At 49.5% G+C, this 63765-nt stretch overlaps 5 protein-coding genes across 5 annotated transcripts; 2 read left to right on the top strand and 3 right to left on the bottom strand.

Moving 5' to 3' along the window:
- Nucleotides 1-17537: 17537 nt before the first annotated feature.
- On the bottom strand, nucleotides 17538-18147 carry EI90DRAFT_3133220 (uncharacterized protein; the record flags this gene model as incomplete). The annotated part of the gene is made up of 3 exons (XM_039064558.1): nucleotides 17538-17659; nucleotides 17715-17993; nucleotides 18051-18147. 3 exons carry the CDS (start codon nucleotides 18145-18147, stop codon nucleotides 17538-17540), a joined length of 498 nt encoding a protein of 165 aa, XP_038909708.1.
- Nucleotides 18148-38037: 19890 nt separating this feature from the next.
- Nucleotides 38038-38869, bottom strand: EI90DRAFT_2711671 (uncharacterized protein). Its single transcript, XM_039053502.1, has 2 exons — nucleotides 38403-38869; nucleotides 38038-38349 (listed from the first exon to the last, which is right to left on the bottom strand). Exons 1-2 carry the CDS (start codon nucleotides 38626-38628, stop codon nucleotides 38075-38077), a joined length of 501 nt encoding a protein of 166 aa, XP_038909707.1. The 5' UTR covers nucleotides 38629-38869; the 3' UTR covers nucleotides 38038-38074.
- A 2805-nt stretch (nucleotides 38870-41674) lies between these two features.
- On the top strand, nucleotides 41675-42986 carry EI90DRAFT_3021056 (uncharacterized protein; the record flags this gene model as incomplete). Its single annotated transcript, XM_039057602.1, has 8 exons — nucleotides 41675-41726; nucleotides 41848-41894; nucleotides 42023-42131; nucleotides 42227-42243; nucleotides 42341-42404; nucleotides 42539-42618; nucleotides 42676-42803; nucleotides 42860-42986. 8 exons carry the CDS (start codon nucleotides 41675-41677, stop codon nucleotides 42984-42986), a joined length of 624 nt encoding a protein of 207 aa, XP_038909706.1.
- Nucleotides 42987-43823: 837 nt separating this feature from the next.
- Nucleotides 43824-44677, top strand: EI90DRAFT_2711547 (uncharacterized protein). The gene is made up of 2 exons (XM_039053501.1): nucleotides 43824-44073; nucleotides 44131-44677. Exons 1-2 carry the CDS (start codon nucleotides 44029-44031, stop codon nucleotides 44575-44577), a joined length of 492 nt encoding a protein of 163 aa, XP_038909705.1. The 5' UTR covers nucleotides 43824-44028; the 3' UTR covers nucleotides 44578-44677.
- A 14552-nt stretch (nucleotides 44678-59229) lies between these two features.
- On the bottom strand, nucleotides 59230-60685 carry EI90DRAFT_3083654 (uncharacterized protein). The gene is made up of 4 exons (XM_039062071.1): nucleotides 60097-60685; nucleotides 60025-60045; nucleotides 59563-59972; nucleotides 59230-59514 (listed from the first exon to the last, which is right to left on the bottom strand). The coding sequence occupies exons 1-4, from the start codon at nucleotides 60278-60280 to the stop codon at nucleotides 59494-59496; spliced, it is 636 nt and encodes a 211-aa protein (XP_038909704.1). The 5' UTR covers nucleotides 60281-60685; the 3' UTR covers nucleotides 59230-59493.
- Between the last annotated feature and the right edge of the window lie 3080 nt (nucleotides 60686-63765).

Here is a 63765-nt window from a genome sequence, read left to right as displayed (position 1 = left end):
ACTAGGTTCCAGGAACTGCAGGCCATCCTTGAAAGCCACGTCCAGAACCCACCGGCTCTGCCCGTGCCCGCACCCACACCTACGCTTAAGCCCAAAGCACCCAAGGTTGCCCCCCCCACCGCCTTTGCCGGAGCGAGCGAGGACCTCGACCGCTTCAAAGCGGAATGCAGAATCTACTTCCATGTCCACGCCATGGAGTTCCCCGACACCCTATCCCAAATCCTTTTCGTCCTGTCATACATGAAAGGAGGAGCTGCAGGAGCATGGGCAACACAGCGCATGATCACGCTGTTGACGGCGGGATCCCCCGCGACCACCATGGACGAGTTCATGGCAGAGCTGGATGCCATGTTTCAAGACCCCAACTGGGAAGCCATCGCCTGGCAGAAGCTCGCCGCTTTATGGCAAGGCACTGACTCCGTGGATAAAATCATCCAGGAGTTCGAAATCCACGGTCCCGCTTCATGGCTAGGCGACGTAGGGCTGGTAGACTGCTTTGAACAAGCGATCAATGCCCGGCTACGTGAGAGCATCTACCGTCTGCGCCCCATGCCAGGAACCTGGGCAGAATGGAAACGAGAGGCTACCCTCCTCGACAACCAATGGCAGCGCTTCCAGGCGACTCAACCCCGACTCCCCCTGTTCAAGTTGCCCCTCCCCCCCGCCAGACCACCGCCGTCACCCTCTCAGACCCTCCCACGCCCGCCACCAGGGCCATCGCCGCGACCTGCCACGGCCCCTACCACCCCCACGACTACAGCCCCGCTGCCTCAGCCGATGGACCTCGACCGCTCAAGGGCAGACCAACGACGGGGGCTATGCCACAACTGCAATGCCCCTGGGCACTTCGCACGAGACTGCCCCCTCCCAAAGGTCCGCTGAGTGCGCCGCATGCACCCAGAAGACCTTCGAGCACTCGCAGAAGGGCTGAAGAGCCAACTGATGGGGACACCTGAGGGGAACGAGGAGGAGAGGGAGGAAGGGAACCCCTCTGCGGATTTTCAAGAAGGCGACCGGTGAGAGATGCGTCCCGGCCGCCTGCGAGCAATGATACCCAGTGTAAATACAGAGATACGTGCGAGTCTGCGCCGCTGTCCAAATTCCACCGGGTGATTGCTAAGAAACAGAGGAAAATCGCACCCTCGACCAGAAAAAGCGCCAAAGCCGCTAGCCTGCCCTCTGAGGTAGCCGTCTCCCCACCTGCCATCTACGTGCTTGCCAAGCAATCCCCCGCTCCCTCAATATGGAGGTGAAGGTGACCACCCTACCGTCCCTCGCCGCAGTTGCCGTGTCAGCACTGCTAGACTCCGGCGCGACCGGGAACTTTGTGAACCCAGACTTCGTCCGGAAGCACGGGCTCGAGACAACCCCGCTCCCCCAACCCATCCCAGTTCGCAACGTGGACGGGACGCCTAACGAGAACAGAGCCATCACAGGGGAACTGGAGGCCTTGTTGACATTTGGCCAACATACGGAGCGTGCCTGCTTCGCCGTAGCGAACTTAGGGCAGCAGTCCCTCATCATTGGGCACTCATGGTTGTTACACCACAACCCAGAGGTCAACTGGGCACAGCAGAAGGTCGTCATGTCCCGCTGCCCCTCATCCTGCCAATCGCCGCGAGCAGATGTCAGGCAAGCCCTCGAAGTGGAACCCAGCGACGGAATCTACGCTGCCGTAATCCCACTGGGGTGGGGACACGACCTAAGAGCGACCACAACGCCGTCCCAACGCCTGGCGGAGGAAGCCCAAGACACAGAGGCGAAGCCGCTGACACTGGAAGAGCTAGTACCCGAGCACTACAGGGACTTCCAGGATGTGTTCTCAAAAGAAGCCTTTGACATGCTGCCCCCGCGAAAACCCTGGGACCACGCCATTGACCTAACCCCCGACGCCAAGCTACCCAGAGGCAAGACGTTCCCCCTATCCCGGCCAGAACAGAAAGAACTAGACAACTTCCTGCCCGAGAACCTGCGGAACGGGCGCATACACCCATCGAAGTCGCCGATGGGTGCCCCCGTATTCTTCGTCAAGAAGAAGGACGGATCCCTGCACCTGGTTCAGGACTACCGAAAGCTCAACGAGATAACGGTCAAGAACTCGTACCCCCTCCCACTCATCTCCGACGTCCTTGCACGCCTTCGAAATGCGAAGTATTTCTCGGCGCTAGACCTGCGCTGGGGGTTTAACAGCGTGCGGATCAAAGACAGCGATGAGTGGAAGGCAGCGTTTGCGACCAACCGGGGCCTGTTTGAACCCATGGTAATGTTCTTTGGACTGTGTAATTCCCCAGTGACCTTCCAAACCATGATGAATGACATTCTTTGGGATTTCATTGACCGAGAAGTCGTCATCTGTTATATGGACGACATCTTAATCTTCACATCCACCCTAGAGGAACACCGGAAGGTCGTGCGGGAAGTGCTGGGAACACTGCAGAAGAGGAAACTCTTCCTCAAACCTGAGAAGTGCAAGTTTGAGCGACGCCGCATCGAGTACCTCGGACTTGTCATCTCCGAAGGCAACGTGGCCATGGACCCGGTGAAAGTCCAAGGAGTTCTCGACTGGCCGACGCCGACGAAGGTGAAAGAAGTGCAGTCCTTCTTAGGCTTCGTAAACTTCTATCGCTGCTTCATCAAAGACTTCTCCGAGACAGCGCGCCCGCTCCATGTGCTAACCCGCAAGGCGAAGGTCTGGGAATGGGGGGAGAGCGAAGAAAACGCCTTCAACGCTCTTAAGAAAGCCGTCACCTCTGCCCCCGTCCTCGCCTTCCCTGCCGACAGCGGCCGCTACAAACTCGAGTGCGACACCTCCAACTTCGCCACCGGCGCCATCCTGTCCCAGCTCCAAGCCGATGGCGAATTCCACCCTGTAGCCTTCATGTCCAAAAGCTTCACTGAGGTGGAACGAAACTATGAAATCTACGATAAGGAAATGCTCATGATAGTCCGAGCGCTAGAGGAGTGGCATCACTTCGTAGAAGGAGCGGAAGAAAAGGTCGATATCTACACTGACCACCGTAACTTGGGCTATTTCCGCACTGCGCAGCGGCTGAATCGCCGCCAAGCATGATGGTCACTTTTCCTGGCCCGTTTCCACTTCACCCTCATCCACTGCCCAGGGAAGCTCATGGGGAAACCGGACGCCCTCTCACACCGTGCCAACCACCTGAAAGGGAAGGATGACAATGAAAGCTTGACCCTCTTGCAGCCAGAGTGGTTCGAAACCCGTGCGACTGAAGCCGTCACAGTGGAGGGAGAAGAGATGACCATCCTGGAGAGGATACGCACGGCGAAGGACCGCGTCGAGAAAGTGGTGAAGGCACTGAAGGAATTAGGAGACGGGACGCTCAGGTCGGATGAATGGAGCAAAGACGGAGAACTGGTCCTCTACCTAGGAAAGGTGTATGTCCCGAAAGACATGCAACTCCGCCATGACCTGGTGTGGCTACACCATAACGCGCAGGCGGCGGGGCACCCAGGGCGATGGAAAACCCTGGAACTCGTCTCCCATGACTACTGGTGGCCCCGGATGGCGGAGTACATGGGCCACTACGTAGCGGGGTGCGACGCCTGCAACTGGGTCAAATCGTTCCCTTCATGGAAGGTAGGGAAACTCATGCCGAACAAGATCCCCACCCGCCGCTGGCAGGTAATCTCCGTAGACATGATCGGAGAGCTCCCCGAGTCAAAAGGTTACAATGCCATCCTGGTTGTAGTGGACCGCCTCTCCAAGCGCATCCACGCAATCCCCACAGTCACGACGGTGGACTCGGCGGGGATCGCCCGACTTTTCCTTGAACATGTCTGGAAGCACCACGGCCTTCCCGAGGAAATTCTCAGTGACAGAGGGAGCGCCTTCGTCTCCCAGTTCTCCAAAGAACTAGCAGCCCTGCTAGCGGTCAAATTGACCCCCTCGACGCCCTACCACCCACAGACAGACAGACAGACAGAGCGGGTAAATGTCAGGGTTCAGCACCCTGCCCTAGGGTGCCCCAGACTCCCCAACCAATCCCTTCCTTCCATTCCTTCATTGTTGCCTTGTTGTTGCCTTTCTGTGTTGTGTATCCGCGTGCACGGGATAGCGTGGGAACTTTCTGAGCGAGCAGCTCGCCCAGAATGTTCCCACGGGTCACAGCCACAGTTCTGGGCAAGCAACTCGCCCAGAACGTTCCCACGCTTACTGGGCACTGCCACCTGGATGTTCCCTCCGGGTCACACTACACAACTCTAAGAGCTGTATAGTTGTGGGCATGTGACCCATTCCTTTATATAGCAACCATGCGGGGAGATGAGACCTTTACCCTTCTTCTCATCTCATGCCCCGCATAGGCAAGTGTATATATTATCTTTCCTTTTACTATACATCTCATGCCCCGCATAGTGTGAGGACAGGCCAGATGGGGGTTGAGGTCAGGGAGCCTCCGAGTCCGAGGCCGGGCCCTGACAGTAAACCAAGAGATAGAAGCATACCTCCGAGTGTTTGTCAACCACCGCCAAGACGACTGGGCCGACTGGCTCCCACTAGCGGAGTTCTCCCATAACAACCACATCCACGCATCCACCCGCCGCACCCCCTTCGAGCTCGACACCGGCCTGCACCCCAGAATGGGGACAGAACCTATGCGCACGTCAGAAGTTGAAGCTGCAGATGCATTCACCTTGAGGATGATGAAAATGCAAGAGGAGGCGAAAGCGGCGCTTGAGCATGCAGCAGAGGAGATGGCCCGCTACTATGACCGGAATCGGGAAGCGGCGCCTGAGTACAAAGAGGGTGACCAAGTCTGGCTCAGCACCCAAAACTACACCATGAACCGCCCAACCAAGAAGCTGGATCACAAATGGACGGGCCCCTTTAAAATCCTCAAGGTTGTATCCCCCGCCGCCGTCAAGCTCCAACTTATGGCACGGCAAAAGGAGTCCACCCAGTGGTGTCAGTAACAAATGTCCGACCCACCGCCCAGACGAGATTGCCGAACGACCCACCAACCCTCGCCCAGGCCCCGAAATCATAGACGGGGGGGAAGAGTATGAAGTTGAGAAGATCCTTGACTCCTGCTGGCGCTGCAGGAAACTCTGGTATTTGGTAAAGTTCACAGGCTGGCCAAACTCCGAGAATGAATGGCTCCCCCTTGACAACCTGGCCAATGCGCACGACCGGATCGAGGAGTTCTACAAAGCGCACCCAGATGCCCCCGGGAGAGAACGAGGAAACCCTCTAGCCACTTTGAGGCGAAGTGGCTTAAGAGGGGGGTGATGTCAGGGCACGCTGCCACCTCCTTTTCCTTTTGTCTCATCCCCTCATTCTCTCTTCTTTCCTTCTTCTCTTTTTCTATCTTTATACAGACGACCTCTCTTTCTTTCCTACCCTTGTAGCACGGATGCGTCCGACGCTGAGCACCCTGTAGGGGCACCGCAACGCCGGATGCACCGCGCACTTCTACTTGTACTCCCCCTCCAACACTCGGGATCGACCGCGGAACCACCCGCGGTAACCCGGCTTCGTCCGAGGGTGACGTGGCAACCCCACATGACCCATTCACACATGTATATAAACTAAGCCGAAGCAGGACCAAAGAAGTAACCTTCTTCTCATTTCCCACTTCAGGCAAGTACCCTAGTTTAGTCTGGCTTCCCACCCTAATAACAATACATTTCCTGCTTCAGCCTAAGAAGCCACACAGGGATGTAAGCCTGAGTAAGGGCTATCCACTATACGGTCTCACCGCCCCGCCGCCATCCGGGCTGCTAGCGCCGAGCGTTACACCACTACCTCTGCCTTCCTTGAGCTGTCCCTGACACCCTCATTCTTCCCTCCTTAGTTTCTCCCTATCTTACTTTTTCTTTATTCTCTCTTTATTCTACATGGACGACTTTCTCTGTATCAATGTACCATTGACCCATCTGCAGTGCACCCACCATGTACCCGGGTGGTTACGACTGTGTGCGAGGGTGACGTTGTAGGCAGGATAATCGCCCACACGCAGACCCGGCTCGGATATCCATTTTCACCATGCAAGAATCATCTTCATTCGTTCCATAATTCGATACAAACTTGGTACCTAAAAATACTCCTAATTCCTACGAATCCGTCGATGTCAAGATCGTCCCAATCGGTGGAGATTTGGTGGAGTTAAGTGTTGGGGAGGTTGGCCACGGTGCGGGTCACGGGATCTGGTCATGTGCGGGCGTGGGAAGTTCAATTTAGGCAAGCGGGAAGTCAGAAAAGCATGCTTCACACATTCCCAAGGCATCAAATAAATTGGGGAAAATGTTCTTTAGCCGCGTAAAGGTTATTCCCAACCACATTTCCAGTTTCGGGTACTAATTTTGTGAAATCATTGAAAAATTCTCGATTTTCTTCATATTTTCACATTTTTACCATCATTTTGATATATTGGATGATATTCTTTTATTCTTTTGATGCCCTTTTCAAATATTTCGCTTACGATGGGGTCCAGGAGCCATATGGCGCCAATATTTCCCATCAATCATTTCTAAAAATGTTTATTCTTTATAATCCTGTACATACCGGGATTGAAAAATTAAGTTCTCCCCTCCTCTAAATTTCTCTAAGGCGCTAGGACGCGTCAGAGTTAGTGTGAGTGTGTTAGAAGTTCCTACAGTAGGAGTAAGGGCAGTCGTCTAGCCCACAAAGAGTGGGTAGTGGACACTGAGCCCGGACCTTGCGGAATTTCCGGAGAATTTCCCGGAGTTTTAGGATCGAGGCCAGTGGAGAAAAGGGTTTTAGTGGAGAGTTTCCCCCACGAGCTTGGTTGGCGCTGAGAGCCGCTAGCTCACCTGTCATGTGATCTAAGCCGCATGTATATAAACGAACCTGAAGTGGGAACCGAAGAAGTAGCCTTCTTCTCAACTTTCCACTTCAGTCTAAGTGGCCAGGGACCACTGTCCCGCATTGGGCCTGTCAGTACGCATGCCCGATCCGCCCCCTGCCAGGCTCTCAGTCCCGGACGCTACACCCAGGCCCCCTCGACCCCGGACGAGTCCCTGACAGCAGAAGAAGGCTTCAACTTCATCTCCCCTGCCTCCCCTGCCTCCCCTGCCATGGTGACAGAAGAACAGTACGATGACCTCCTAGCCCGGTTCCAGGAGCTGCAGTGTGAGGTCTTTGGGTAGCTCAGCACACAAAGCTGTAAGTGATACAAGTATGTGTATTTTACGGTGGTGTGTAAGCAGTTACCCGGAGGTTCCCGCTTACCCACGTGACTATATGTATCTAATTTACATATGACTCGGGGTTCGGGGCTATTGCCCTGACATGCAGGCTATTGTGGAGAACCAAGTCCTTAACCATCCCCCACCTGCTCCTGCGTCTGCACCCATGCCCACCCCTGCACCCGCTCCTGCACCCACCCCCAGACCCAAGCCACCTAAGGTTGCCCCCCCCACGCCCTTCTCGGGAGCCAGCGAGGATCTGGACCGTTTCAAAGCCGAATGTGGAATCTACTTCCACGTCCGCGTGTCCAAGTTCCCCACCGCCCTCTCCCAGATTCTCTTTGTGTTGTCCTACATGAAGGGAGGGCTGGCAGGAGCATGGGCAACGCAACGCACGATCTCGCTGCTGACGGCAGGGTCCCCAGTACTCACCATGGACAAGTTCAACACGGAACTCGATGACATGTTCCAGGACCCAAATCGGGAAGCCACCGCCCGGCAGAAGCTGGCGGCCATCCGACAGGGGAGCGACTCCGTGGACAAGGTCATCCAGGAGTTCGAGATATTAGGGCCTGCCTCAAGACTGGGTGACGTAGGGCTGGTTGACCGCTTCGAGCAAGCGATCAACGCCCGGCTCTGCGAGAGCATTTACCGTCTCTGCCCTATGCCCACCACCTGGGCTGAATGGAAACGCGAGGCCACCCTCCTCGACAACCAGTGGCGACGTTTCCAAGCCACCCAGCCACGAGCACCCCCACCTAGACCCCCACTCCCACCAACCAGGCCCCCTCCAGCCACCACCCCCCCCTACACGCGGCCCACACCCACCACCTCGCGACCTATGCCCGCACCCGCACCCGCAACCCCTGCAACCCGTCCCACGTCAGGAACAGGTCCACAACCAATGGACCTCGACCGATCAAGGACTGACCAAAGACGGAAGGGGTTGTGTTACAATTGCAACGCCCTGGGCCATGTCGCACGAGAGTGCCTGCACCCCAAGGTCCACCGAGTCCGACGCCTGCATCTGGAGGACCTACGAGCTTTGATGGAAGGACTGAAGAGGCAGTTGGGTGAGGGACCAGAGGCAGAAGAGGGAGAGACGGGGCCAGACCCCCAGGAAGAGGATTTTCAGGAAGGTGACCGGTGAGGGATGTGCCCCAGCTGCCTGTAGAAGATAACCCGTGTAAATACCACAACGTGCGCGAGTCAACACCACTGCAGAAATTCCATCGAGTTATCGCAAAGAAAAAGAGGAAAAGCGCATCCTCTACCCACAGAAGTGAGAGACGCCCAGAGCTAACACCTGAAGTATCAGTGTCTCCACCTGCCATTTACGTCCTTTCCAAACAATCCCCCAGATCACTCAACCTCATGGTGACGTTGACCGCCCTGACCTCTCTCGCCCCTGTATCAGTGTCAGCCCTCCTGGATTCAGGGGCCACCGGGAACTTCGTGAGCCCTGAGTTCGTCCAGAAGCACAGGCTCGAGACCACCCCACTCCCACAGCCCATACCCATCCGCAACGTCAATGGCACCCCAAATGAGAATGGGGCCATAACCGAAGAACTGGAGGCCCTCCTGACGTTCGGACGACATACAGAACGGGCCCGCTTTGCAGTTGCAAACCTGGGACGCCAATCCCTCATCATAGGGCACTCGTGGTTGCTGCATCACAACCCAGAGGTGGACTGGGCACGACAGAAGGTCGTCATGTCCTGCTGCCCATCCTCCTGCAGGGGGCCGTGAGTGGGAGACGACCAAAACCTCACGGTAGAGCCTGGGGATGGGATCTATGCTGCGATCATCCCCCCGGGGTGGGGACACGACCTGAGAGCAACCACAACGCCATCTCAGCAGATGGCCCAGGAGGCCCACGACCCGGGGGCAGAGCCCGTGCCGTTCGAGACATTGGTACCAGAGCACTACCAGGACTTCTGGGACATGTTCTCTAAGGAAGCCTTCGATCAGCTACCCCCCCGAAAGCCCTGGGACCACGCCATAGACCTGGTGCCAGACGCGAAGCTACCCAGAGGAAAGACCTTCCCTCTCTTGCAACCCGAGCAGAAAGAACTGGACGAGTTCTTACAGGAAAACCTGCAGAACGGGCGTATACGCTTGTCCAAATCCCCGATGGGGGTGCCAGTCTTCTTTGTCAAGAAGAAGGACAGGTCGTTGTGCTTAGTCCAAGACTATCGGAAACTGAACGAGATCACGGTCAAGAACTCATACCTGCTCCCCCTCATCTCAGACGTTCTCGCCCGCCTTCGCAACGCCAAGTACTTTTCGGCCCTGGACCTATGTTGGGGGTTCAACAATGTCCGGATCAAAGATGGGGACGAGTGGAAGGCAGCGTTCGTGACCAACCGAGGGTTATTCAAACCCATGGTGATGTTTTTCGGCCTGTGCAACTCCCCTGCGACCTTCCAGACCATGATGAACGACATCCTTCGGGATTTCATCGACCGGGAAGTCGTCATTTGCTACATGGACGACATCCTCATCTTCACTGCGACCCTAGAGGAACACCGGAGGGTAGTACGGGAGGTCCTGGAGACGCTGCAAAGGAGGAAGCTCTTCCTGAAGCCCGAGAAATGTAAATTCGAGTGGACACAGATCGAGTACTTGGGCCTCGTCATCTCTGAGGGCAATGTGGCGATGGATCCCGTGAAAGTCCGTGGAGTTCTTGACTGGCCGGTCCCAACCAAAGTGAAGGAGGTGCAGTCCTTCCTAGGGTTCATGAACTTCTATCACCGGTTCATCAAGGACTTCTCAGAGAAAGCACACCCCCTCCATAAGCTGACCCGGAAAACCCAAGCCTGGAATTGGGGCCCGGATGAGGACAGTGCCTTCCTAGCCCTTAAAGAAGCCGTCACTACTGCACCCGTCCTCTCCTTCCCTTCAGACTCCGGCCGCTTCAAGCTCGAATGCGATGCTTCAAACTTCGCAACCGGTGCAGTCCTGTTATAGGAATGGTCCAGAATCTTATGGTCCATGGTTACAAGCAAGTAGAACCAGGTATGCCTCCTTATTGTTTTCCCCTATTTCTCTACCCAAACCCCATGCCAAGCTTTCCCACTGGGTTTTGGTGCTGGCTGGGGGAATTGTTGAATTTCAAGGGACTTCCCTTGACCATTACAACTTTTATATTAGATATAAACTAGTCATATGACATGTAGGGGCAAATGCCGAAAGAGGTTTTCTTCATCTAATACATAACCCACAAAACCTTGTACCACGATTGTAACTGCCACACCATTGTGCCACCACTGTAAGCCTTCTCTGTAACATCTGAATTGGTCCCTATCGATGTCTACATCGATATTCTTACAATCTGTGAGGAAACCTCATCGGCCCGGTGAGTGCTCAGACACCGGACCTCACTCTTCCCACTCCCACCCCCCCACTGGGTGGTTGAGCTCCTATTCCTATCCTTCCTGTAGTACCCTACTGGGTCCCACAACCCTTCCTCCCTTCTTGGGAGGGAGAAGTGACCCAGGCAGCCCCAGGATGCCTGGCCACGTACCCGCAGGCCCAAATTCCCATGGTCACTCACTACCGTGCACTGGTCAACCAACCTGTCTGTCCCAACAAATCCCGCTACCGGTACGCTCCCTTGAGCGCCAAGTAACCGATAGACAACCACTGGGCTACTCCCTCAAGGAGTGCCAACCACCCACGCTACCGGTACGCTCACATGAGCGCCAAGTCACCGCTAGCCAACTGTTAGATGGCTCCCTCAAGGAGTCCCCATTATACCCGCTGCCGGTACGCTCCTTGGAGGGCCAAGTTGCCGCTAGCCAACTGTTAGGTGGCTCCCTCAAGGAGCCCCCATTATACCCGCTGCCGGTACGCTCCTCGGAGCGCCAAGTTACCGTTAGTACACCCGGTCTCAAATCTCCTGCTCTCCCTTCAACGGCTACGCAGCCACCTCTGTCCGTGAGCAGAACGGCTCAGGTTGGGTTCCCCGGAACCCATTCCCATAACAAGTCCTCTCCCAGCTCCAGTCGGATGGGGAGTTCCACCCGGTAGCGTTCATGTCCAAAAGCTTCATGGACGTAGAACACAACTACAAAGTGTACGACAAGGAAATGCTGGCAATCATCCGAGCCCTTGAAGAGTGGCGGCACTTCCTAGAAGGCATTGAAGAGAAGGTTGAGATCTACACCGATCACCGCAACCTGAGCTATTTCCGGACAGCCCAGAGGCTGAATCGACGCCAAGCTAGATGGACCCTCTTCCTCTCCCGCTTCCATTTCACCCTCGTCCACCGTCCTGGGAAGCTCATGGGGAAGCCGGATGCACTCTCCCATCATGCTGACCACCCGAAGGGGAGAGACGACAACGAGGGGCTAACTCTTCTCCAACCCGCCTGGTTCGAAGCCTGAGTGACAGAGGCAGTTTCGGTGGAAGGTGAAGAGGTGGGTATTCTGGGAAGGATACGTGAGGCAAAGGACCATGACGAGAAGGTAGTGAAGGCCATGCAAGAGCTGGGAGAAGGGACGTTAAGGTCGGATGAATGGGAGAAGCAGGGTGACCTGATCCTGTACCGGGGAAGGGTGTATGTCCCAAAAGACCCCCAACACTGCCATGATCTGGTATGGCTACACCACGACTCATGGGCGACGGGGCACCCAGGGCGATGGAAAACCCTGGAACTCGTCTCCCATGACTACTGGTGGCCCCAGATGGCTGAGTATGTCGGGCGATACGTATGCGGATGCAACACCTGCAATCACGTCAAATCCTTCCCCTCACGAAAGGTTGGGAAGCTTACCCCGAATAAGATCCCCACCCATCGTTGGCAGGTCATCTCAGTGGACATGATAGGGGAGCTCCCAGAGTCCAGGGGATACAATGCCATCCTGGTCGTAGTGGGCCGGCTGTCCAAACGCATCCATGCGGTCCCCACTGTGACGACTGTGGACTCGGAGGGTATCGCACAACTCTTCTTGGAGCATGTCTGGAGACACCATGGGCTCCCTGAGGAAATCCTCAGCGATAGGGGGAGCGCCTTTATCTCCTGCTTCTCGAAGGAGCTCGCAGACCTCCTAGGCGTCAAGCTGACCCCTTCAATGCCCTACCACCCCCAGACGGATGGACAGATGGAACGGGTCAACCAAGAGATCGAGGCCTACCTCCGGGTGTTCATCAACCACTGCCAAGACGACTGGGTGGACTGGCTCCCGCTAGCAGAATTTTCCTACAACAACTGCGTTCACTCCTCCACTCACCGAACCCCCTTCGAACTCGACACCGGCCAACATCCTAGGATGGAGACAGAACCCACGTGCACATCCGAGGTGGAAGCCGCCGATGCATTCTCGTCAAGGATGATGAAAATGCAAGAGGAGGCAAAGGCAGCCCTAGAGCATGCAGCGGACGAGATGGCACGATATTACGACCAGGACCGTGACCCGGCCCCTAAGTATCGAGAGGGTGACCAAGTCTGGCTCAATGCCCACAACTACACGACCGACCGTCCGACTAAAAAACTGGACCACAAGTGGCTTGGCCCCTTTAGGATCACTCAAGTCATCTCCCCAGCCGCCGTTAAGCTCCAGCTCACCGCCCAACAGAAGGGAATCCACCCAGTCGTGTCCGTGATGAACATCAGGCCACACCTCCCGGACGGTATCGCAGAAAGACCCACTGACCCACGCCCAGGCCCAGAACTAGTAGAAGGAGAAGAAGAGTATGAGGTCGAGAAGATATTGAACTCTAAGTGGCTACGCCGGAAACTCTGGTATCTGGTAAAGTTCACTGGCTGGCCGAACTCTGAAAACCAATGGCTCCAGCGGGACCACCTAGCCCATGCCCCCAACCGAATTGAAGAATTTCACAGGACGCACCCCCAAGCCCCAGGGAGAGAAAGGGAGAACCACCTGGCCGCTTCGAGGCGAAGCAGCTTAAGGGGGGGGGTGATGTCAGGGCACACCCGCCTGACCCGGCTCCACCTGGCCCAACCTGACCCGGTACCCTGCTGGTCCACCCTTCCTTACCTCCTCCCCCTTTCCCTTCTTCCCCCCTCATTCTTCCCTCCTCAGTTTCTCCCTATCTTACTTCTTCTTTATTCTCTCTTTATTCTACATGGATGACTTTCTCTGTATCAATGTACCATTGACCCATCTGCAGCGCGCCCACCATGTACCTGGCCCGGGCACCTTGGGCGACTTCCTGCTGTGCCCAGTATGCGTGCTGTAGGCGGGCACAGCCGGTACTGCACAAACGAACCGAATATCGCGATTTCCCCATCCCTGCACATCCCCACTTCACGAAACACATCACACACGTCCTCATATACCATTCCTACTCTTCCATGATTTTTTTCCTATTTTTCCAGACACATTCCCAGTCCCCACAGACCAAATTCCCACGCCCACCCAGCAGCGCGGCCACACTCAGACTGGATTTCACTTATCTCAGCAACCACTGCACCGATTTGGACGATATTGGTACCATTGGAAACGCGCCATTTAGGAGTATTAGGATCCATGATTAGCCGGAGTTGATTGGTGATGGATAGAGTTAGATATTTTTTGGCTGGAAATCATTTATTGCTTTATTGTTTTCTTGATTATTGTTTTCCCTTCCTTTTTCCGATATTGTTTGTTGCCCATATGATCCACCTGAGCACATGGGACTCATCGGATATTTTCCTTCATTTTTATTTGATCATTTCTCATATATACCTGTACATGAGGATGTATCTACCTTTTCCTTTGGACTAGAAACCACCGAGTTTGCCCCTCCCAAGCTAGTAGGGAGTATTACGACGAAGAACATCAGTAAGAAGACCTCTATATCAGTCCTCACCTTAGTGTCACCCAGAGAGGTGGGGTGAGAGGTTGATTAGAGTACACCACGCACCATACCACACTGGACCATACCATATCACCAATTCTCTTTACCCCCTTTTTCCTGACCTGTTGGATACCAATCCAGTCCCCATCTTTTCCTGTTTTCCTAGTGGGTTAGATCCCAAGCCCGCTTACAGCGCCTGCACTGGATGCCCTCAGGATCTCCCACGGAGATACCCGGGTGGTTACGGCTGTGTGCGAGGGTGACGTGGCACCCATCATGTGATCTAAGCCACATGTATATAAACGAACCTGAAGTGGGAACCGAAGAAGTAGCCTTCTTCTCAACTTTCCACTTCAGTCTAAGTGGCCAGGGACCACTGTCCCGCATTGGGCCTGTCAGTACGCACGCCCGATCCACCCCCCGCCAGGCTCTCAGTCCTGGACGCTACACCCAGGCCCCCTCGACCCCAGACGAGTCCCTGACACAAAATTGCCAAGGAAAGTAGGAATACAGACAGGTGTTATAACTGTGGTGAAGGAGAGAATGAAGGAAGGTCAGTTGGGAGGTTCAAACGAGACCACCACCAAGCTGTTCCCTGGTTCTTTAGTTAGGATGGGGAAGTGTACTAGTAATATTTGTTGTAATTATAGTACCAATCTGAGTGTTTTGGCTAATTATATTTTATGGGTTAGTCTAAAAGTTTCTGAGAATTGACTTACAGATAAACAAAGCCCTGCGGAGCTGTTCCTCTATCGTAATTTCTCAATTTGTCTGGGTGTAATTCTGTGTAGGATCATTTAATTTGGATTTTAACTTGAATTAAATCTTTTACTTGGTGAATTTTCAAAGATTCTACTCAGTTAATGGGTTTTGATCGTGTCTGAAGTGTTCCTTGACCTTGTCTTATTTTTATCTTATTTTTATTGCTTGTTTTAACGGTAGCAAAATAACTGTTCTGTGTTTACACTTTGAAATCTGGAGTGTTAACCAGCTCTCCTGTTGAAATATTTACTTAATATTCCCCTCCCTATTTGCTGCCATTTACTACAGTGGCAATCTTAACTGTATATCACTTTTTTGCACTGGAGTGACAACCAGAAATGCTTGAGAAAAATAATACTCTATTTTCTTACTTCTCTGGGGGGGGGGGGGGCAAAAAGTCGCAGAAGGGTCTCCCTTTTATACTCCTTGGGTTACCTTCCTTTTTCATGCTCTACCTTGTATTTACAGGATTTATTTACAGTGTATTTTCCTCAAACTGAATAAAAATGAATTTTTCATGCTATAGTTCTACTGTGCTCAGACTGCGCCTAGAATCCTTATTGTCCTTCCTCACCTAAGCTATTTTAATGGTTTAATTAGAACTTGACTGTGCTGCATTTGTTGCAGTTTTCTATTTCAAATTCCTCTTATTTACCATTTAGTTTGCTATGACTCGGTCATTCTGAATTCAAACTTCGCTTTACTATGCATATGGCTGCGCTGAGACCTTCAGCTGATTTATTCTATTTTTATTCAGTGACATTTAGTTGAAATGAGACTTGAAATGATAAAATGAGTGAATTGTTCAGGTTTAGAATCGAAAGAAAAAGTTGCTAGTAGTTAAGAATTGATCAAACGAATGTGTTATAGCTCTTCGCTTCATTAGTATATCGTTCCCTAAAATTCCCACCATGGTCCATCGTAGTTTAGTGGATTTCGTGGATTTCATCCATTTCCCTTTATTCCCGTTTGTATTATCGCATCCCAGTCCTTTGTATGTATTGTTTGTTGTTATAATAGGTCATCCTCGAAGATATCATATTTTTATGTATTTTATTTGGGGCTCAGGACCTCTAGAAGTTGTCTTCCCACTGTCAGGGACTGCATGTCAGTTCACGACGATGGAGATGTTCCCGAGAATCCTAGTCGTTGTTAACGCTGAGGCGCCACCCTCAGTGGAGATAGAAGTTATATACATGGGTACCACTACCCACTAGAGCGTGGCTACAATGAGATAAGAGATAGCCGATAGAATGACAACATGAAAAGATAAGTATTCATTCAGATAATCGTAAGTGAGGCATGGGAAGGGGGTGACATGTGGATGGAAGAAAGGAAGTGGGAGCTAAGCGAGATTACCTGTGTTCTTCAGATCTCTCTGGATCGTCTTACGGCAACTCCCTTCCGGCATAGGGAGTCAGGGTAGCTGGTTAGGCCATGCCCTGACACCCATGCGTATTCAGGTTACTAACTTCATGTCCTTGTATCTCATTCACTTCTGAATGGTTTTCCACGTTCTCAGCTTCATAAATCTTCATTTATTCCCACCTTTCCAATGGTACTAAAGTTGTACTCTAACTCTCGGTATTTGTGAAGTTAGCAAAAGTTCACACACACATTCAGTAATCACATGTGTTGTTCCTGTACTCGTTCATATGCAGGCGCCGTTTCTGTTTAATTGTTCGGAATTTACTGTATGTGTGGGTGTTTGTATCCTCAATATGGGCTTCCATGATTTATTTCAGATTTTTCCCTCATGTTCTAAGGTGTTTTTGTACTTTCCATGCTTTGTTTTGACCGGGGTCTTCCTTATTTGGACAGAAATTGGTCTTCGCGATCTGCCGAAGTGCAGATCTCGGTTCTGACGGCCGGTTCCCTTTGCATCACCACCCTCACATGTCTTTAAGCATGATGCAGATTTCTATATTCCCATCGTTGGTCCAACTTCACAACAGCTGGACTGTTTGGGCTGAAACTTTGCATAACGATAATTTCTAATTTATGATATTTCCCATGTAAATTTCGTTATGTGTTTCAAATATGGATCTTGTGTGAATGTTGTCTCTTCCCTGAGCCATGACTTCGATGTTGCTCATCCCGTTAATGAATATCTCATTGATGCGTGATCCTTTTATTATGAAAATTTGGGTGAATTAAGAGTATATCCCTTCCTTTCTAATGGGCCCTCAAGTTCGTCTCGGTTGTTACTGGTTGTTCTTCACGCTTTCCTTTTGTATGTTGTCCTCATTTTCCGTGAATTTCGGTCATATCTCCGTCATCTATGGGTAGTTTTCTTTGAAATTACTTTCATTGGGTCCGTTTAAAAAACATCTACGTTCCCTATTATAAACACGACTTTGAATTTTGCATTGGTTCCTAAGGAATCTTTGTTCCGTGGTACTTCCAACCTCAGCTACATGTGCGGGCATGGGAAAGTAGTTTCCATGGAGGTTCTCTGGTTGGTTTTATAGTCAAATCTTGCTCGATTGTCCTAGTTCCTTGTTCAATATTCGCTATAAATTCCCCTGAGCATTCCATCTTGTTGGTGCTAAGCTTGAAGTATTTTTATTAATTTTCTTTCTTCCAATTTATTGTATGTAGTCGTAATAATTCGTAAAAATTCGTTAAAATTCAGGTTCTTCTATTTTCTGATATCAACTTGACATATGGGTTTTTTGTGGTTTATCTGACATATTTCCATAATGAGTTTCCATAGGGTGACCATTATTTCTCCTACACTGTACATGCTGAGTGGCTTGGAAATGTTCATCAAGATCGATAGGGCTGTGGGACAGTGTTCATGCCAAGCTGATTCGGTCCAACTCCTTCTTTACAGCATCCAATGCTTCCAAATGTGCTTGCGCTGACCATTCAGCTTTGAGAAGTCTCGTGAACTTTTTCATTCCAGCTTGGTCATTGTCTAGACCTTAACCAGCATAGGTCCACAGTGAACACAGGATTGGAAACAGACATACAAGTTTGCTCAGAGAGCTGCAAAGTCCTAGTCTTTTGCTCTTCCCACTGGGATTGAAGGAAAGGAGTTGTGAATCCCCTGTCACTCTCCAAATCTTTAAGAAGATCCATCAGAAGCACCTCCTCATGGAGAATGGTGGCCAGTTTGGACCTTGCCAATGAAGCAAGACGGTCTCGGCCACAGATCGCAATCTTCTTGATTTTGTGGTCAATAGTTGTGATTCGTTTAGTTTGGGGAAAACCTTGGATAAGATAGGGTTGTCGAACAAACAGTGTTTGGCCTGGTGAGACTCACACTCATTATGCATTCAGGCACTATTGTATCAACAATTAAGGACCATAGGCGCTCATTTCCTTCCCCATTTGACTTTCTGAACCCATTTCATTTCCAGGGATGAAATGCAATTTGACAACAGAATTGATGTGCATAGGCATGGAAGACTGAAACAGCAATGCTCAATCTAGGAGCGATTTCAGGAATGAGATTGTACTTTGTTTGTATATCAAGAGGTTGTACCTGAATGCTATGCAAAGTCATACCTTGGCAATTGATCAATCAAGGACACATCCAACATCATACATTAATCCAATAGTGGCATTTGAGGGTACTTGGCAGTTGAGTGCAAGGAGCATGGCAATTGAAAGTGCTGCTGTTCACCTGGAGTGCACACATTGCAGAGGAAAAGGGGGATATCATGATGGTACACAGTTGCCATCAGACCCTTTGAACAGAATGTATCTGTCAAAACCCAAGAAACGATCTGAGTGCGGATGGGGCTCAACTAGAGGGGGTTCTGAGAGCTCTGGTAGTAAACTGGAGCTTCTCCAGGAAGCCCGAGTCTGCTGGGTGTTACAAGAGGCTCTAAGAAGGACACGGCCTCAGCAACTCAGAGGGAGCGCTGTGCCTCCGTTACATCTCTAGTTAGTCCTTAATTTCAGATGTCTGAGGTATCTTGTAGGAGGGGGTCACCAATCACTCATAGGGGGACTTGGGGTAAGTTTTAGTTGAGATTAGAACTGAGGTACAATGGGTTCTAATCTACAGGTATATATAGAGGGAGGAGGAGAAGGACTTTAGTCAAAGTCCAAGTGATACTGAAAGGTAACAAAAGGTTCTGAATGATACCAAAAAGTATCGAAAGGTTCCAAACGATATCTTTAATGGGGAACTGAGGTGTTGGGTCAAGGAGGGTGGAGTAGAAGGCCGGAGGGTAAATGGGAACGAGAAATGGGTAAGGGGAAGTTAGCCGACTGAATGGAAAGAAGACAACAGTCATACTATAAATGGAGGATGACTAATTTAAGATGACGAGAGCAGGGTCACCAGAGGATGAGGGTAGCTCCGAAGCCGGAGTTACATATCCGAGAAATGTTGGGTGACTCCACTAAATGAAATGGAAAGAGGAAGGGTTTAGAAGTATATAATAAGATGTTGGAGGTCCGTTGGGAGGTTGGAGCAAATCCGGAGGTTCCGACTGTTCCAACTCGGGACCAAGCTTCTGGGATGGAGATGGCCAAGGACAAATGTGCCAAAGTCCAGGCCAGAGCTGAGACAGTTGGGATGGAGGTGACGTTGGGGAGTAGGGAGGTCTGGTGTAGGGAATGATGAGGTTGTTAGGAAGGTGTAGTGGGGGTGGGAGAGTGCGGGGTCGGGATTCTGGGATATGACAGTATCCATTTTTGAGGCAGTCCATTTTCCATGTTTTGTGGCTCTGTGTGATTCTTCACATTCATCAATAGCACCATCCGGTACAAGGGATGAGGGATGAGATTCTTCCAAACAACCTCTAGATGCAGCTCATGCATCAGAGACATGGAGGGCAGCTTCCTCAATTTCAGCATCAGTGAGGAATGTACAGGTTTCATTCCAGGGAAGGTGTCAGGGCACACCTGCCTGACCCAGCTCCACCCGGCCCCACCTCACTCGGTGCCCCACCATCCATTCCTCCCAACCTCCCCCCTTTCTCCTCCTTCCCCTCTCCTCACCTCTCTTGTCTTTCTCCTTTCTTCTCCTGTCTTTCTTCTTCCTTCTCTTGTCTTTCTTCTTTCTTCTTTTCTTATTACATGGATGACTTCCCTTGTATCAATGTACCATTGACCTGGCTACAGTGCAACATGCCCAGACCCGGACACACCGGATGACCTCCCATGTACCGGATGCCCCTGGGACCTCTTGAGGAGGTACCCAGATGGATGTGGCTGTGTGCATTGTAATGGGTCTATCCAACTAGACTCAAGACAGGAAGGAGGGGGGATAGGAATCTCACTGAGGGTCAGGTCTGAATGGGTATATTGGGTCCTCCAGAGTAAGGTGCTGATACTCTCTACCAAACTGTACAGTGGGTCATGGAAGAGTCCAATAAAACAAATAAGGAAAGAGCATTACATGACAATAAGGAAGTGGAAACAATGGGCTCTAGACACCAGAAATGGAATCAGAAAAATAAGGAAAAATAGGAAATGTGTGTAAGGAGTGTGAGGTGCTTGCTGAGGGTAGTAGAATCGTGGGATTTGGCTCATTTATGGTACACTGGCAAATCCCTGTTACAGCATAGATGACATGGCACTTCCCATGTGGCCTTAACCACATGTATATAAACACAGCCTAAGTGGGGACTGAGAAGCAACCTTCTTCTCACACTTACCACTTTAGCCTAAGTGGCCAGGGACACCTGCCTGCACCAGGCCTGTTGCTACGTGCACCCACATCACACCCTACCGGGCCCTCAGCCCCAGGGGATATACCCAGACACTCTCGACCCCAGATCAGTCCCTGACAGAAGGACCATGTCTTCTCCAACAAACATGTACTGCCTATGTTATTACCATCCATAGCGACGATGACATCAGGACATCTAGGGAAACACTTAGTATACCTGTTCTCAAAGGACATCCATGAGAAGACTAACTCGTTGGCTGAACTACCCCATATCAAACCTCCAAAACATTGGGGGCATCTCACATGGAGGTATGGGCTGGCAGTGGTGTCAGATGGGTTGTGAATGAGCCTTGCTTGCTCAGGGACCATTGATGCGATGGAAGGTCCTGTGACATCTTTGTGAAGGTTGGGATGCTGTGGTCAACAAACACCATGCCATGGGACGTAGCAACCAAAGGATCTCCATTGTGAGCAGGAATGGCATGGATGGACCCGGCGGACTCAGCCAGCACGGAACGCCATTGTGGTGCATCGAGCACCACAGGGGATGAGGGATGGAGGAATTCTCTCTCCATTTCAACATCTACTAAATCACATAAGGCCTGGAACCAAGTGATCACCTCACTAAACAACTGGAGAAAAGGGTCCTATATGAATGCCAGATCATGAACGTACCAATTCCTGACAAATAACAAATGAATATCACATTGTGGGTGAACTCATAGCTGTTCTCTTGTAACATGGAAAACAAAGCGGCATGAAAGGAGGCAGCCAGGGTATACAAATCCACATGTAAGGCTGAATACAGTGAAAGGACATCGAAATGGAAGGCAACTGGAGGCATTACAGGTGACCCCGGAAAGTAGCCAGACTGGATGATGCTAAGTGGGAGAGTATTAGACGGACATTCACAATATTTGAATGTCCACCACATGGCACCTGGCCCAGGGTCATTGGGTCATTGTTTGTTAAGCGAGATCAGAACGGAAACATACCTGAGAATGCGATCATCATGAGTGAATGAAACCGGGGAGACACATTGCAGTGAGAGCACAGCAATACTGCCGGTGTTTGTAGTTTTCTGTTTCTGTCAAATGATGTCTCGCTGGGGGTGGCAAGGGGCATGCATCCTGCCTTCTTTTCCCCTACTTCTAGATAGATTTCCAGTGCATTGTGTATTATATTGTGGTGCCAATGGAACCATGCAGCTTGCTTTTGCAGATTTCGTAATGCTCTCTTGGCCCATTTTTGGGAAGCTGACCACGAAGGTGTAGGGGGCAAGGTGGAGTCTGGGTTTGAAAGAGTGGGTTCTGCAATACCTTCCAGCCAACCTTGAGGTGATGCCTCCCATTTCAGTGATTCCTTTTTTAGAGCCGGCATTGAAGGGGGAGTCGAAACATTGCTGGCATCTGCTGACATTGCATTTCCTACATGATCATGGCGATTTGGCACTGGCCACCAATCCCTGGATGCGATTCCAGGCCCCCCAGCATTGCATCATCACGGTGCCGCTGGCATTTGCTATCTCAACGCATCATGATGGCTGGGGAATGGGGACTTCAGCAGTTGGAACGCGCTCATGTCCTTTCTTTTTGGATTCAGGTGCAGACTGGCCACCAAGGAGATCCACCCATTTTTTGGGTTTGCTTAAATTATATGGGTGATACTTTTTTACAGGAGAGGTAGTAAGGTGAGGAATTACAGGCTTATGCCTCGGCATGGTATGTAGCCGTTAAGAGATAGGGTGAACAGAAAAGAACAGGATAGGCTCTTCTCAACAAGTATGCAGCAGTTGCACAGCTAGTCTAAGATATACTCAGTCAGCTGCATATTCAGTCAGTGTGTGTATCTGTGGCACATACCAATAGGCAAACAGGGCAATTGGTGGTAGTGGAGCAGTGGTATGGCACTGGAACTATCAAATATGCAGTGGTGCACATGTCGGTCGGATGGGAGCCCCAGTCGAATTGTACCATTTCTCTCAGCACTTGGGTGCCAGATGGGGTGCATGTAGTATCCAGTGTTAGAGACCAGATTGAGACAAAGGAGTTGTCTCCGTGGCAGAGGGCTTCGGCCTCAGCAACTCAGGCCAGGAGCGCTGTGCCAAGTTACACGTCTGTGCCCTAATTTACTTACTGGCAACGAGAACTGAAGGGGGATCAACTCTAGTCGATTTTATCACTGAAGCATAACCTATGTACAAGTTAGGTATATATAGTTACAGCGAGGGTGGGCCCATGAATAGCGGGACCGAGTGGAGTGGAGCTAATGGGGATAGATGTTAGCTGACTGAATATTACCGACAAGTCGGGTTGCAGGTTTAACGGAATGACAGGTTATGACCCACAAGTGGAAAGGAGGGATAGGCCTGAAGGTAGACTTGCAGGGCAAGCAAGTGAATTGCCCAGCAGAGGCAGGAATGTGCTAGCAGACATCAGAGCTGTCCAGAGAGCTTCGGGGCTCCATACTTAGGGAGGCGTAGGTAATATATTGAATTGGAGAGGTGGTGACCATCGGGGGGGTCGGAGGTGATTGCGGAAACCGGAGGCTCCGAGGTTAGTGGCGGAGGAGCAGAGGTAATCTGGAGGAGCGGAGGTGGTTGAGGGTGATGGCCATGGATGGATATGACAGTATCCCCTTCTTAGGCCTGAACCCTTGAAGGCCTAGAATTAGTAAGGTGAGGGGAGCTGTACTTACAGAAGAGAGAAAAAATGAAAATGGAAATGGAAATGAGGGGTTGGAGGGAAAGGAGAGATGGGAGAGGAGTCGAAGTTCCTAAGGAGCTTTGGGACCAGGCTTGTCTGGGTACCGAGACTGGAAAGCTTCGACAAGGTCGGAGGCGTGATCAAGTTCGCCGGCAAGGGGCCATTGTGTCTCCTTGTCAGTCCCTTCATAGCCTAGCCACTTGACCAGGTAGAGCAACTTGTTGTGTCTACATCGGTCAATCTTGGAGTCGAGTATCTCCTCGATCTCGAACTCCATTTCGCCTTCGATTTCTATGGGAGGCGGAGGTGGCTGGTGGCGGTTCAGAATGACGTTCGGGACAGAGGTGTTAGAACAGGCGGATTCAGACGACTCCGGAGTGGAATCGGAGACTTAGCGTGGAGGGACCTTGGCCTCAGTGACTCAAGTGGAGCGCTGTGCCATTGCTGTTTGTCCATTTGGTCCTTAATTTCACAGTAGGCGAGCAGGAAGTCTCTAGGGGGCATTTCAGGTCGATTTCGGACTAAGCCTCCTACGAGTATGTACAAGCGCTGATATATATAATGGAGGGGGTGAAAGCACAAGGAAATGAAGGGAGACCGAATCGGAACGAAGGTGTCCGAACGGGAACAAAGGGATCACAGAAGCAGAGCGGTACCGAAGGTCATAAGACAGAACCTGTGATACGTCCGAAAGGAGGTAAGGAGGGCAAGGCCCAGAGGGGCAGGAGGATGAGGGGAAGTGGGGATGATGACTAACTGGCTAGAATGGGAAGAAGCAGCAGTCCAAATAGGGATGAGGGGGAAACGTGAGAAATACATTACAAGCGGCGAAAGTGCCAAAGATGATCCACGAAGCCCGGAGGTTGCGGAGCTTATGGAGGCGGGGTTGAAAGTCCAAGGAATATTGGCAATGGTGTTTATGTAGTATGAGGTCACCAATGCAATGGACTAAGACCGAGGTGGAGTCAAAGTCCGAGGTAGGAACTATGACGGAGGCTCGGAGCAAAGGTATGAGCGGTGCCTGAGTACGAAGTATGGGTCAGCGGCAGAAGGTCATAACTTGGTGGGAGGTCGGCAGAAGAGGACCAGAGGGAAGAGAGGGGAAGGAAGAGAGGGGAAGGAAGAGAGGGGAAGGAAGAGAGGGGAAGGAAGAGAGGGGAAGGAAGAGAGGGGAAGGAAGAGAGGGGAAGGAAGAGAGGGGAAGGAAGAGAGGGGAAGGAAGAGAGGGGAAGGAAGAGAGGGGAAGGAAGAGAGGGGAAGGAAGAGAGGGGAAGGAAGAGAGGGGAAGGAAGAGAGGGGAAGGAAGAGAGGAGAGGTGTCAGGTCCGAAGGTGGGTATCGGAGCGGATGGGAGAAGAGTAGGAGGATGACGGAAGGGTGGAGGTGTTGTGAGGAGGGAGCGGAGGAGTAGGAGGAGGTGTGGTGTTCGGTCCAAGGTGGTTATCGGAGTGGACGGAGATAGGACAGGAGAGTGACAGAGGAGTGGAGGTGGCATGGGAGGTGAAGGGTGGTGTGGTGCCAGGACCGAAGGTGAATATCGGAACGGACAGTGGTAGGGTAGGACTCCGGAGGTGGTGAAGGAAGGAGGTCCGGGAGTCGGGTTGGGATCGGATATGCATGGATATGACAGTAACCAGAGGTGAAGTGGAGGCGGATGTCGAGGGCCTTACCAAGTGAACGGAAAAAATGAGAAACGAACTCCAGACCCCTGTCAGAGGTGACGTGGGAAGGAACTCCGTGCTTGGAGAACACATGGAGGAGGAATAGCTTGGCCAGTTCCGGAGAGGTGATGGTATCGTGGGTAGGAATGAAAATGCACTGTTTGGACAGGCAGTCCACAATGACCAAGATGGAAGTGAATCCGGAAGAGGAGGGTAGCTGTTCGATGAAGTCCATTGAGATGGAGTTCCAAGGATGTTCGGGGATGGGGAGTTGTTTGAGTAAGCCGTAAGGCTTGTGATGGGGAACTTTGGTGCAGGCACAAGATATACAGGAGGACATGTAGCTCTTGACAAAGTTACAGATACCCGGCCAGGTATACTCACGACGGACTAGATCCAGAGTCCGGTTTTGACTGAAGTGTCCGGAGAGCTGGTGGTCGTGTTTGTCTCGCAAAATGCAGAGACGAAGATCATTGGAATCCGGAACGTAGATGCAGTTGTCCAGCCTTAACAGGCCTTTGGCATCAACAGACCAGCAGGAATTGGGGAGGTTGGGGGAAGCGAGATGAGAAGAGATCATGGTATCGGAGGAGAGGGAGGCTAGAATGTCTCGATGGAGAGCCTCTGTGTCGATGAGTACGGCTGCCCGGATTACTGTGGCAGCTAGGAACATGGCTTGTAAGGACGCAGTGAGCTGCTCCAAAGTGAAGACTGGTTGGAAGTTCTGCGGATTGACGCGAGCGTAGTCCATATCCCCTTCTTTGGGATAGACGTCCCAGCGTCTAGTCAATGCATCTGGTTTTACTCCGAGTCTTCTGGGATGGAATCGGACAGTCATGTGGAACTGGGAGAGGAACTCTGACCAGCGGGCTTGCCGCCAGGTCAAGAGTTTGGTGGTGGAGAAATACTCGAGGTTCTTGTGGTCGGTGACGACATCGATTGGGGTTCAAGGTAGTGATGCCACGACTGGAACACATCGTGAATGGCGAGTAGTTCCTTATCATGGGTGTCGTAATTGAGCTCCGGTGCCGAGAGTGTTCTAGAGTGGAAAGCGACAGGGCAAATCTCTCCGTCATCGCAACAGATGGACAGGATTCTGGAGATCGCATAATCGGAGGCATCAGTTTCTACAATGAGGGGGGTGTCGGGTACCCAATGTGTCAGGATGGGAGCGGAAGTGAAGGCTTCTTTCAAGGTGTTGAAAGCAGCATGACAGTTGTCAGAGAATAACCAGGGGGCTCCTTTATGTGTGAGGTGCGTCAAGGGTACCACAATGTTGGAGTATTGGTGGATGAAACGCCAATAGAAGTTAGCAAAGCCAAGGAAGGACTGGACATCCTTGACTTTACAGGGCTCGGGCCAATCTTGGACGTTTTTAACCTTCTTGATGGACATGGTGAGTCCGGAGGGAGAAAGGCAGTATCCGAGATATTCCATAGTGTCTGTATGAAATTCGCATTTCTTCGGATTGGCATATAGGCCGTGTTTGTGGAGTCTCCTAAGAACTTCTCGGACATGCTCCTGATGTGAAGCCATGTCTTCCGAGTAGGTAAGGATGTCATCTAGGTAGACTACCACAGAAACATCCAAGAGGTCAGCAAAGATTGTGTTGACGAATCGCTGGAAGGCCACAGGTGCATTCGTGAGACCGGGTGGCATGACAAGCCACTTGTAGGAACCATAGTGCGTGTGGAAGGAAGTCTTCCACTTGTCACCTGCCACAATGCAAACCAGGTGGTAAGCATGCCGGAGGTCGAGTCGGGTATAGACTGTGGCACAGCTAGGTGCGTCAAGGAGGTCTGAAATGCAGGGGAGTGGGTAGCGATCTTTTTTGGTGATCTTGTTCAGCCCTCGGAAGTTGACGCAAAGACGGAGGGAACCGTCCTTTTTGCGGATGAAGAGGACCGGTGCCACATGAGCAGAAGTAGCAGGATGAATGAACCCGGAGGCTAGGTGTTCATTTAAGAATGCCCGGAGAGCCTCGAGTTCTGAAGTAGAGAGGGAGTACATAGTACCCAAGGGTGGTGAAGTGCCTTCCTCAAGGTCGATCCTCAGGTCATGCTCATGGTGTGGTGCTAGCATCGAGGCTTTGCTCATACTGAACACATCTGCGAACTCGTGGTACTCCTTCGGAATGGCTGAGAGGTCAATGGAATCGGTGTGGGATGAGGCAGCCCTCAAGTGGCTTTCCTCGGAAGGGATGGTTAGGCTGAAGGATACTGATCCTTCAAGTCAACAAGCCTTTGCGAATGCAGAATGGCTGACAAACTCGATAGATGGTAACGGAGGAATGGGAGCCTGGGTCTGAAGTGCTAGTGGAACATCAGATGGTTGGATGTCGGATGACAGCAGTGGTACTGGAGACGACGGGGGAGAGCTTGGAGTAACTGTCTTGGTAGGTTCGGAAGTTTGGAACATAATACTGCTTGAGACCCAGTCAATCAACGGATTGTAGCGGGTAAGCCAGTTGTGTCCTAGGACTAGAGAACAAGATCCATCCAGCAATGTGACAAGGAAAGTCATGGGGGTGATGTTTCCGGAAGCGAAGCGGAGGGGAATATTAATGGTGCAGGTTATGATTGAGTTAGTGCTACCGTCAAAAAGGTGTAGTTGTAGAGGTTTAATCTGGTATGTCTTCAGGGCTAGCTTCTTCACAAATGTGTTGTTGACGAAGCAGTCTGAAGACCCAGAGTCTATGAGTGCAGGAACGTTCTCATAGGTGCGGAAGAGTTTATTATTTTTTGTCCTTGCATCGGATGGAGAAGAAGAAACAGGAGAAGAGAGAAGAGAAGCAGAGAGAGGTGGAACGATCTACGGAAGTAGTCGGAGGAGGATGAGGAGAGAGTGGTACATCAGCAACACTATCTACAATGGGTAGAACATCAACCGGAGGGTCAACATTAAGAGGAGAAAATAGACCATTAGAAAGAGAAAAAGAAACGGGAATATGGAGGGAGGATAAGTCGGAGATGGAAGACGTGTTTAAGCATACTTCTTTGAGTGCATGGAGGGAAGAATCGCAACCCCCAGTCTGTGTGGAGTCCACGGGGGTGCGGACTAATTTTTTGCCTCTGTGGAAGCAGATCCTTGCTCCTTGGTCTGGGCCATATGGGCCTTAGACGTGCAAGAAGAAGACTTGGGACAGTCCTTAACCATGTGGCCAGACTGACCGCAGAACATGCAAAGTTTCTCGTCGAGACGATGCTTATGCTCTTGTGGCATGAGCTTGCCGTTGTCTCCAAGTTTTGTTGAAAGATCCAGCTTAGTGGGGCTGGCCTCGGACTTTTTGTTGTCCTTCGGAGGCTTGCTACCGGAAGCAGAGTTGAACAAGGAGGAGGAAGGAACGGGGTCGGAGTGAGAAGCAGCAGTGGTTTTGTCAAAGACATTGGAGGAGGAGGGTTTCGTGTGACGTGTCACTTCGGATTTATGCTCCCAATAGCGTGCATCAAAAGTCTGTGACAAGGTGCGAAATTCCGAGAGAGTAGAAGGTTTACCTACCCTGGCAATGTCGTCTTTGATACATTCCAGCAGTCCATTATAGAAAAAACAACGGAGCGCAGCTTCTCCATAACCATGAAGTTGAGAAGCGTGTCAATTGAACTCGACAATGTACTTGTTGATGTGGTGCCTGTCCTTCATGTCCAGGGTCATTAGTTGGACTTTGGCATCGCCCACAGGATCATGAGGACTGAAGTTGGTTTGAAGTTCATTGACGAACTCCTGGTAGTTATTCATCCATCGAGGACGAAGTAGAGAATTCTGATCAAAGAGTAGGTCCGGCTCGAACCAATCAAGGGCCATCCCCTTGAGGTAGGACTGCATGAAGATGACCTTAGTGCGGTCACTAGCAAAAGCGAGGGGGTGGTCCTGAAAGTTCAATTCACATTGGACCAGAAACACTCGGAGTTCACAGGGATCTTTTCCGTTGAACTGTTCGGGCTCACAGACCTTGGTCCGGAGAGCGGAAGATGGTGGAGGAGGTGGACATCCGGTGTGATGAGCCAAACTGGTGATGGCTTGGGCTAGCTGTGTGATAGCTACATTGGGGATGGGTTCAGCATTGTCAGCGGTTGGGGCAGTAGGGATGGGAGGATCAGCAGGAGGAGGGTCGACGAAGTTGGGGACCTCGGAACCGAGTCCAAAGAAGTGAACTGGATCTATGGGCTGTTCCGTGGCATCTCCAAAGTCAGAATCTGCAACTGGTGATCGATTTCTAACGGGATGCATGATCAGAGTCAACGGGAGAGGGGTTTCTAGATTAGAGAAGCTGCAAAACTCAACTGGGTTTCTCGCCAGACAACTAGGACCAGGCTGCGAGGGTTCGGGGGATGGTGAGGCAGAGTTGGGGACTAATGTGCATAGTTGTGAATGAGTGCGAGGGGCTTTGGGTGCCATACAAGGCGTGTACTAGTCGGGGAGTGATAAAATACTGTTAGAGACCAGATTGAGACGAAGGAGTTGTCTCCATGGCAGAGGGCTTTGGCCTCAGCGACTCAGGCCAGGAGCGCTGTGCCAAGTTACATGTCTGTGCCCTAATTTACTTACTGGCAACGAGAACTGAAGGGGGATTAACTCTAGTCGATTTTATCACTGAAGCGTAACCTATGTACAAGTTAGGTATATATAGTTACAGCGAGGGTGGGCCCATGAATAGCAGGACCGAGCAGAGCAGAGCTAATGGCATCAGCAAACTTGGTAGGGCACTCTCAGAGCTCACAGAGCTCTGTGAGCAAATTGAGTCTTTTTGCTGTGCACCCTCTACACATTGGGTGGAGAAAATTAAATGTTTGAATGATTTTGTTCTCCTAAGGATGCAGAAGTGCAAAGATAATATGGATATATGTGTGTGTAAAATGGCCATTGTCATTGCTCTGAAAGCTCATATACCTTTTGTGTTTACTAAAATCAGCACCTTATTTGTTTATTGCTATTTACAAAATATGAGGAAAACTCTGAAATTCAAAAATTTGCACTTTATCTTTCTACTCATTTCTTGCTCAAAACTCAACCAATTTTGATGATTCTATGTGAATTGGAAAGCACCAAAGTGTGGCAATGTAACCATGCATGTTATGTAGGGTATAAATCAGTTTTAAAAAAGTGTTCCAAATGAAGTAAATTAAAAATACCACCCAATAAAGCAAACAAAAAGCTGATGTATTCTTCAGATATCATCCAAGCCTTTGACACCAAATTTCCCATGGTCAAAAAGCCATGGTTATTTGGCTCACCAAAACATGGTGGGAGACTTTTCTAACACTGAAATATACATTGCTACATTGCCCCACTTTGGCACTTTCCAATACACATTGAATTATCAAAAAAGTGATTTAATTTCTTTTCCAATTATTCCTAATTTCCTGAAATATCTCTCCCTAACTTATCCCAAATTTTCTGATTTTCCCCCTAATTTCCCTGATTTTTTGGACATTCTCCATTTTTAGAAAGTCCCCCATTTTCTGAATTTTCCTTAATTTTCCCTGACTTTTTAGAAACCCCCCAGTTCCCCCTCATTTTCCTCCCATTTTCCCCTTCATCCCCCCCTCAATTTCCCCCCCAATTCCCTCCACAATTCCCCCCCCCATTCCCCCCTCCCAATTTCCCCCTTCAATTTTCCCCTCATTTCCCCCCATTCCCCCTTCAATTTTCCCCTCATTTCCCCCCCATTCCCCCTCCAAATTTCCCCCCATTCCCCCCTTCAAATTTCCCTTCATTCTGTCACGGCCGTGCATTCCGGCCTGTTAGCTGCCTGTCCCGATGCCACCCGAGCCCGTTACCGCTATGCGAGCGTGAGCGCGAGCCCCGACCTCAGCCCTATCCTCCCTGAGGACCCCCTGCTCACTTCCCCGCTTGCCCCTAGGCTCCCCTGCACCTGGCCGACTCCCCCACAGCCACACCAACCTTCCCGCCCTGAGTCCGCCTCCGGCACCGTGCCCAGCGCAACTCCTCTACCCCGCCCACTTGGCCCCTACAGGGCCGCTACCAATCCCGTGCCCAACTCCGGCCCAACTCCAAGTCCAGCACCGCTACGATACCATCGCCGCTATCGCAGCCCTACACTCCTTCTTTTATTTACCTGTTATTGTTTGTTTTGACCCTCGGTCATTGCCAGCCGCTATGTGGCCAACCCCGCTCCTTATTCTTGTTTGCTTCCGGACCCTTCGGCCTCCGGCCCAGGTCCGCTTCCATTCATTTCTTCCTCCTATATATATCCTGTATGATACTTTATTGTACCTTAGCTCTAATATCGATGTGACCACGACCCCTAAGTCCTGACCCCAACAAGGCAACCCCAGTGAGTCTGAAATGAGGGCCAAGAGACAGCTAGGGGGCACAGCACTCCCTTTAGAGTTGCTGAGGCCGAATGCCCTACCCTCGGGCCTTGTTCCCAGCATCACAGCCATCGCGGCCTATAGCGGCCCACAACGGCGACCTTCGGTGCCGACTCCGGACCAGTGTCTAACACATTCCCCCCCTCATTCCCCCCAATTCCCTCCTCAATTTCCCCCCATTCCCCCCTCAAATTTTCCCCCCCATTTCTCCACTCATTTTCCCGCATTTTCCTTAAGTAATTAATTTCAGATTAACTGTATATGCATATCCCTAAATTTGGTCTATATATTAATTTGGCTATATACCCTTGGTGTGTAGTGCCGCATTGGGGACTGAAAGTTAAACTCAGTTTGTTCAGTTTCCTGCATGGTAGGGACTTGGCTGTGACTCATCACATGATGCCAGAGTCAATGCTCTTAAATTTTAATTTTGATATCGGATAAATTAAACACTCAGGGAGCTCATAGATAATAGTCCCCTGTGTGCAAATATAGCTCTATGAGCTTTGACTACTTTGGGGAGCTCTGAGAGAAGGGGACCTGCAATTTCAAAGTACTGAAGCTCTGAGAGCTCTATGAGCTCTATGAGCTCTCAGGCCTCCACATCCAGGTTTGCTGATGGGGGATAGATGTTAGCCAACTGAATATTACCAACGAGTCAGGTTGTGGGTTTAACGGAATGATGGGTTATGACCCACAAGCAGAAAGGAGGGATAGGCCCGAAGGTAGACTTGCAGGGCAAGCAATTGAATTGCCCAGTGTCAGGGCACACCGCTCTGCTGCGTGCCACACCCTCCCATTGCCCCTCTTTCCTTCTCTTCCCTCTTTCACTTTCTCCTTTGTCTTTCTTCTTTCCTTTTCTCTCTTTATATGGATGACCTCTCCTCTCACCTGTGTAGCATGGACATGCCTGACGCCGAGTACTCTGTGTGGGTACTGCGCCGCCAGGTATGCCATGCATCCTCATTTGTACTTCTTTCCTCTGACACTTGGGATCACCTGCAGAGCCATCCGCGATAGCCCAGCTCTACCCAGGCTGACATGGCACCCCACACATGACCCATTCCTGCCTGTATATAAACTGAGCTGAAGCAGAACCAAAGAAGTAGCCTTCTTCTCACTACTGCTTCAGGCAAGTATCTTACTTTAGTTTAGTTTAGTTAGTTTAGCCTTTCATCCTAATGACAATCACTACTGCTTCAGCCTAAGAAGCTACATAGGGACATAAGCCCAGAGAAGGGCTGCCCACCATATGGTCTCACCGCCCCACTGCTGTCTGGGCCGCTAGTGCCGAGCTTTATGCTGCTACCTCTGCCTCTCTCAAGCTGTCCCTGACACCCAGCAGAGGCAGGAATGTGCTAGCAGACGTTGGAGCTGTCTGGAGAGCTTCAGGGCTCCGTACTTAGGGAGGCGTAGGTAATATATTGAATTGGAGAGGTGGTGACCATCAGGGGGGTCGGAGGTGATTGCAGAAACCGGAGGCTCCAAGGTTAGTGGTGGAGGAGCAGAGGTAATCCAGAGGAGCGGAGGTGGTCAAGGGTGATGGCCGTGGATGGATATGACATCCAGATGAAATGCGAATATGGGCTCGCTAAGATGGACTGGATAAAGGGTGGTGTGCAACACAGGTAGAGAGTGGCAAGAAATTTAACCAGGTGAGATTGTTTGCCCTCAATGATGGGGAGAGAGGGGTGTAGTGTTGGAACTACTCTTGTAAAGGTATTTGCCATGGGGTATGGAGTACACTGTCAGGGAACGACTCCCGGGTCCCCATGACCCTCCCCTATGGTCCACAGTCTCTGGTCTGGCCAGCCCTATCCAGGGCACAATCCTACTGTGGGTAAGAAGATGAGAAGGAAGCTAACTTCTCATCTTCCCACAGTGGCCACCATATCAGGAAAACTTCCGGGGATACCCGGAAGTCACATGAAGGGGTAGGAACCAGGCCCGGAGCATGTGGCATGTGGAGCATGCGTGCGTGCAGGAAGTGCAGCGGGTGGAAGTGGGTCCGGATGCGGGTCCGGGTCCGGGCTAGTCAGGGTGTGTGCCCTGACATACATGGGGTAGGCCAGTGGCAAGCACACAGTGTTCTTGTCTAATTGCACCACCATTTCTCAAGTCGCTCAAGCACAGGGTTTTGGGTGCATGGTGCACAAGTGGCAAATGTGAATATGAGTCCACTAACACAGATTGGATGAAATGGTAGTGCACAATTGGGGGGGTGCAGAAGGTCGAGGGTGGCAGAAGGGTAAGGTTGAGGTTCATGTCTGATCACACCATTTGGCATGTCGTGTAAGTGCCACTTGGTGTGCAAGTGATGTCCAGAAAGCCAAACCTGAGTATGAGACCACTAATAAGGATTGGACGAATCAACAGTACACAATCCAGGGTAGGGACAATGTCCACCGAGTGGGATTGTTCATGCCATTTGATGTTAAAAGACAATGCACAAAATGTTTGCTGCGGTGCCAGGAATGCCTAACCACAGGCAGTGAGACTTGTGGGCCCATGCATGAGTAATGCTGAACTAGAAGTTTGGATATCAGTGCACAATGTAATACTGTCAGGGCACACCCACCTGACCCGCCTCCACCCGGGCCCACCTCACCCGGTTCCCCTTCTCCCACCCTGCACCCCTCCTTCATACCCCTTCCCCCTCTATCCCTCTCCCACTTCCCCTTCTATTTCCATTTCTATTTCTATTTCTATTTCTACTTCACCTGGACGACCTTTCCCTTATATCCATGTATTATTGACCCGCCCGCGACGCACACATGACGTGCCTAGCCCCGGACGACCCCGGACGGCTCTAGGGTGCAACCTAGTGTGTGCGCGTGCAGCATACACCCTCGGGATCCCCCACGGGGACACCCGGGTGACTGCGGCTGTATGCGGGGTGACGTGGCGGACCTCATGTGACCCAAGCCGCATGTATATAAACACACCTGGGGTAGGAACCGAAGAAGTAACCTTCTTCTCAACATTCCCACTTCAGTCTAAGTGGCCAGGGATCGCCGTCCCGCATCGGGGCTGCCAGTACGCACGCCCGATCCATCCCCCATGAGGTCCTCAGCACCGGACGCTACGCCCGGACCGCCTCGACCGCGGACGCGACCCTGACAAATACACCATTTGGGTAGAAGAGCTGATTGGGGGGGTATGAATGTCGAGTGTACTATGCAGGATTAGAATGGGAGGTTGGTGTTGCAGGGGGTGGGCCAGAAGACCAAGATGACCGTGAGTGCCAGCAGTGTTGAATACAACCTCTGGCCCTCGAAAGTCAAATATCTTCACAGTAACTGTGATTCACTAGCGATGCATGAAGCACCTCTAGTCGTCTGTGGTTAAAGATGAAGAGAAGAGCCCTCAATGATATCTAGAAAGTTTTTGTTAGCTGCAACACCGAGAGCAAACAGGGAGAACACTTACCGGAAATGGAGTTTTCTATGAGCACAGAGATGGCTGACAGGGCTGGAAAGGATTGTGTGTGGCAACCCTGAGCTGTGGAATGGAGTACAACATTCACATGGCATGATGTCAAAGCCGGGTGGGATCGATAGATTTTGGGCACTTACCAGGATGCATGGACGTAGAGCCAGGATCAGAGGTTCAACTTGTACCTATATGACTGTAGTAATATAAAGGATCATGTGTGGCAACCTTGAGCTGTGGAACAGTGGATGGTAAAGCTGGGTGGGATTGACAGATTTTGGGCACTTACTGGGACGTGTGGACATAGAGCTGCAATCAGGGGTTGAAGTCATATCTATAGTGTAACATATGTTATACTGGCATTAATTGACGTGCACATCACCTACAACAGTGCTAATGAGTGCAAGGGGTGTTGGATCGGCGAATGCTGAACACATGGTATGGGAGGGAGGGTGTCATCAAGGTGTGACAAACTTATTTTTGGCAGAAATTTTAGATTCAGTTATGGAGTGTATATACAATGTAAATTGTTAGTCAGGTAATATCAAAAAGGGTGAATCAATATTTGCATGGATGTTTGGGGGCTCTACCAAAATCGTGGAATCCACAATTCCACCCTGGGAGAATATTCCCTTGACAAGCTCGATGAAACTAACGAAAATAATGAGTATTTGTTGTCAAAGTCGAAGTATTCAAGTTGACTGACCCAAACTGTCTCACATCCTGGCTTCAGACAGCGTACAACATTAGACCCATTAGTAATTTCATCTGCTGTAACTTCCACATCACAGCACTGGTGGAGAGCAGTCACCAGCCATTGTACCGAGCGCATAGGACGCCCACTTTGATGCACAGCAGGTAGGCTGGTTTGGATAGACTCGTTGGCAGATAACAGCGGGCCCGGGCTTGGATGGGGGACTAAGGGATCAAGAGGCAAGGGATTGGTTTCATCATGGGCTTGTTGTAGACTATCTTCAATATTGGAATTCATCTGAGAGCTCGCTGTGCTTGGCCCTTCTAGATCAGTAGTCTGGAGAGCAAGTTGGGTGCTGTGAGCTTCAGATATCACAAAATGCGGCTTATGCCGCTTCCAACGCCTCACTTCCATGCGGTTTGCTGTATGACGATTGTGCCAGAGCACCTTGAGTCCTTCTATTTCAAAATTAGTGATTGCAAGCTCTGTAAGAGGGAGCGCAGGGGAATGCTTAGCACGATAGTGAGCATCCAGATTGTATCTCCAAACTGCACTTGATCCTTTTGGACAGTGGGAACATTTAACTGGGACATTACCACATGGGTTGGCTTGGAATGGAGTGCTCGCAGGCCCCTATGAGAATTTGGCAAGCCTAGCACAAGTTGACTTGGCAAAGTCGACACTGATTGTTCCCTTTTGCACCTGGAGAACAAACCAACACATTGGGCTGGGCTTGAGACAGAGACCGCAAGGCTCACTAGAATGGTTGATGGTTTCCCTGTTTAGATAGCTAGCAAAGCAAAGAAGAGCACGAAACAAACAGTTTGCATATTCCATATTTGGTCATCGGCACTCCCCGGCACTATGGCTACTGCCGATTGAATTAAGCATGGGAGGGAGGGTGTTTCACATGGTGCCAAAACTTAAAAAGGGACGTGGTGTTTATGATTCACGTGATTGACACCCCTTGAACGAGTGTGATGGAGCAGGTGCCTCGGCTTTGGCCAGATGGCCACTTGGAGGGACATGCATACCCCACGATTGTATTGGTTCCCACGGGGATGAGTGTGGTCAAAACCGGTCAATATGTAGTGGGTAAAGTGATGCTCAATCCGCCAGCGGACAGAACCAATATCCGCTGTGGGAAATTGCGTGGAAATCCGGTTATCCCCGCCATTTCCACAGTGGAAATTTTTGGCTTAAACGCAGTGACTGTGCGCGGGATTTTTCACACTCCCTCAGATCTCTCATTCGAGACTGAGTCCGTGCATTAGCTTATTTACTTTAAAAACTCCAGCCTCAATACGACATGCATGACTTCACTATCCGACGCTGGGTTTAATTTGATGGGACTAATCACCGGATGGCGCCCCACTGCCCCAAACTGCATGTGCGTTGCTTCGCCTGTCATGTACGTCACATGGACCTCTTCCTCCATGTATGTTTCTGTGCCTGGCTGCTTTTGCGTTTGTCATGATATTCGTTCTCATCTCGATCCTGGACTGTATGTATCCTGGCTCAGCTCATCACGGACGTGGCAGAATCAGTACAATGGGGTCACCACCCAGGACATCTGACCACCACCATATATGAGCTTTCACTACGCTTCTGGGAACTAAGTTAGCAGTACACTTTTGTCCTTTTTTGTGTTGAGCAGGACCCATTCGAACGAGCGCTCATGGAGTCCCAGTGTCTAAACGTACTACTAGTTGCCAGTGCCATCACTGCTATAATACCGTTCGCTTTGACCACCCTGTTTTTGCTTGTCGATCTCCTTCCCCCGTACTTGATCATGCCTGTGCAAAACCAAGCCCCCACGTATTCGTTCTCGCGCCCCACTGCCTCGGAGCGTTCCGCTGTCACGCATATGATTCTTTTAGTGTGCCTTACTTGTTTTTGTTCTTTCACCTCATGTTCAATATCTTTTGTCTTACATTCACACCAGGATTGCGCATTGCCGCTATATCACCTAATCGTAAGTACTGACCACCCCACCCCAGCCGGCGTTCCCTCGTCAGGGCATCTGCCAACACTGGTAAACACGGTCGCGCAAGTCGGAGCCTGAGGATTCAGTCCCTGTGCAGCGAGCGGGCCATTGGGTTAGCGCCTGTAAATTGTCAACCAGCCAATCGTGAGATGCCCCCAATATACACGCGGATTTTTGCCCCAAAGCTCACATGTGCACCAACGGGCAGGGCGCTTAGTCAGAGTAGCGTGACGATCTGCTTCGACATGTGCTGAAACTTCTTTGATTGACGGGCACCCAGTGGTACAATAGAGTCGAAGACGCAGAAAATAGATAGAGATCAACGGACGGCGGTAAAGTAGCACCGGACAGGAGATACACGAAGGGGAAAACATAAGAAACAAGAAACAAAAAGCGAGAAACGACAACTGTCATATGGGGACTCTTTCACTAGTGAACAATAATGGATCGTCGCGGAGAAACTAAAAAAAGAATAATGAAGGGAAAAGATAAGTGAAAACTGAGGCGTAGGTACGTTTCAGGACCACAGGATAATCAGATCAGATCAGTAACCTGGATTTAGGTATGATGGTGACGCGGCGTTGCTTACACCAAAGGAAGTAACACAGAGTTCAATAGGTGCACGTTTCAGTCTCTTGTAACCAGTGCAATGAAAAGTAATATTGTACACAACTACCTGGATAAATACACGTCTGCTAAGATAGGTGAAACAGAGTGGAACGGATCCCAGCATGAATTGAGGCAAAAGAAAGGAACTGTAATTACAGTCAACATGCTTCTAGCGCACCATGTGACGGAGCTGAGCTATAAAATCGACTAATGTAGGGGGAAGCTCCCGCCAGTGGCGTAACCCAATGTTAGTGGCAAAAAACACACGAGTGGATCTGATCAGCTTACCATGAAATGTGCTCCTTGCCCAACATAAGATGTTCCTGCACATGTAAGGATGTCAGCATGAGTCTCAATGTGAGAGGAGAAATGATACTTATGGCCAAACATGTTGGGTGGACACTATGCGAGCCAACTGGCTCGCAAAGTTCCACCCTAACAGGAAAGGGGCATGGACAACAGGTGCAAGCGCCTGTGGGAACATGTCCATACCGACCCCACGAGGGCGTCCCGCCAAAGTGTCCCACTCCCACTCTCCCGAAATAAACGGGACATACCGCTGCGTGAACGGATTCAATGAATATTGCTTGCTAAGAAAATCATGATACGTACTCGTCATATGACGGAAGTAATGCATTCGCCGCTTTTGTTGGAAGTATGGCCCAGAAATAGTGATTGATGAGCTACCCAAGAAGAGAAAGATCCGTGACGAAAGAAACCTGGCGACAGGGTACTCCAAAGGAAGTGGGTTGTGACCGAAAGGCAGGAAGGCTGAGAGCTTCAAGGGAAACGGCCCGGGGCAAGAGCATACGTCGAGACCAGGTGACAGAAACAACATGTTGGAGCGGAAAGGAAGGTGGGTCGTTCTTTCTCACTGTGCATCCATCGGATAGGAAAGGGGAAAGGGCGTGTGTGGGTTCCTGCACTCCATTTACCTCTGCTTTGTTGTCCACTCCGCTTTGTCGATGGAACCCACAAAGTGCGTCAAATCCGTAAGGTGTACAATGGGTCACCGGAGTCCATGGGCAGCCCAAATGGTCATAGAGGGAAAGCAGGATGTGTAGACCCGATCACCAGTAAAACTGATTCACAAGCAGTTCGCCAAAGCAGACACGGCCAGGTTGCATGAAGATGAGAGCTGTGATCATAGGTCGATTGGATAGGTGAAGGGGGCATCTCTTGGGTGCGCTAATAAGTGAAAAATTGGCAGCCTAGATATAGCCCACAGCTTCAGGGTCCGATAGGGTTGAGGCCGCGAAAGGTTTGGAGTGGCTACCAATGAGACATTGATGATCCGAGGATGGTGAAGGCTGGCGACGACTAGAGTTCTGGGAGCAATGGCGAAGGGAAAAACGAACTGGCAGACTGGTCAGAACTGCGAACGAAAGCGAGTCGTGCTCCGAGGTTGCGCATCCATCGGATTGAAGGGGCCCCATGTGTCCTTGCACTTGATTCAGTTGGTTGTTGTTCGCTTCCTAGACGATGGAATCCACAAGGCACGTCGGCCACAGGTCGATGAGAAGGCCAAGGTGCCAAAGTGCAGTGAGCGAAGATCGACAGCCTAGAAATCATCTAAAATGTTAGAGTCGTTGCGTAATAGGCAGGGAACCTGTACAGGGACTTGAAGAATTGCAGATGGGTAACGTGCTAAGGGTATCAAGTGAAGGGGTAGAAGATTGATGGGGGAACGTCAACGTGGACAATGAGTGGGACGTCGAGGGCCTTGATTCATGGAGTGAAAGAGGTTCAGAATGGCCACAGACCAGGCTTCGAGAGACAATCCAAGGCGAGTAGCGACTGGGGTTCCGAGAGCGAGGGGGGAGAAGAAGGAACTGGTGGGGAGAACTTATGCTCAGACCACGCTTCTATGCCTCTCAGACCTATTCAATCCTCTCTTTGTGATGACCAAGCTCCAGACTGCTGAAAGAATGAATAAAACCTTCCAAATTCAGCCACCTTCTTCGTCGAAATTCCAACCAGCGATATGAACATGATCCCAGAATACGTAGTTGATATTTCACAAATTTCGAAATTTCTCGTCAGCCAGTGCACCGTTTGGCTTCGTTCAACTGCGAAACTGCTCCCAAAACGTCCCGCTACAATATCCGTGAGCAGGAGATTGGGGGACGATACAAGATGACACCAGGAGGGGGAGAGAAGGCGTGTGGGGAAGACGTATTCACTCTTTGGCTAGGAAGATGGCTAGGAAAGATCCGGTCATCAAGGCGATGCATCAGCATATTAGCCATATTGGTTATTCGTATTAACCGAATTGACTCTATATAGAAGAATCTGCGCACCCCTGACAAGGTCACCATCGCTGCACTGGGCCACAAAATTTGCCGCATGCCTGAATATACCAGGACCTTCGCTGAAGAGTGTAGCGGTGCACGGTGTCGCCGACGCCACTTGGTGGCAAAGAAAACTCCAATCGACGCTTCCGCAAATGCGACATGGACCCTTCAGCTGCTGTTAGGGCAATATTTCGTAAATGAGATCAAGTATCCAGATCTTCCCAGCCGATTCAGTCAACTCCAATTTTGTAAGGGATTTCTCTTGAGACACAGATGAAGAACCATCTCATTCCGTTGAGCGTGGAGAAATGTTCATACAAAGTTGAACGATTGGAAGAGGATGGGCCAGATGGGCTCGTGTTCGAACGTCGCGGAAACTTTAGGAAACCAAGCCCATCTCATCAGGAATGCCACCCAAAAAAAAAACGGAGATGTGTAACAAGGATTACCTAAGTGTTAGCTAGTATTGTGATGAATGAGGAAGGTTTGTTCCCACCGGCTGCCCAGCGCTGAATGGATGGGCATTGGACCCACACTCCGGGTCCGCCACGTGCCAAGGGCAAGCACAAGCACAAGGCGCAGCTGCACCAGACATCACAAAACACAGGCAAAACACGCCAATGGCAAGCCGCACCCAGCAACCGCAGAAGTATACGTCTGGCTGGGGGAAAACTTTCAAATATTGTGGCGAGGGCTCACAGTCCCCTGTGTGGCGAGATGGTTTCTCGGCTTATACACGTTGAATCCATAACTGATAAATCACCCCCAATTATACGCTTGGTTTTGGCGTCCGTGGGCGGCTTCTGTTCATTACAAAATGAGTGGTGGAACACCGACGTAAGTCTGATCATTAGCCTTTTCGCTGCATCTGCCACTGAAGTCAATGGTTCCAGGGTCACATTTGCTGCAGAGAGCGCTCCCCATTCATGTACATCTTCATGCATCAAGTAATGCTCAACGTCAAGGCTACCGTATTGGCTGCACCATCTGATCAAACGAAGCCCACTTCAACCTATTACTGCCGTGCAATCGAACATTGCATATCAAGGGTGAAGGCTGCGTGCGATGTAAACGCCACTGGTGCTCTCAAGGAATGATGCGGCGAATTCTGAATGCCTGAACTTTGTCAATAGACATCAGGTCAATATGGGAATTGCAAAAGACCAACATCTTTGTTTTCACTGGAATGGAGATATACTCTCCATTCCGGTGAATAACGGAGATATTGGCCTTCAGGTCACATAACGACTGATGGATATCGAACACACCCGTCTTGTCCTAAGAATCGAAAAGCCCGCAGAGTCGCAACTCATGCGCAGCAAATGACTCGTTGTGGTGCCCGTTATTAGCATGGGTGCTAGTCAGTTCAGCATGAGCAACTCCAATCATGTTTCGACTCTGAACGCTGACGCATATTTCCCGGTTACAAGCATAAACATCGTGCACTAGCCCCAAGGTAATCGTTCCATTCTGAGAGACACTGCGACGAGGTCTGAGAAAGTCTCCAGAGCTTGATGTCGTCCCAACCACCAGCTGGAGTATAGCTATTTCTCATAGAGACGCCTTACCGATTTCCGTTCATCTGCAAGGATGGATAAGGCGAAGGTCCTGTACTGCGAGATGAATGGAACCTGGAAACGAGGTGGGAGAGAGATGACTGAGTACTCTAAATGAAAGTTCCTTCCATACTTTCTTATCCAACTCGTTCGAGCGTTGGAGGACTGCAGCATGTTAGTTCGTGACAGCGATATGGACTATTGTAGCTGTTGTTTCGTCTCCTCACCTCCTTGAAAGTGACATCCTGGGGGAGGTGAAAGCTTGTTCAGGTGCATCTCCGATTCCGTGATCTCACTGGAACGATACCCTCTCATTCCCGTGCATGTGAGGCCAAGGGTTCTGGAGCATTGTCCTAGCCCAACCATTCTCCCTCCCATCCAGGCGCTTCTACCGGTAGGAGACGGAGATGCCCCGACACTGCCCGAACCCGGTTCACGTATGAACAGTCTTGTCCATTCCCGAACCGAACCACCCGTACCGCTCCGTGCGAGTGAGTGTTCGTTTCCACCATGCGAGAATGGACGTGTGCAATTCGGGTGAACACACAGAAAAATCGTTGATTTGTTGAGCTCTGATTCAATTCAGGACACCCGGCAGCTGGCGTGAGTATGCAGAATGCAGAAATTTTACTGGAACCCGTTTTCACCACCATTCCGTCTTTTCGTTTTAACGACCGCTTAGCTAGTATCGTCTCGTCAGCTCATCTCGAAAGATCCAGGAGGTGCCGCTGCCGCGCATCGAAAGGAATTGCCTGACTCGGACGGTTATCATTTCGTAATCGCTTGATCACCAGTTGTCCCTGGCACCCTAGCGTTTCACCCGTCATCCACAATGTCACTGAGGCAAAAGGTCAACGATCCCCGGCGGGAGTTGACTGTGCAATTTCCATTCTCACAGTAATCGATGCCGTGTCTGATCTGCTCCCTCCTTTAAAAACTGCCACCGGCGGGGCTCTCTTCATCTTGGACGAGGTCAAGGTTGGTGGCGATTTATATGCGAAATTAGGAACGGAAGCGCTGATCATTGTTCTGTAGATGTTCAGGGAGGCTTTTGGAACATACATCGTCAAAACAATGGCTGACGTAGTCACGGCCGTTGACTCGTATGATGCGTCGAGCGAAGAGGGAAAGCCATGGGTAGAAAGCGTTACAATGCTAAGCGAGTAAGCAACATGTATCCACTGGCCCCCTGGCTCGTAATGACACAGACGTTTGGTAGGGCATTGCAACGTATCAAAACTAAAATCAGTCAATTGCTTCGCAAGATGGGAAAGCGGCCCGCTGTCATCAATTTCATCTCTCACATGAACAATCTGGGCATGATCAGTGACCTCAGGAAATATTGATGTGAGACTTCAAAGTCGTTCCAGGTAACAACACCCAATCGCTGTTATTGTGTCGCCTTTCTGATCTTAAGGTGGCGGTCATCCCGTAGGTGAGGACGAACTTGACCGTTGGTGTTATTGTAAGTACAGCTCGCGGAATCGAGAGTGCCTCAGCTCGGAGCGACCTATCGATCGCATCAGCATCGATCTCTCCGACGGTGCGAACGTGGATGACTGTGCTACCTACATCCGTATGCAGCTACGGAAACTGAAGGATGTGCATCCTAGTTTAAGAGATGTACTCGGAGAAGAGAACAAATTGATTCAAAACATTCTGGAATGAGCGGGTGGGTTGTTCATTTGGATCAGTACCGTCTTTCATCACATGAAGGGGGCAAGTGGCGATCCTATGAGAACACTGGAGAAATTGCTTGATACGGGCGCTAACCGATCGAAGGCCCGAGCGGAGGAAATGATGGACAGCCTGTATACGACCATTCTGAAGAAGTGTAATTGGAAGGACGAAGATTTTGTGCATGACTACCCCATTGTGATGGGAGCAATCTTGGTTGCGCAACAGCCATTGTCAGTTAGGGCTTGGGATGCCATACTATCACCACTCCTTAAGTCTTCCATATACATCACACATTAGCCGAACTTGCACCCCTTCTCTGAGGGGTTAGGGAACCTGATAAGCCAATTCGTATTTTACATCAATCATTCCACGACTTCCTCATAGACCGAACTGAACCAGAATCCTCAGCACTTCATCGTTATCTGGTAGATACGAAAAGGGAAAATATCCGAGTGGCCCTGCATTGCGTTGAGACCTTGAATGAGGATCTTTGCCGTCTGGACGGTTTGGGGTTAATCCAAAAGTTGCCGGAAAAGGTCGAACTGTCTCCCATTCCTCCAGAAACGCTGGCCGAACACTCCGTTACGCGTGTTGGCATGTTGAGTGTCACCTCAACCAAGTTTTGGAGCCTCCAGAGAGGCTCAATGCGTTGGTCCTCACATTTCTTAATCAGTAACTCACACGCTGGGTGGAAGTCTGTGTGAGGGGATGGAAGGATACGTCAGTATCTCTTCGTTCCCTGAATGGGCTAAGGTACGAATCATTACTTCATCTTGTGCATCATTCTCATTTCGTCTGGTACTCCGTCAGTTGAGTACTGATGTGGGTTCAAAGGAAGAGATGCAGAAGTTGGCCCAAGTACTTAACAGATTGGAGAGGAATTGGTTTTTTTTTACTTCAAGATTTCGGGAGGGGCACGAGTTCGCGAATGATTCGGTTGCACTTTGGCGTTGCATCACTCCAGAATCTCCGTTTGGTATTCGCCGAACTCGGACGAGCACTCGCTGTGATCAAACAAAGTGTCGAACTCTGGCGTGGGATAGCTGCCGTCCATCCGACATCATCATACTGTACAACCCCACTTCTCTACGGGATCTCGAAATTACACTCAGCAATCTCGGAAAGCATTCGGAGGCTCTCCCAATCAATGTCAAACTCTGCCGCGATCTACTAGTTTCCGTTGATCAGATATCCCACACCCCGACTCTGGCGTTGTCACTGCGGAGACTCAGTGTTTCACTCACTGACCTTGGATGAGGTTCCGAGGCGTTACCAGTGATGAAAGAAAGCGTCAAAACTTTGGCGCGAACTAGTTACCGTTAATCCGACATCACACACACACCGAATTTGGCACACTCACTCCACTACTTTGAGCATATCATTCCACAGCCTTGGTCGCCATGCTGAAGCCCTACCTTTAGCCGAGGAATCTGTTTCTATTCGCCATCTGGGGCGCTATGCAGAAGCAACTTGACTCGGATGAAGAGTCATTATCATTCCATCAGGAGAATACCCCGACACCTACGGTAGAAGGGCTTCAACGGTCATATTCTCTTGCTTGTGCATTGGAGGGTCTTGGAAGACTTGAGGAACTGGCAGCTGTATCCGCTCTCATGGAAACGAGAAAGCGCATAAACTTATGCATCCACACCCAGCATGCCACATCCCGTCAGACACCCTACGCCAATGGCCACAAACTCGATTGAAAGTTCACGAGAGTTCGCTTTATCAACTACGTTGTATTCCCGCTGCCGAGTATCCGAGAACACAACGTGCTTGCCCTAGTGGCCCGGACCACGGAGATATACGGCTGGGAAGTCCTGAACCCATTCGCAGAAATTAGACCTTTGTGGGTTATTACATAGATGGGAGAATCGATATTCGGCTGCCGTAAATATGCTTAGATGTTCGATATATAGATACTTGATTTTTGATGGAACGCTGTTAGTGTCGGTGTTTCCGTCTGGTGACTGATGGCGAACGGGACTGTACGTGTTCAATTATCGATCTTGTCGTGTTGGATAATTAGCTACTGTGGAAATGATCTAGCGAAGCCCTTTTGTTGGGTCCAACTGGCAGGCAAGGCAAGGTCATGGTTTCATGTCGAGTTTGCCCTCCTAATATTCCAACTTTTCAACAGTAATGGTGCCTTCTGTATACGGATTTAACATTATTTAAGAGCATCTATTATGGTTACGTGCACATTTCACCCAATCCACTCACTCGCTCTGAATGCAGATGGTCCGGTGCTATAAGCGGTACGTTACTCAGGCTGACTGGGTATGCTGTTGGAAACGTTCGACACCCGCGCAGGGAACTCATCGGGTTTGCCTTGGGGGGGGGGCATTCGCTAAGGATGGTCAATGTTGACCGACGGTAGGGCTATTGAGTGCACAAGCTGAGTATCAGGAGGGACTCTAATACTTGAAGGATGGAGTGACAGGCTTTGGCGTAGCAGCATTTGGTCGATGATGACTATATTTCACGATCTGCAACTTGTAACCGTATGCTCAAGAGTCCCTTGTTGCGGCAATGATACACCTGATTAATTCATAGGCCAACAACACTCAGCGCCATTAAACAAGCTAGAGTATCTGCGATAGAGATCGATCGTCGAACACATCCACTGTGGAACAACTATATTTCGCCGCTTGGACCGCAACAGTGCTAGGTCGGACCTACTTGATTGGTTCGGACGCAACGTGTCGGGCAGCGTCAAGAGGCCAAAGTCCACTCAAGAAGAGGGTGTTGCTTGGCGGTTGTGTGTGTACATAGACGCCACCTAGCTGAGTGAAGTGGGGCGAGTGAAGACAAATGTGAAAAAGTTTGCTTGGACGAGAAATGGTTCTGATGGGAACGTCAGGATCGACGTCGCGTCCGAAAGCCGCCAAAATTCCGCCTCCGAATTACATAAAGCCAAAGACAGAGACAGAGACAGAGAGGGGAAGATAATGAGGAGTTGGGGCACAAGTTTGGGCAAAGGTGCATGCTCGTTCGTGAAAAAAGAGAGTGAGGTTGAATTCGGTCGTCAAGTAGGAAGACTAACCACCGATCGATGTGAATCGAGTGCATGGGCAAGATGGAACGGTTCCGACACGAACGCGTGAGTCGATGTTCGGATGAGTGAATAGGGCCGGTGGGATTTCGGGGAAATATACACAACTCTGATAACTCTTCTTCTTTCCGTGGTGGATTTTCCTAAAGGTCACGATAGCCCTTTACCAATCGTGTGGCCACTCACAGCACCCAAGTACACGGACTTCAAAAGTAGCGGGAGGGGGAAAATCTCTGATCTGTTTCAATCGCTATGTACATATACCCATACAGCAAACATACAATCTGTGAAAAGAGTCCGAAATATATGGGTTTGGCTGAGCTAAGCCTCCAACAACAGCGGTAAGGTTCGGCTGCCATTGGCTTAGAATAATATTCCAAACAACAAAGGAAATTGAAAAGAAAAACACAAACTTCCTCATACCACTCCAAACACTGCATCAAACCTCCGTCCCTTTATCCCACTCTCCTCTCCTCATCCATAGCTTTCTATCGATACCGATTTTGTGAAGTCTGGTGGAGATTTGACTGAGAACGGGAATTCTCAGAAACGGAATATATATCTTGATTATCTGTGCACAGGGAAACTTGGGCCAAATAATATGCCACAATTCCAAGACTCCTCCAATGTCTTCTTTAGCATTTGTATCATTTAACTAGCCCATATTCTCCTGGAATTTCACTGAGACAAGCTCGTATTAGAACACCAACTTTGTTTACATTGGGAAGTTGTGTGGCGGTTATTCATAGTGGTTATTCTGGGGCGCTATGAGGCGTTGGGGGCGTTTTGCCCTTCCTTATTCAACTTAAAAACTCCCTTTGTACGACGACGTTGCCACTCAGGAATGTCGCGTATATAAGGGAGGAATTCCTTAGACTTTCTCCCTCAGAACTCTTATTCGAGTCTGAGGTGAGAACTATTTCTCAGTATTTTATCTTATGACTCATGTATAATCTTTGTCGCAGTCTAATGCGACATAGGTATTTACAATATAGAACTCTTATTCGAGTCTGAGTCTAACGTGACATAGTCACTATTCTAATAGGTTATGAGCCTAACTATGACCACTAATGTTACAGCTGATGGTTCCAAGAGTATTTACAACATCGAAAAACTCAAAAGTGATGGACGGAACTATCGGATGTGGGCCATATGCAGCCAAATGATTCTCGCTGATCGAGGACTCTGGGATATCGTCAATCCCAAATCAAAGTACTCGACCAGACCTTCTCCCCCTCCCCCCTCTTCCCCTTCATCCTCTTCTGGTAAACAAGCTGCTGCCTCATCCACCCCTGATGCAGACGAATGGGACAGAAAGAACGGCCATGCACTGACCCAGATCGGACTTACCCTCAAAGACATGCCTTTGTCCATTATCGAAGGGAAGGATACCGTGAAGGAAGCATGGCTAACCCTGTTCAAACGTTACAATGGTGCTGGGGCACAGGATGCTGCGAGAGTTATGACTCAGCTTCACCACTTCAAACTGGATGACTCCAAGCCAATGGAGCCTCAACTGATCCAGATGCGTGAACTACGAGACCGCTTAGCAAGTCTTGGCGATACCTACACTGATGCTAAATTCGCCATGATTGTATCGGAGGTGCTACCAGATTCGTATGAGACACTACAACAAATGATGCTGGCCAATATCGATGATGTGTCAACACTGGCTTGCGAAAAGTTGATAGCACAAATCCTCAGAGAAGAAAAGAGGAAGGCAAAACCATCCTCGTCTACCATCCTCATTGCCAAATCTGGAAAGACACCTGACAAAAACTCCAGTAAGTCTGATGGAAGGAAATCCAACAAAGAACGTCCGCACTGCATGAATCCAAACTGCAAGCGCAAACTCGGACACACCTTTGAACGATGTTGGGCTGAAGGGGGAGGATCGGAGGGACAACGTCCACCTAAGGTGGACGAAGGACAGAGTTCATCAAAGGGGGCCAAGAGGAAGGACGCTAAGGTCGATGTCCTCATGGCAGAGGAACATGCGGCCGTTGCAAGGAGCGATCGCGACAACATGACTGAATGGATCGTGGACTCGGGTGCATCATCTCATATTTGCGCAAACCGGCATTGGTTCTCGACATACTCACCTCTCCACCCTCCTCGACCAATTTACCTAGGTGATAAACAAGCTCTCTTTGCTACTGGCCAGGGACAGATCGAAGTTGTCCTAAATAATGGGACTAACGATCGCTGCGTCATCATCAGCAACGTCCTCTACTGTCCAAAGATTGGCACTAACCTCCTATCCGTTACACACCTAACTTCCGTTGGAGCGCTGAAGGAGAGAACGAAGGAAGGTCAGTTGGGAGGTTCAAACGAGACCACCACCAAGCTGTTCCCTGGTTCTTTAGTTAGGATGGGGAAGTGTACTAATGTTATTTATTGTAAATAAAGTACCAATCCGAGTGTTTTGGCTAATTCTATTTTTATGGGTTAGTTTTAAAGTTCCTGGGAATTGACTTACAGATAAACCGAGCCCTGCGGAGCTGTTTCTTTATTGAAATTTATTAATTTGTCTAGGTGTAATTCTGTGTGGCGTTGTTTAATTTGGATTTAAACTTGAATTTAATCTTCTACTTAGTGAAGTTTCAAAGATTTTATTCAGTTAATGAATTTGGATTCTGTGTGGAGTGTCCCTTCAGTTTGTTTTATTTTTGTCTTATTTTATTGCTTGTTTTAACAGTAGCAAAATAACTGTTTTGTGTTTACACTTTGAAATCTGGAGTGTTAACCAGCTCCCCTGTTGAAATATCTACTTAATATTTCTCTCCTTTATTGCTGCCTTTTACTACAGTGGCAATCTTAACTGTATATCACTTTTTCGCACTGGAGTGACAACCAGAAATGCTTGAGAAAAATAATACTCTATTTTCTTACTTCTCTAAGGGGGGCGAAAAGTCGCAGAAAGGGTCTCCCTTTTATACTCCTTGGGTCGCCTTCCTTTTTCATGCTCTACCTTCTATTTACAGGATTTATTTACAGTGTATTTTTCTCAAACTGAATAAAAATGAAATTTTCATGCTATAGTTCTACTGTGCTTTTGCTGCGCTGAACTGCGGTTCTACTGCGGTCAGACTGCACCTAGAATTCTTATTGTCCTCCCTCGCCTAAGCTATTTTAATGGTTAATTGGAACTTGGCTGCACTGCATTTGCCGCAGTTACCTATTTCAAATTCCCTATATATACCATTAAATTTGCTATGACTCGATGATTCTGAATTCAAACTTCGCATTACTATGCGTACGGCTGTGCTGAGACCTTCAGCTGATTTATTCCATTTTTATTTAGTGACATTTAGTTAAAATGAGACTGAAATGGTAAATGAGTGAATTATTCAGGTTTAAAACTGAAAGAAAAAGTTGCTAGTAATCAAGAATTACTCAAACAAATGTGTTATAGCTCTCCTCCTCATTAGAATATCGTTCCCTAAAATTCCCGCCATGGTCCGTCGTAGTTTAGTGGTTTTCGTGAATTTCATTCATATTCCCTGATTCCCTTTTGTATTATCACATCCTAATCCTCCATATGTATTGTTCGTTGTTATAGTAGGTCGTCCTTGAAGATTTCATATTTTTATGTATTTTATTTAGGACTCTGGACCTCTTGAAGCTGTTTTCCCGCGCATTTTCAGGTTTCTAACTTCATGTCCCTATATCTCATTCATTTCTGGATGTTTTCTCACGTTCTTGGTATCATAAATTTTCATTTATTCCCACCTTTCCAATGGTACCAAGGTTGTGTCCTATTTCCTGGTATTCGTTGAGTTAGCAAAAGTTCGCGCGCACATTCGGTAATCACGTGCGTCATTCCCATAGTCGTTCGTATGCGGGCGCCGTTTCCGTTTAATTGTTCGGGATTTATGATATGCGTGGGTGTTTATTTCTTTCATATGGGCTTCTGTGATTTATTTCAGATTTTTCCCTCATGATTTAAGGTTGTTTTGCACTTTCCATGCTTTGTTTTGACCGGGCTCTTCCTTATTTGGACGGAAATTGGTCTTTGCGATCTGCCGAAGTGCGGATCTCGGTTCCGACGGCCGGTTCCCTGCGCATCGCCACCCTCACGTGTCATTACACATGATGCGGATTTCTATATTCCCGTCATGGGTATAACTTCACAACGGCTGGACTGTTTGGGCTGAAAATTTGCATAACTATAGTTCCCCATTTTTAATAATTTCCGTGTAAATTTCGTTGTATGTTTTAACTATGGATCCTACGCAAACATCATCTTTTCCCTAAGCTCGGACTTTCGATGTCACTATTCCCGTTATTGGATATCTCATTAACGCATGATCCTTTTATTATGAAAATTTGGGAGGATTAAGATTGGATCCCTTCCTTTTTAATGGGCTCTCAAGCTTGTCTCGGTCGTTACTGGTTAATCTTCGCGCTTCCCTTTTAGGCATTGTCCTCGTTTTGCAGGAGTTTTAGTCATATCTCCATCGTTTATAGGTAGTTTCCCCTGTAATTACTCTCATTGGTTCCGTTTGGAGGACATCTACATTTCCTATTGTAAACACGACTCTGACTTTTGCATTAGTTCCTGAGGAATCTTCGTTCCGTGGTACTTCCATCCTTGGCTACGTGTTCGGACGTGGGAAAGTAGTTTCCATGGAGGTTCTCTGATTATTTTTATAGTCAAATCTTGGTCGATTGTCCTAATTCTTGGTTTAATATTTGCTATAAATTCCCCCGAGAATTCCGTCTCGTTGATAGTAAGCTTGAAGTATTTTTGCTATTTTTCTTTCTTTTGATTTATCGTGTATAGTCATAATAATTCGTAAAAATTCGTAAAATTCGTTAAAATTCAGGTCCTTCTATTTTCTTATATCTACTTGTCGTATGAGGTTTTTGTGATTTATCTGGCATATTTTCATAATGGGTTTCCATAGTGTGGCCGTTATTTCTCCTACAGCGCGAATCCAGTTCTCAACTAATTGCTGTAAGATCCTCAACCCAAACAATGAGCTACTCGGCATTGCAAAGGCATCAAATGGCCTCTATAGGCTACCCTGCATCGTCAGCCGATTGGAATCTGCATTCATCACCAAGAATCTTGGGACTGGGAATGTCGATACCGCACTAGTCGCTCGAACAACAACGGCAACAGCATCTCTTGATGTCTGGCATGCCCGCTTAGGACACATCTCGACTCAGTCGATACTGAAGATGGTCTGTAGCGGGATGGCCACGGGTATGGAAGTAGTTGGAGATGGAAAGGGAGGTTCGACCTACTGCAAAGAATGCGAGGCCTCAGGACATACACGTTCCCCCATTCCCAAACAGACACTCACCCGTTCAAACGAAGTTCTTGGACGCGTGTTCTCTGATGTTTGCGAAGTCCAGACTGTGACTCGCGAAGGATATCAGTACTTCATCACCTTCGTTGACGACCACTCCCGATACCTGACCGTCTACCCGATCAAAAAGAAAAGCAATGCGCTCGAAACATTCAAAGATTTCTTGGCCCAAGCCGAGCGGCAGTTGGGGAAGAAACTAAAGATCCTGCGCACTGACGGTGGTGGTGAGTATTTCTCCAATGAATTCTCCCATTACCTCAGGGAGATTGGTATTGTCCACGAGAAAACGAATCCCAATACACCACAAGAAAATGGCATCGCCGAGAGAGTTAACCGAACACTCGTCACGATGACGATCGCCATGCTCGAAAGCGTGAAGTCGCATGTGGGTCGAACAGCTTGGCCTTATGCACTTCGACATGCCGCGCTCATTAAAAACATCGTTCCCCACTCCGCACTCCCCGATGGCATCTCTCCACACGAACTCTGGACGGGAAATAAGCCGTCAGTCTCCACCATACATACCTTCGGCTGCAAAGCTACGCTTGCTATCCCCGAAAAGCAATGGGACAAACTTGCCCCTAGGTCTATCACGGGAATCCACTTGGGTCTTGCTGTTGGCAAGAAGGCGTTTGTGATCTACGAGCCTGAAGCCCGCAAGGTTCATGAATCTCGCGATGTACATTTCTTCGAGGAGTCTCCCGAACCCGAACGCATCACGATTGAGTCCTCTGTCATAGAGCCGTCGTTGCACGTTGTTGATAAGGATGAAGAGGCAAGAGGAAATGGTAATGGTGATGGAAGAATGGGAGAAGGAGAGGAGATTGGAGATAAGATCGATGAAATGGATGACAGCGAGGAGGAAGTCGGGGATGGTGGACAGGGTGATGAACTCTTAGGGGGAGATGTGGAGGACGAGGTCATCCCAGAAGCTCCCCGACGATCAACGCACGAACGGTGTACGCGAATCCGAGACGACGATGACCGCTATTTTGTTACTTCCTACAATCAAACCAATCAACCTATAGACACCCAACCAGTGGGCATCGAACATGCTCACGTAGCACAAACCGAAGTGCCACTCACCTATAACGATGCCATGAACAGGCCCAACTCCAATGCGTGGCTTGAAGCCTGTCAAGACGAACTACTATCCCTCAAAGAAACCCGGATGTATGTTCCAGTTAAAACTGATGAGGTTGAGGTTCGTAATATCGTCAGGTGTCATTGGGTATTTGCGTTAAAGGAAAAGGCTGATGGAACGATCGAGTGCTATAAAGCTAGGATTGTGGCCAAAGGTTTTGGTCAAGTTTATCACATCGACTACGATGAGACATTCGCACCTGTTGTCAAATGGGTCTCAATCTGGATTCTACTCGCTATCGCTGCGCAGCTCGATCTCGAAGTCCATCAGATGGATGTTAAAACCGCGTTCTTGAATGGCGACCTAGAACACACCATCTATATGAAGCCACCAGCGGGTTGCACCAATTATGGGAAGGATGACATGATTTGGAAGTTAGAGAAAAGTTTGTATGGGCTGAAGCAGGCTTCCAGAGCTTGGTACGAGAAGGCGAAAGAGGAGTTCGGGAAACTCGGGTTTCTCCGATGCGACTCTGATCATGCTGTGTTTGTTCAGCGTGGGAAGGGGAAGATCTTCTGTATCATCGCGCTCTACGTCGATGATCTCATGATTCTGTCTAACAGCCTCAAACTACTCAGCCACAAAAAGGCCCAACTCATGAAGGCATTCAATATGAAGGACCTTGGCGAGATCAACTGGTTTTTAGGACTCGAGATCACTCACGATCGACCGCAGCACTTAATCTATATCTCCCAGTCATGCTACGTTAAAGGCATCCTCTCTCATTTTAATTTCACTAATTCTCACCCTATTTCGACTCCAATTGCGTCCAATTTTAAGTTACCCCGACTCGATGCACCCGAAGTCAATATCCGCGATTATCAATCTCGTATCGGCAGTGTAATGTACGCCATGTTAGGTACGCATCCCAACATTGCATATGCAGTGGGCGCTCTTAGTCAGTATTCCGCAAATCCCGGAAAGGATCACCTCGTTGCCGTCAACTGCGTCTTCTGGTACCTCAATCACTCGCAGAACTACAAGTTGGTTTACAACGGTAAAACATGCGACAATGACTTCACAGGGTACTCCAACTCCAATTGGGCGGGCGACCCACGCGATCATCGATCTATTTCTGGATTTGTTTTCAAGATCGCAGGAGCCGCTGTCTCATGGAGCTCGAAGAAGCAGTCTTCAACGGCACTTTCGAGTACGGAGGGAGAATACATGGCATTGACACATGCGTCTAAAGAGGCCATATGGATACAACAATTCCTCGGTGATGTCCTCAGTCCACCTTCCATCCCACACACTATTCTCGGTGACAACCAAGGCACTCTTGCCTTAGCTGCCAATCCCACCTTCCACGCTCGTACTAAACACATACGCGTTAGGCAACACTTTATCCGCGAATGCGTCAGTAATGGTGATGTTGAGCTCGATTACGTTCCAACAGGCGATCAGGTGGCCAACGTTCTCACTAAGGGACTCGCGCTGGCCAAACACGACAAATTTACGAAGGACATGGGTGTTATCGATGTTAATCATCGTTGAGTGGGCGTATTAGAACACCAACTTTGTTTACATTGGGAAGTTGTGTGGCGGTTATTCGTAGCGGTTATTCTGGGGCCCTATGAGGCGTTGGGGGCGTTTTGCCCTTCCTTATTCAACTTAAAACTCCCTTTGTACGACGACGTTGCCACTCAGGAATGTCGCATATATAAGGGAGGAATTCCTTAGACTTTCTCCCTCAGAACTCTTATTCGAGTCTGAGGTGAGAACTATTTCTCAGTATTTTATCTTATGACTCATGTATAATCTTTGTCGCAGTCTAACACGACATAGGTATTTACAATATAGAACTCTTATTCGAGTCTGAGTCTAACGTGACATAGTCACTATTCTAATAGCTCGCACGTGAGCTTCCACATAGTTCATATTGTCCCATGACTCCTGTCATGCTTGATAATCAGAATATCTCCACAACCACTGAAGCAATTAGGGTGAAATTCAACACTGAGTATTTGGGCATTTTTCTCGATTTAATGACCCCCAAGATCGTCCTCTTCCGTCAGCTTTTGACCTTGTTCTCATGGTTGCAGTCAAGTGCACGGACTTTGCTCATGAGGACATCTCAGGTTGAATTTCACCACCAAATCTCAACCAATTCCTTCGCGGAAAGGCTCATTCGGTTCGTACGAAAACCCTCTTTCTTCTTTCCTATTACTCCCCTCTATCATTCTTTCTTCCTAATAATGTACAAGGGCGGGAGCCCAATTTTGACCTATTTGCTGCATAAGGTTCCATGAATTTGAGCACACCCATTATGCACTCCTACAGTGGCGGCACAGTGTGGCGCAGCATGCCCTGACAGAAATGCACAATATATTCCCCACTCCTCCCATACTATCTTGCTCATTTTTCCACCATTTTGTCAGGGCACGCTGCCGCCGCCGCTGCCACCTCCTTTTCCTTTTGTCTCATCCCCTCATTCTCTCTTCTTTCCTTCTTCTCTTTTTCTATCTTTATACAGACGACCTCTCTTTCTTTCCTACCCTTGTAGCATGGATGTGTCCGACGCTGAGCACCCCGTAGGAGCACCGCAACGCCGGATACGCTGTGCACTTCTACTTGTACTTCCCCTCCAACACTCGGGATCGACCACGGAACCACCCACGGTAACCCAGCTTCGTCCGAGGGTGACGTGGCAACCCCACGTGACCCATTCACACATGTATATAAACTAAGCCGAAGCAGGACCGAAGAAGTAACCTTCTTCTCATTTCCCGCTTCAGGCAAGTACCCTAGTTTAGTCTGGCTTCCCACCCTAATAACAATACATTTCCCACTTCAGCCTAAGAAGCCACACAGGGACGTAAGCCCGAGTAAGGGCTATCCACTATACGGTCTCACCGCCCCACTGCCATCCGGGCCGCTAGTGCCGAGCGTTACGCCGCTACCTCTGCCTTCCCCAAGCCGTCCCTGACACATTTTGAATGAGACCAGCTGCATTGGAAAGCTAAGGTTTAGTGTAGTTGAATGGTGTAAGGTTGGCACGGTTATGGGGAGTGGTTGAGGCTTCCAACACAATTTTGGGTTTCCAGGCTACTTTCTTATTGTTCTGTCTTTTGTAATTTATTTTATTAGTGGTTTCCATTTCCTAAAGCCAATTGAAATGTTCTTGAAGCTACCATGGCATATTATCTCTGTTTGTTTCTACAGGGAAAAGTTCATGTATGACAAAATAACTATTTTTATGGATTTTATGCTGTAGCCTACAAAGCACACAGGCCTAGTTTTTCCACCATTTTCACATCCATTTCCCACCCACATTACTCGCTCTTTCCAATTTTTTTCTATTTTTCTGAAGCCATTTTCAGTTCCCAAGCAGGATTCTCATGCATAACATAACTTTCAACTTCTGTCAGGGCACACCCACTTGACCCAGCCCCACCTGACCTGGTGCCCCACCATCCACTCCTCCTGACCTCCCCCCTTTTCCCTTTTTACTCTTCTCTCTTCTCTTCTCTTTCCTCTTTCTTCTTTTCTTATCACATGGACGACTTCCTTTGTATCAATGTACCATTGACCCGGCTGCAGTGCAACACGCCTGGACCCAGACACACCGGATGACCTCCCACGTACCGGACGCTCCTGGGACTTCTTGTGGAGGTACCTGGACAGATGTGGCTGTGTGCATAGATGACATGGCACTTCCCACATGGCCTTAACCACATGTATATAAACACAGCCTAAGTGGGAACTGAGAAGCAACCTTCTTCTCACACTTCCCACTTTAGCCTAAGTGGCCAGGGACCCTTGTCTGCTTCGGGCCCATTGTTATGTGTGCCTGCATCACACCCTACCAGGCCCTCAGCCCCAGGCAATATACCTGGACGCTCTTGACCCCAGGTCGGTCCCTGACAACTTCTTACCCCATGATCTCCACAACTACACCTTTAAAACAAACCTTCTTATGCTCGATCGATAGAGTGGGACCATTTCTCTTATCACGAAAATCTTTGTGCTGAATGGACCAATATTAGTAGAGATTCTTGCATGTGGTCCATTCAACACCATGCTGAATCTCATGTGGACTTGACAGCACCTGTCAAGAACCACTGGGCCAATTTCAATAAAATTGAGCTTGTTGGAAAGCTAAAGGGGAGGAGAGGTTATTGGTGCTCAAAAAAATGCATGAAAGGGGACGGTTTGGTTTTGCATTGACCTTCTTTCATATCAGGCTGCTGTCATATCTGTACATACCCGATCCCAATCCGACTCCCGGACCCCCATCTCCACCACCTCCGGAGTCCTACCCTACTGCCGTCCACTCCGATACTCACCTCAGACCGAACACCACTCCTCTCGCCACCCTCCTCCTCCTACTCCTCCTCTCACTCCTCCTCTTACTCCTCACGACACCTCCACCCTTCCATCACTCTCCTACCCTTCTCCCGTCTGCTCCGATACTCACCTTTGGACCTGACACCTTTCCTCTACTCCACTCCTCTCCCTGTTCCTCTCTCCTCTCTCCTTCCTCTGACCCTCTCCCACCAACCCTCTGGCAAATTATGACCTTCTGCCACTGTCCCATACCCTGTACTCAGACATTGCTCATACCTTCGCTCCGAGATTCCATCATAGTTCTGACCTCGGACTCTGACTCCACCTTGGCTTAAGTCCATTGCATTGGTGACCTCATACTACATAAACACCATTGCCAATATTCCTCGGACTTTCAACCCCGCCTCCGTAAGCTCCATAACCCCTGAGCTCCATGGATCATACATGGCACTTTCACCGTCTGTAATGTATCTTTCGCGTTTCCCCCTCATCCTTATTTGGACTGCTGCTTCTCTCCATTCTAGCCAGTTAGTCGTCATCCCCACTTCACCTCACCCTCCTGCCCCTCTGGGCTTCACCCTCCCAATCTCCTTTCAGATGTACCACAGGTTCTGACTTATGACCTTCAGTACTGCTCCACTTCTGTCATCCCTTTGTTCCCGTTTGGACGCCTTTGTTCCAATTTGGACCCCCTTTGTTTCCCTTGTGCTTTCGTCTCCCTATTATATACAGGTGCTTGTACATACTCGTTTTGGACCTTCAGTCTAAAATTGACCTGAAATGCCCCTAGAGACTTCCTGCTCGCTGCCTCTGAAATTAAGGACCAAATGGACAAACAGCAATGGCACAGCACTCCGCTTGGGTCGCTGAGGCCAAGGTCCCTCCTTGCTAAGTCTCCAGTTCCCCTCTGGAATCATCTGCCCTTGCCCAGTTCTAACAGCTGCTCCAGCAGTATTTCCCCCACATATCCCCCATTTCTTTGTCGATTTCCACATAATTTGTATCATTAGAAAGCTGTCATCAAAATGAATCGAAGTGGGCTGTAGCAGAGAGATTTAGTGCAGCCATTGTGGAAATCATCAACTTTATTCATTGTGTGGCCATCAATCAGCATAATTTGCAAATATATTGACAAACCTGCCATTGATTTCTCTCAAACTTGGTACTATAAGAAAGGTATACTCCATGGGCACTCACAATATTTTTTCATATTTGTCAGGGCCCGGCCTCCGTCCGGGGGCAGCCCTACCTCAAAGCTGGACACTTGCGGTGTCCCAGGCAGCCAGGTGCCAGATCCTATCCCAAGCTCCTCAAACTCACTAAGCGGGGATTGAGTTGTCATGTATTATGGAAGGTAGCTACAACTTGCCTAAGCGGGGATTGAGTTGAGAAGAAGGGTAAGTTTCCCTATTCCCCGCTTGGCTGCTATAAAAGGAAATGTACTGTACAGTTCGTAGCGTGACTCTGGGTAGAAGCCGAGCATGTTCCCGCGATGCGGAAAAGGTGTCACATGGGTTAAGGCGAGTTGCTCGCCTTGACCCACGTGATTTTTCCCACGGGTTCGCATGCGGGCTGTAGTTGTGAAAGATGGGAGGATGAGGGAAGTGGGGGAGGTTAGGGAAGGTGGTTCTGGGGTTGTATGGTCAGGTGTGGTTGCCCTGACAATATTTTTAAGACTCCTGAGAGACTCTGGATGTCAACCTTATCCCTTTTCCCACCCAATCCATGTTCGGTGAATATTCATGACAACAACATGTTAGAACTTGAATGTGGTAATATATAAGCTTACATGCGACATAACATGTGTGTTCTTCCTAGCTATTAAGTTATAAATTTCCCCTTACCCAGAGCTTGTATGTACTTTTAAGTGATGGAAAGAGGAGAATCTTCCAAATCGGTGGAGATTTGACAGAGATGCCAGCCTCTCAAGCAACCCATAGTGTGTGGGAAAGGGGCTTGCACATACCAGAGATAATGGTTATCTACAATGGCTTGTAAAATCTCAAAAATCTTTATAAGCATTAAAAATCCCTTTGAAAACACCACGGCAAAGTATAATTCCATAAATGCTCGAAATCATTGAGAAACATTGCCCATTCCCCCACCTCATTTCGATAATTTTGATTTATCTTTTCGATTTTCCTGTCTACTATTTATGTAAATAGCTGTATGTACAACTTCCCCTAACATCGCAGGGCACATAGTTATCAGGACGTCCTCAGATTTTCCCACCGTCCATTTTTGGCAGCAAGCCGCATCACCAGGACATCCCAGGATGTCCACATTGTAATAGGCCGTTTAGGCCCTATTTGAAGCGTAAAAAACACCCCTTGATAGGGTGAGTTAATTGGCTGACTAGCCTGAGGCAGCTAGGAAGTAACATGAAGGTGCTGATGTGATATCAAGTGAGAGCAACAACGGAACAGGCCACTACTCACTGTAAAAAGAGAACTTTTTCGCACTAACAGACTGCAAGGACGATGCTCCGATGTAATAAATATTTGTGGCGTTGACTCGGATGATGGTGGAGGATGGCAAATGTGAGTGATACATGGGGTAGGCATCGGTGGCGTTGATTGAACTCGGCGTCGATAGCAATGGCCACAAAACGACCGCGTCAGGGTAAGTGCCCATGATGAAGTTGAATGAGTGAAGTAGCAGGATGGAAAATGGTAGACATCGTGAGACGGAGGAATGTGCTGAATATGAGCAGAAACCAAGAGCAATGAACGAAGGTCTTCCATTGACACGATAAGTGGCGTACCAAACGCGGCTAGCGCGCGAGGGAAAGGCAAAGCCAAGACTAAGGAAGGCTCGCATGCCACTGTAAGCAGTGATACAAGCGGCCCTTCACTGCTGTCAGTGAGGTCCAACGCGATTGTATGGCCCAGGACACGCACGTTTTGTCTGGACAGTGGACTCTAGGGAGTATTAGTTAGGCGGGGCCGACTGTCTTTCGTTCATCGGCGTACTAAGATATCGAGAACGGTGCCCGAAATTAGCTGATCGGGAGGCGTAGGTTAATTTGAGGGTGACAGTATCGGGGAGAAACAGGTGAGAGTGTCTGATTGTGGTGGAGCTGACGAAATAAGTAGGCTTTATCCATGTCCTCCCACAAAAACTCCCATTGAATCTCCTATCTGTTGTGCTACGCATTTCCGCATGATTAATTCGTCATCGCGTTGGGTTAATGCCTCAATAACCATGCAAAGGGAGACCGGCCTAGCTAAGTAGTTTTGCCAACTCCTCCGATCATATCGTGGCAGGTGTTCCCAACAGAGCAAAGCTCAACGCGAGTTGCAGCGTGAGATCGAGTACGGGGTGTGTGCATATTAGCACACGTAGAACCGCCAGAACGGCGCTTATTGTACTCTAAGGGCTTCCTGATTAGGTGACTTGAAGGGGCTGTACTCGATCGTCGTTGCAATATGTCCAAAATGTTCAGGAAAGTCAAGGAAGGCAAGGAGAAATTCAAGGAAAATTTTTCCAAGAAGAAAGATACATCATCGCAAAGTCTGCCATTTGCAGGGGCCTCTGCCACAACCACGCTGCCATCGTCAAGTTGGGACACGGGACTCAACACGGGACTCAGCACGTGGAATGGTGTTCTGAGCTTGTTGAGTATCGCTGAAAAGACTCTCGATAGTGTCCCGGTTCCTGGACTCAAGAGCATGATCAGCGGCTTTCTTGAAGTAGTCAATCAGTTGAAAGTGAGTGAGATCCAGAACTGCGCCAGCGGATCCTTAATGCCCGGATCTCACAGCAAGTTAGTGGCAACGCCGATGCGATTAGTCAACTCGAGAACAGTGTCAAATTCTTTAACCGGTCCGTATCGGAGCCGCTGGAACAGTATAAGGGAAAAGGTGCTGTTCCACCCGAGCTTGCCCAAGCAATCGATGCATTGTCGGCGTGCGTTTGAGAGTATCTCGGAGTCGGAATAATTCTGAATTCCCCTGTCAGTAATCTTGATGAGGTTATCTCGCCCTTGAAATCGTACCAGGGCCAAAGTCGTGTTCAGCGGTGGGCGGATCGTAACAAAATCGGCGGCGATGTCCAGGAAGCTGGGGAAGGGATACGTGATGCTGTGAGGGCCTTTCAAGTAAGCTTTCTCCACGACGTGTAAGCCATGCATCAAACGTTAATTAATGGACATAGGCTGCGCAAGTAGTTCGACTTGCCTTAGGGATTGAGGTGCAGTTCGGTTTACAGTTATCCTCCTAGCTCCCGAGCTAACCAATAGTGTAGCAACTTCGCTTGGATTCTCATCTTAACACTCTTGCTCATACACTTGATGCCGGCTATGACACCAGCAGGCAGGGCGCCCCATCCAACTGTTTCCCCGGAACGCGAACCGAAATCCTTGATCACATCAAGCAATGGTTGCACCGACCAATCAGCGATACAAGTAAATCTGTGTTCTGGGTGAACGGCCTGGCCGGGATTGGCAAGTCGACCATCGCTTGCACCATGGCGCGGTACGCCAAGGAGTCTGGCCTTCTCGGGTCAAGCTTCTTTTTCGTCCGTCAACATGCAGGGTTGTCCAGTGCGAAATTCTTCCTTGGGACGATTGTACGGGACCTCGCCAAGAAGCTTTCGGCTTTCGGCGCGGCTGTTGCGGAAGCCTTGAAGAAAGATGAGAAGCTTGCCCGTGCCTCCCTTGCAACCCAATGCTCCGACCTCTTCTTCGTGCCCCTTCGACGCGTCGATCTTTCGGCACCTCTTTTACTAGTGATTGACGCTCTAGATGAGTGTAATCGAGACGAAGCAGACGGTGCGAAAGGAATACTCCGTCACCTTGTCGACTGCTGCACTGGCATCCCTGGCCTCCGTATACTCATAACAAGCCGCCCGGAGCGCCATATCACTGTCAAGCTCAACCAGGCCGCAAACATCGACAAGGTTGTAGTTCATGAAGTTGATAAGAATATTGTTTCTCACGACATTGAGCTATATCTCCAAGACCGGTTCAAGTCTATTCGCGAAGATTTTAGTGATATCATCCAGGATGAGTGGCCTTCATCCCAAACTGTCTTAGATCTCACAAGGAAAGCTGGCGGACTCTTCATCTGGGCTGCTACCGCATCCAAGTTCATCGGAGATGATAAGGCTATGGATCCTGAGCGTCGACTGTGCGCTGTATTGGGTGGTGCAGATCCGACTGATGCAAGTCCTTATGCTGACCTGGACAGCCTTTATAAAACAGTCTTGTCCACGGGTGTGGATGGAATCCCTCAAGATATACGTCCCCGGTTTTACCATCTTCTCCATACCGTTGTTCTGCTGAAAGATCCATTGCCTATGAAAGCACTTGGCACTTTCGCCACAGTCCCTGATCCGAAACCATTGCTAACCCGCATACAATCCATTATTCCACTACCCTCAGAGCTGGAGGGAAAAGTGGAGATCTATCACCCTTCTTTTACGGATTTTATCATGGAACGGTGTGAGGATCTTGAAGTGAGGGTTGATGTGGAGAAGCATGGGAGGTGGATGGCCCTTCGCTGCCTCAATCTTCTCAATGAGAAGCTTGTTCCTGCAGTAGATGAGATTATTCCATGGAATTCGCTCAATGTAGGTGTGGAGAATCTTAGTGCCAAGCTTACCTCAGTAGTGGGGGAAGAAGTGCAGTATGCATGCCGCTTTTGGACATCCCATTTGGGAAAGGTTCAGCAGGTTGATGGTGAGGTTAGGGATATGCTGGAGAGGCTCACTGGTCTTGGGAATAATGTGGGAAAGGGCCTATTGTTACGGTGGATTGCCATGATGAGCATGATGGGTTGTGTGGGTGATGCAGCTAGGGGTATACAGGAAATCCTTCCCTGGATGGTCAGTGGTCAGGCTACTTGATTGATGATCATAGTACTGACTATTGAATTAGAGATCAAAAAGTCTCCTGGCTCACATTGCCCCTGTTTTTCATGAAGCCTTCCAGATGATTTTGACCTATGCCCCCACCATTGAAGCTAGTGCAGCACACATCAGCCAGTCTGTTTTACCATTCCTTCCCATCAATAGCCAGCTCTTGGGAGCTTTCCAACAAGGACCCAATCCAACTGTAATTGTGCATAATGGGCATGATTCAGATTGGCCCTCTAGCATTGCCACTCTGACTGGACATTCTGATCATGTGAAATCTGTGGCCTTCTCCCCAGATGGATTGCTCCTGGCATCAGCATCACATGATGAAACCATCAGGCTGTGGGATCCTCACACTGGGAGTCACCTCAAGACACTTGAGGGCCATTCTGATTGGGTGAGATCTGTGGCCTTCTCTCCAGATGGATTGCTCCTGGCATCAGCATCTGATGATCATACCATCAAGCTGTGGGACCCTCACACTGAGAGCCACCTCAGGACACTTGAGGGCCATTCTAGTTGGGTGACATCTGTGGCATTCTCTCCAGATGGATTGCTCCTGGCATCAGCATCACAAGATGAAACCATCAGGCTGTGGGACCCTCATGCTGGGAGCCACCTCAAGACACTTGAGGGCCATTCTAATTGGGTGACATCTGTGGCTGTCTCTCCAGATGGAATGCTCCTGGTATCAGCATCACATGATTGTACCATCAGGCTGTGGGACCCTCATGCTGGGAGCCACCTCAAGACACTTGAGGGCCATTCTAATTGGGTGACTTCTG

The sequence above is a fragment of the Cantharellus anzutake genome (genome assembly GCF_015039405.1).
Source record: "Cantharellus anzutake strain C23 chromosome Unknown EI90scaffold_99, whole genome shotgun sequence".
NCBI lineage: Eukaryota > Fungi > Basidiomycota > Agaricomycetes > Cantharellales > Hydnaceae > Cantharellus > Cantharellus anzutake.
The sequence above is the reverse complement of the archived record's forward strand: the minus strand, read 5'-3'. Positions and strand labels throughout refer to the sequence as shown.

Bases quoted from the DNA above. Each gene is read 5' to 3' on its own strand.
- EI90DRAFT_2711671 (XM_039053502.1), bottom strand. From the start codon at position 38,628: ATGTTGTTTCTGTCACCTGGTCTCGACGTATGCTCTTGCCCCGGGCCG. The intron at 38,350-38,402 runs GTACGTATCATG...CCGTTCACGCAG, and splicing joins TTACTTCCGTCATATGACGA to CGGTATGTCCCGTTTATTTC.
- EI90DRAFT_2711547 (XM_039053501.1), top strand. From the start codon at position 44,029: ATGGAAGGATACGTCAGTATCTCTTCGTTCCCTGAATGGGCTAAG. The intron at 44,074-44,130 runs GTACGAATCATT...GTACTCCGTCAG, and splicing joins CGTTCCCTGAATGGGCTAAG to TTGAGTACTGATGTGGGTTC.
- EI90DRAFT_3083654 (XM_039062071.1), bottom strand. From the start codon at position 60,280: ATGCGTAGCACAACAGATAGGAGATTCAATGGGAGTTTTTGTGGGAGG. The intron at 60,046-60,096 runs GTACGCCGATGA...AATACTCCCTAG, and splicing joins GCACCGTTCTCGATATCTTA to AGTCCACTGTCCAGACAAAA. The intron at 59,973-60,024 runs GTGCGTGTCCTG...ACAGCAGTGAAG, and splicing joins GTCCACTGTCCAGACAAAAC to GGCCGCTTGTATCACTGCTT.